The sequence below is a fragment of the Glycine soja genome, chromosome 3, assembly GCF_004193775.1.
Source record: "Glycine soja cultivar W05 chromosome 3, ASM419377v2, whole genome shotgun sequence".
NCBI lineage: Eukaryota > Viridiplantae > Streptophyta > Magnoliopsida > Fabales > Fabaceae > Glycine > Glycine soja.
The window spans coordinates 8322602-8394690 of record NC_041004.1 but is presented as its reverse complement, the minus strand read 5'-3'; the positions used below and the strand labels follow the sequence as shown (position 1 = coordinate 8394690).

Genomic DNA, 72089 nt, shown 5'->3' with positions numbered 1-72089 from the left:
TTAATCAATTTCTAGGCATTCAATGTTATGTTGAGATATACTTCTTTGAAGAAAGTTATCTCAATCTCTTGTGGTCATAAGCCAATCTTATGGAGCATAAGCTCAATCTCATGTGGAGATATACTTCTTCCATGAAAAAATTATCTCAATCTCAAGCAAATGGAGGACAAACTCGGTCTTATGTGGAGATATATTCCTTCGTCGAAGAAGTTACCTTAATCTCAATCATATAAGAGAGTATTTATAATTTGGACAAACAAAACCGATTTAATCGATTGTCAAATATGGTAATCGATTAATTTTTCAAAATTCCTCTTTGTTCCGCATTTCCAGAAACTTGGTAATTGATTAAAAAAATATGGTAATTTATTATCTCATTTCAAAGAAAAAGCTTCTCATGCTTATGTGCTTTTTGGAATAATCGATTATCAATTGTGGTAGTTGATTATTTCGACACACAGAGAGTTCCTTAAGTTTTAGACACAATCTAATCGATTACAATAAATGATAATCAATTGTCTCAATATATAAAGTCTTCCTTTTTGTGAAACTGGCTTCTGTACTAGATTACAGAAATTGATGATTGATTAATTCGATGCTTCTTGCTAAATTCCAATTAGAAGAAAGTTATGTTTCTAGTTCTAACACTTTGTAATTGATTACAAAACCTTGTAATCAATTACATCATGTTGAACTCATTGCTTCTAAGAAACTTAGAGATGAATCTATTTTTCTAACATATTTGATTCACACTAAGCATGGATTCAAGCAACCTTAAACTATATCAAACATCATGTCTAGACTAAAACATTCAATACAAATGACAAATCTATAAATCTTGTTTGGCAATGTAAAATCGTCAAACCAAAACTAAGACCTAAAGACAAGTCTTCAAGGCTTTAAGCCTTGATCCAACAAACTTAATTATCTATCATTTGGTTGCATCTTATTTATCTTATTTTATCTTACATATAAGATATAAATATTAAATAAAACTAATATCTTATCTTATGTTATTTATCTTATAAATATAAGGTGAAACCAATATGTTTAAAAATAGAAGATGAAACAAAGATCATATCTTATCTAAACTATATTTCTCCATTGTAAAATATTTTTCCATAATGTTTCTATATTTCTTTTTTGGGGATGTTACAAGAAGCATGGGAAAATTTTGAATTAGTATCACCGCATCTTTCAACCAGTAATTTTTTGCTCTCTGCCTCTAATAGGAATCTTCTTGAGCAATTGAGTTGGAGAGTTCTTGGTGTCAATCACCTTCATCAAGACTGTGTGAGATTGGCGTATAAGGTCGATGTCCCTTCTACAAGCTTTTATTTGATCTCTGAATTGTCTTCTTAGTTGCCTGCCCCATATTGTTATCTCATCGGTGCAAAAGTTAATTTTGGATAAGAAATCACCTTGCAAGGCTTTGTCCCAACTATTGTTGATAACATCATCAAGATCATGCTCTAGAAGCCAGGCATTTTCGAACTTGAAATATTTGTTGAAAAATCTCCTAGTTTTTGCATCCAATTTGATCATTATAGGAGAATGGTCAAACTTTGAAGTGACACTACTACATATATTGTAATTTAAGACATAGTAACTTTGAAGTGGCAGGGTTTTAATTTTAATGACTACATACGACGACAGTTATTGAATAATCGTCTTAGAAAGCTTGTTTAAATTTTATGAATGATTACAATGAGGGGTTTAGAAAGACCGTCGTAGTTGTATGAATTTACAAAGACGGATTTATCCTTTAAACCGTCTTTGAATAATCTACTTTTTTAATCTTTATTTCCTACAATCACTAAATAATAAACTTCTTCCTCAGTCGATCTCAGTCGCGCGTAACCTTCTTCGAATTCGAAAGCTTCCGTTCATCATTGTTGGTGTAGTTGTGGATCATTAATTCACTCAAAGTTTTGTATTGAATGAGTTCCCTAATTAGTTTTCTGTTTGTCTTCAAGTTAGTGTGACCCTCATGGAATTTGTGCTTCACAATTGTGACCCTCGAAGTTTAGCCTGGGTCGTCTCTCACTTGAAGGTCTGCGAAGATACGGCGAAGCACTTCATTTGTCAACTCTCTATCAAAGGTAACAACCCTTGTCCGTTAGCAATCATGTGAAAGTGTTTCTTTTCCTTCCATGTTAGCACTATTGAATCCAGTTTGTTGTCAGTGGAAAACGTGTGCTTATGTTTGTTGTTAAGCTTAATGGAAATTGTGAGGTATATATGTTCCTTTTGTTAGGGCAGCACCTGCTTTGTAGCATTTTACAAATTGTGTTTTTTCCCCATGTTTGTTCTTTCAATATTTCGACCAAATTTGAATAGGCTGACAATATTTTGAAGAAAATGTTAATGCGGTGAAGGTCAGGATTCCATGAAAATGCTAAGGAAGAGGATACTAGTTTCAAACACTTTCACAGAATTGGTAGCAGTAAAACTGTAAAATGAAGAGAAGTGAAATTAAAGAGAGAGAGAGAGATTGAAAAGTGATGGGTTGGCTACAGACCCTAATTTCATTGAAGAGAAAATGTTCTAATTTCCTCATACAGTATTGAAGTACCTGAAATTAATTTCTCATCCTTTTTCTCCATGCCTAGGCTACATTATAGATATGGATTTTTTGTTAGGGTAATTGAATCATTACATTTGAAGAAACACAATTTGTTAGGCTTTCTTATGTATTATGATTCTTTGTCTTTATCAACTTTCCCAAATCTTATTTTTATCATTCCAATCTCCATGGTTAAGATTGTTTTACAAATTTGATTTTAAGATGTTTTTAAGGGAACCTCACTAGTACTATTGACCTAGATTGATATAATTAGTCTTGTTTCTCTGTTTTGACAAATCGATGTATTGTGACCTATCAAATATAGAATCTTTGTTAGACTTCACCTAAAATCTTAAGCTTTTAGGAGAGTCAGTCCTTTTCATGATCCTTCACTTAAGCTTATGCTTTTAGGAGATTTGAGTCTTAGGATAGATTTGTTTCTTTTACTTGTATATCCTATTTAGTATTTACATATGTATCTCATAATCAAACTACTAAAATCTACACTTTTTGGAAGATTAAGGCTCCTTTGTTACTGAATTGATCACCAGTTCCATTTTTATTTGGGACTACTCAATACACCCATTTTTCAACCCCAAGAGATTAAACAGATTCAGTGCATCCCAATTCAGTATTTTAGAGCTTTTGATTCCTTGAGAGGTTTAGCTAAGGTTAAAATTTTTGTTTGAATTATTGGATTGTATGTAATAGAAGTAATACAAGTGGTTTTTTAGACTTCAACCTTGCATTATGACCATTTCTGTTGATATTTGTATTTTGAATTTTCCAAATTCAGAAAGTATTAATTATCCCTTTCTGTATTGTGTGGCTTGGAAGCTTCGGAATCAGTTTAGTGTTTTGGTAAGCAAGAGTGTAAAGCCCTTTGGCTATAGAGATTTAGGCTTAAGGGTGGAATAAAATGGCTCAATATTTTGTCTCAACTTGGTGGGACAAAGTATTTTCTATTTGTGTTAGCCTTGTTTTAATAAAACATAAGCCACCAACAATCGGATTTAAATGAAATATAAAAATAGTATGCAGTTGCCTTGAGCTTAAACTAATTGCGATCTAAAGGATCATCTGCCAGCTTTGGAATCAGTTTAGTGTTTTGGTCAAAAATAGTGTACAAAGCCCTTTGGCTATAGAGATTTAGGCTTAAGGGTGGAACAAAATGGCTCAATATTCTTTCTAAGCTCTGTGGGACAAAGTATTTTCTATTGGTGTTAGCCTTGTTATAATAGAACATAAGCCACTAACAATCAGATTTAAATGAAATCTTTGAAGTAGTATCCAACTGGCTTGATGTTAAACTAATTGCGATCTAAAGGAATATCTGCCAGCTAGATACTATTTTTATTAAGTCTGATTGGCAACTTATATTTTATTATGATCATCCTTTTGAGATTGTTCTTAAATTTTTGACTATGTTTTTCTTTTACTTGTAATATTTTATTTTGGTACATGTAGGACTCTGCTTATGACTACCGATTAAAATGTTGATGGTGTTTTCTTTTATTATTTCTAATGTTATTTTATTTTCCACAATTGGTATATGTTACAATCTAATGTTTTACTTGAGTTTCAATTCAGTAAAAACAAATTCACATTTTTGCAATCAAATCAATTTACTTTGTGCAAAAAAATAAGTGATGTTCGACAAATGAGTGTGACAACCCGTGAAATTTGCCATTGCCTTAAACACATCCATATTCATTTGAATTTATGCTACTGTATAACAATTAATAGCTTTATCCAATATATTATTTTTTGCTACCCTCATTGTAAATATCCTGTGAATGTCATGAGGGATTTTAATTATGTTATAGGCTTTCTCAACATCTGGATATTGTATGACAATGTTTCTTTCTATTGTGTTAACACTTAGAGCATTCCCCTCTGATGGATAAACTTAGTAGTCAATCTTCTAGGCAGTATCCAAACTGATTTTTGATACACTAGATTCCTTCTGTAACATCTATTCTATCACCTGCTTATGTACTTCCATGTTGACTTTTAGAAGGGGAAAGGAAACCAAGATGGGCCTAGTAGCAATGGTGTGCATGCATATGAAAGGAAAACGTAGAATAACTATCGCAACCTGCCCTTCAGCGGGGGTGCGAAAAGGGCTTCTCGGATGGGCCAAGGGTGCATCTTCCGTCGAAGGAAAATGCGTGGAGTCACCACCAATTTTTATTCAAGGAAAACGTCAGAAAAACCAAAATGGAAAAGGTCAAAAGTCTACGTATTTTAAAAATGAGGGTTCAGGAGTGGTTTACACACAGGGAAGGTATTAGCACCCCACGTGCCCGTCACAAGGTACGGCAGCCTCTAATCGAGTGTGCAAATCATGACTTCAATTTTATTTATTTTCCCTTTTATCTTTATTTTCCCTTTTTATTTTTTACCATTTTTGGATTTTTATGCTTTTTTTTTACTTTTTTGGGGTCGACAAGGGTGTTTCCCTCGCTCCTACGTATTCCTCAATTTGCGATGAGGAAATTAGACCTACGTAGTTCTTTAAGAATTGAACGTTGGTTAATTTGTTTTTTTTTTTATCTTTTTTGAAAGATTGATTTTAATTGTGAACAAAAGTCATTTAAGGCGTTGGACCTTTGAACGACCTCTTGATTTTTAAGAGGAAATAATCCTTAAGAAGTTGGACCTTTGAACAATCTCTTGATTTTTTTTCATGAAATGAAGAAGTTTGAGTTGGTTTTATTTGGTTTTGGCTCATTAATCTTCAATCCCTTTTTAAGATAACTTGCGGAGTTAATGATCGGTTAAAACTTATTTTACATTGATGAAAAGAGTTTACGACACAAATGATCCATCGAAACTTATTTAAACAGTGGTTGAGTGAGATTACAACACCAACGATCGGTTGAATTTTATTTTAACGGTGATTAAACGAGATTATGGCATAAACGATCAGTCGAAACTCGCTTTAAACAAAGAAAAAGATCATCGATGACCGAAGAAGGAGATGAAGATGCATAAAGAATAAAGGGAACCCCTAAGGGTCCATAAATCAAATTCAAATCCTTAAACCAAACACTAACCGAACGAAGAATGAATAAAAACGAAGAATGTTCACGGAATTGATCATGAAAACATCCCGGAAGCGTTACGGAAGCACCTCCGCCTTGATTTTCTTCTTCTTTCTCCTTATTTTCACTAATTTTAAGTGAAATATGCTTGCCAATGGTGCTGAACCCCTTCCCCTCAGCCTCTGACGCCCTTTTATAGCCAAAATAGGGGAGGAGCTTGTTGCCTAGCTCACCCAGGCGAGTTGGTGGCTTAAGCCAGAAGTAACATGCTCGCCCAAGCGAGCTCAGCTCACCCAAGTGAGCTGGTTGCTTCATGTAGAAGCTTCCTGATGGGCCTAGATGGACCCAATGCTGAAGAACACCCCCTAAATTGATATTTTCACCCCCATTTTGAGTTTTCTGCTCATTTCCTTCCGAAACATTGCTAAATCTTACGGATCGCACGATAATTGGCTTTAAGCAGCTCGACGTGACTAGCAAAAATCTGCATGTCGACAAACAATTGTCCCCGAACGAAATTAGGGTATGACAGTTGCCCTTCTTTACTTATCTTTTATTGGAGATAAAAGGGAAGTAAAGATAAGACACTAATTTCATTTGAGTCGAATTTCCACCCAACCGACCATTAGCGGAAGTCCAAGCAATAAAACCCGTGAAAGCATGAAGACACTGAAGTTCCTCCTTTTCTCGTTTTATACTTTTTTCATTTATATATATATATATATATATATATATATATATATATATATATATATAAAGCATAGAAACAGATGACGTCGAGTCCTATGAAGCACAGGGACAAAAGATATTGAACCTTTTGAGATGAAGACATTGTCGCCTTTTGAAGACATGTAATTAATGAAGACATTGTCGTCTTCGAAATGCAACTGATGGTCATTGTCGCCTTTGAAGGCATGCAATGACTGAAGACATTGTCGTCTTCGAAATGCAAATGATGGTTATTATCGCCTTTGAAGGCATGCAATGACTGAAGACATTGTCGTCTTCGACATGTAAATGTAGGTCATTGCCGCCTTTTGAAGGCATGCAATGACTGAAGACATTGTCGTCTTCGAAATGTGGATGAAGGTAATTGTTGTCTTTTGAAGGCATGCAATGACTGAAGACATTGTCATCTTCGAAATGCAAATGATGGTCATTGTCGCCTTTTGAAGGCATGCAATGACTGAAGACATTGTTGTCTTCGAAATGCAAATGATGACATTGTCGCCTTTTGAAGGCGTGCAATGACTGAAGACATTGTCGTCTTCAAAATGTAGATGAAGGTCATTGTCGCCTTTTGAAAGCATGCAATGACTGAAGACATTGTCGTCTTTGAAATGCAAATGATGGTCATTATCGCCTTTTGAAGGCATGCAAGGACTAAAGACATTGTCGTCTTCAAAATGAAAATGATGACATTGTCGCCTTTTGAAGGTATGCAATGACTGAAGACATTGTCGTCTTCGAAATGTGGATGAAGGTCATTGTCACCTTTTGAAGGCATGCAATGACTGAAGACATTGTCGTCTTCGAAATGAAAATGATGGTCATTGTCGCCTTTTGAAGGCGTGCAATGACTGAAGACATTGTCTGTCCCCGGATGCCATCAGACTCACTTGTCTTTTGACGGCAAAGGGAACTACAATAATCTTGAAAACAACGAAAGCAGATGACCATGATGATCTCCGTATGCCATCAGACTTGATTGTCTCTGGATGGAAAAGGAGATTAAAATAGTCTTGAAAACAATGAGAGCGAATGACCATGATGGTCTCTGTATGCCATCGTACTTGATTGTCTCTGGATGGCAAAAAGGGTATGGATGATCATAATCGTCTCCCCGTGCCATCGTACTTGATTGTCTCTAGATAGCAAAGGTGGTGCGGATGACTATAATTTGTCTCCGCGTGCCATCAGACTCAATTGTCTCTGGATGGCGAAGGTGGTGCGGATGACCATAATTTGTCTCCGCATGCCATCGGACTCGATTGTCTCTGGATGATGAAGGGGAGACTAAAGTAGTCTCGGTTGATAGACATTGAGTTTTCAACAAAGGGGGCAGATGACCATATATGTCTCTGTGTATCAACGGTCTCGCTTGCCTCTGGTTGATGAAGGGGAGACTAAAGTAGTCTCGGTCGGTAGACATTGAGTCTTCGATAAAAAGAGCAGATGACCATATTGGTCTCTGCGTGTCATCGGACTTGATTGTCTCTGGATGACAAAGGGAGACTATAATAGTCTCCAAAAAGCATAAATGACAGAGGACTCTGAGTCTTATGAAAGATAAAGGCAGAGGACTTTGAGTCCTATGAAAGACAAAAGCGAGGACTTTGAGTCCTGTGAAAGATAAAAACGAGGACTTTGAGTCCTATGAAAGATAAAGTGAAGACTTTGAGTCCTATGAAGGCGAGGACTTTGAGTTCTCTAAAGGCGAGGACTTTGAGCCCTCTAAAGGCGAGGACTTTGAGTCCTTTAAAGGCGAGGACTTTGAGTCCTCTAATAGCGAGGACTTTGAGCCCTCTAAAGGCGAGGAATTTGAGTCCCCTAAGGCGAGGACTTTGAGTCCTATGATGGAGAGGACTTTGAGCCCTCTAAAGGCGAGGACTTTGAGTCCTCTGATGGCGAGAACTTTGAGTCCTCTGATGGCGAGGACCTTGAGCCCTCTAAAGGCGAAGACTTTGAGCCCTCTAAAGGCGAGGACTCTGAGTCCTCTAAGGCGAGGACTTTTAGTCCTCTGATGGTGAGGACTTTGAGCCCTCTAAAGGATAAAGACGAGGACTTTGAGTCCTATGAAAGATAAAGTGAGGACTTTGAGTCCTATGAAATGAGTCAATAGGTACAAGTACCAAAGGGCTTTAACCTTATGAGAAAGCAAGATGTTGACTCTTTGAGAGGGCCTCCTATATATGCACTTATTGCCTAATATGAACATGATTTTTTTTAGGATGCAGATGCATGCAACCTTCATCTTGAAATGCAGTAAATAAGGCTTTGTATGCAACAATGCAAGCAATGGAAATTTGTACAATGTTCATGACATTCTTTCCAATTTTTGTGATTTTGATTTTGATTTGATTTTTTTTTCTTTTCGTGGAAAGCACAGATTGACCCTTTTTGTTTTTTTAAAGATGTGATAACTCATGTAACCCTATCCTCTCTTTTGCAAACCTCTTCGGGGACTCCCTCAAAGTGTATATTTTGTTTGTAGAAGCAAAGACTTTGTTGTTTTAATGATGCCAAAGGATCATGCGCTTCTCAAGTTTAATTCAAGAGGATCATACGCTTCTCAAGGTTAATTCAAGACAAGAATCCAAGAAATTCAAGATATATGATCAAGATAATCTCTAGAGACTTATGAAGGGAATTCCAAGTTGAAACAACAAGAGGTTTGGCCAAAGAATATGAGTTAAAATGTTTTTACAAGAGATTTACTCTCTGGTAATTGATTACCAGAGGATGTAATCGATTACCAATGGCCAAAATACTTACTAAAATGCTTTTAAAATGTTTTTAGATGTTTTTGAAAACATGTAATCGATTACATAAGGATTGTAATCGATTACCAGCAGTTAAATCTATTTATAACAACTATTGGAAATTTGAATTCAAATTTTACACCTAGTAATCGATTACACATGGATGGTAATCGATTACCTGTAGTTATTGGACGTTTAATAATAGTTAAAATTCAAATTTTAAGCCTGTAATCGATTACACGAGTCTTGTAATCGATTACCAGAGGAGATTTTCAGAAAATAATTTCCAAGAGTCACATCTATTCAAATGGTTTTTGAAGGGCCATCAAAGGTCTATTTATATGTGACTTGGAACACGAATTTGCAAAGAGTTTTTCAAAACAAAAAGTCTTATCCTCTTAAAACCAAAATTATCTTATCCTCTAAAACATTCCTTGGCCAAAACACTTGCAACTCAATAAGGAATTATTTGAGTGCTCCATTGTTCAATCTATCTCTTTCAAGAGAGATTTCTTCTTTTGTTCTTCTTACATTTGAAAAGGGATTAAGAGACCGAGGGTCTCTTGTTTTAAAGCAATCTGAACACAAAGGAAGGGTTGTCCTTGTGTGGTTAAGAACTTGTAAAGGGTTTTTTACAAGATAGTGAAACTCTCAAGCGGGTTGCTTGGGAACTGGACGTAGGCACAAGGGTGTGGCCGAACCAGAATAAAATTGAGTTTGCACTTTCTCTTCCCTTAAACTCTTTTATTTATTGTTGCTTTACATTTACATTCGGAATTGTTATTTTGAATCATCTTTTAGAAATCTATCTTTAAAGGGAACTTGGAACTTGGGTTAAAATCAAGTAGAATTTTTAATTAGGGGATAGTTTGTGATATCTTAATTCAATCCCCCATTCTTAAGATATCTGAGGCCACTTGTCTAACAAGTGGTATCAGAGATTCATTCTTGTATAAAGTTTAGAAGCTTTAAGAATAATGGCCTCAGCAAACTTCTTATTCCCAGAAGGAAATTCAATAAATAGGCCTCCTATTTTTAATAGAGAGGGTTACCACTACTGAAAAATCCGAATGCAAATCTTCATTGAGGCAATAGACTTAAACATTTGGGAAGCCATAGAAGTAGGACCTTATGTACCCACCATGGTGGCTGGAAATGCAACAATAGAAAAACCTAGAGAAGAGTGGACTGAAGATGAAAGAAGATTAGTGCAGTACAATTTAAAGGCTAAAAACATAATTACTTCTGCCCTAGGAATGGATGAATACTTTAGGGTTTCAAATTGTAAGAGTGCTAAAGATATGTGGGACACTCTACAAGTTACACATGAGGGAACAATTGATGTCAAACGATCTAGGATAAATACTTTAACTCATGAGTATGAATTATTTAGGATGAAGACAAATGAAAGTATACAAGATATGCAGAAAAGATTCACGCATATAGTTAATCATCTTGCATCATTAGGAAGAATATTTCCAAACAAGGATCTCATAAATAAAGTGTTAAGATGTCTAAGTAGAGAGTGGAAACCAAAGGTAACAACCATCATAGAATCTAGAGATTTGTCTATTATGTCTCTTGCTACACTATTTTGGAAAACTACAGGAACATGAGATGGAGTTGCAAAGACTAAATCAACACGAAGAAAATGATAAGAAGAAGAAGGGAATTGCTCTTAAAGCATCATCTTCAATCCAAGAGGAAAGTGACATAGAAGATTCAATTGAGTTAGATGAAGATGAAGATCTTAACCTCTTTGTCAAAAGATTCAACAAATTTATTAGAATGAGAGGAAATCAAAGAATACAAAACTTCAAACCTAAAAGAATGACTGAAGAGTCATTTCAAACTCGAAAATGCTTTGAGTGCAATCAACTCGGACATCTGAGGGATGATTGTCCAATCTTTAAGAAAAGAATAGAGAAGTCTGAAAAGAAGACTATTGGAGAAAAGAAGACAAAGAAGGCCTACATCACAAGGGATGATAACGACTTAGAATCGTCTGATGATTCTGAAAAAGAAATGATTAATCTATGTCTAATGGACAAAAACTATGAAGGCGACAAAGAGGTAACATCTTCTAACAAATCTATTTCTTTTGATGAGTTACAAGATGCATTTGCTGAATTACATAGTGAATCAATTAAACTAGCAAAACTTGTTTCTTCATCTAAGAAAACAATTTCAGATTTAGAGAAAGAAATTTCAAAATTAAACAAAGAAATAGATCTTCTTAAAACTGAAGTTTCAATCTCTAAATCTAGTGATAAAGTTCATGTTTCTACTATGACTAATGAAAAGTAAATTCATGTAAATGTTGTAGCAAATATGTAGAAGAAATTAAAAATTTGAAAAACTCACTTGCAAAATTTTCTATTGGCAAAAATAACCTAGATGTCATATTAGGAAATCAAAGATGTATTCTTGATAAAGCAGGAATTGGATACAAACCAGAAAAACAACAAAAGTTTTACAAAAGTTTCTTTTCTTCCTCACAAAAATATAATTCTCCTTTCATTACATGTTTTTATTGTGGAAGAAAAGGACATGGAACATCTACATGCTATTTTAAGAAAAATTGTAACAACATTAATATGATTTGGGTCCCAAAAGGATCCATTGTTCACACTAACACTCAAGGACCCAAAAAAAATTGGGTACCTAAGTTGCAATGTTAATCGTGCAGGAACCATTGAGGAAAAAATGGTACATAGATAGTGGGTGCTCAAAACATATGATGGGAGATGCATCAAAGTTCACACATATCTCTCCCAAGAAAAGCGGGCATGTAGCTTATGGTGACAACAACAAAGGTAGAATTCTTGGAGTTGGAAAAATAGGTACGAAATCTTCAAACTCCATTGAAAATGTTCTACTTGTTGAAGGCCTTAAGCACAACTTGTTTAGTGTTAGTCAATTATGTGATAAAGGCTATCTAGTATCATTTAATTCTCAAAAATGTCTCATTGAACATAAACATGATACTAATATAAAGCATATAGGGTTTAGAGTCAACAATGTTTATATGATAGTCTTAAGTCAAAAACTACATAATAATCAATGTTTTCTTAGCAAAGATGATGATCCATGGCTGTGGCATAAACAAATTGCTCACATAAACATGGAACACTTAAATAAATTAATTTCAAAAGATTTAGTTGTTGCTTTAACTAAACTAAAATTTGAAAAAGATAGACTGTGTGATGCATGCCAAAAGGAAAGACAAACTAGAGTTTCATTCAAATCCAAAAACATTGTGTCAACTACTCAACCATTACAATTGTTACTTATGGATTTGTTTGGTCCTTCTAGAATTATGAGTTTTGGTGGAAGCTATTATGCTCTTGTCATTGTTGATGATTATTCTAGATATACTTGGACACTATTTATCACTCATAAGAATGATGCATTTCAAGCATTTAGGAAACTTGCAAAAGTTATTCAAAGTAAGAAAAATCTAAAAATTATATCTATTAGGAGTGATCATGGGGGTGAGTTTGAAAATAAAGAATTTGATTTATTTTGTGATAAGCATGGCATTGAACATAACTTTTCGGCACCTAGAACCCCTCAACAAAATGGAGTTGTTGAAAGGAAAAACAGGTCTTTGGAAGAAATTGTTAGAATTTTATTAAATGATACTCTTCTTCCAAAATATTTGTGGGCTGAAGCCGTTAATAATGCATGCTATATCATGAATAGGGCTTTAATAAGACCCATTTAAAAGAAAACTCCATATGAACTGTTCAATGGTAGGAAACCAAACATCTCGCATCTTCATGTTTTTGGTTGCAAGTGTTTTGTATTAAACAATGGAAAAGAAAACTTAGGAAAGTTTGATGCTAAATCAGATGAAGGAATTTTCCTTGGTTATTCTTTGCATAGTAAAGCTTATAGAATATATAATAAGAGAACAATGACAATTGAAGAATCAATTCGTGTTTCCTTTGATGAGTCTAATGTTATTTCTCCAAGAAAGGATATTTTAGATGATATTGCAGAATCTTTAAAACAAATGCATATTCATGGAGAAGATTCTAAAGGAAAAGGGAAAGGAAGCAATGAAGATCCTCCAATAGAAGTCAAAGCAAATAATAATCTTCCAAGAGAGTGGAAAACTTCAAGAGATCATCCCCTTAACAACATTATTGGTGATATCTCAAAAGGGGTAACAACTAGACACTCTCTCAAAGATTTATGTAATAACATGGCTTTTGTATCTATGATTGAACCTAAAAATTTAAATGAAGCCATAATAGATGAAAATTGGATAATATCTATGCAGGAAGAACTAAACCAATTTGAAAGAAATAATGTTTGGGAGTTAGTTGAGAAACCTGAAAACTACCCAATCATTGGGACAAAATGGGTGTTTAGAAATAAATTAGATGAAAATGGCATAATTATTAGAAATAAGGCTAGATTAGTCGCCAAAGGATATAATCAAGAAGAGGGGATAGATTATGAGGAAACATATGCTCCAGTTGCTAGATTAGAAGCCATCAGAATGTTATTAGCCTATGCATCCATAATGGACTTTAAGCTTTATCAAATGAATGTAAAAAGTGCATTCTTAAATGGCTTTATTCAAGAGGAAGTATATGTAAATCAACCCCCTGGATTTGAAAACTCATACAAGCCTAATCATGTTTTTAGATTAAAAAAAGGCTTTATATGGCTTAAAGCAAGCCCCTAGGGCTTGGTATGAGCGTCTGAGTAAGTTCCTTTTAGAAAAGGATTTCTCTAGAGGCAAAGTAGATACTACTCTTTTCATAAAGAGAAAATTACATGATATTTTATTGGTTAAAATTTATGTTGATGATATTATTTTTGGATCTACTAATGAATTATTGTGAAAGGAATTCTCTCATGACATGCAAAGTGAGTTTGAAATGTCAATGATGGGAGAACTTAATTTCTTTCTTGGATTACAAATTAAACAAACCAAGACTGGAATTTTTGTTAATCAATCCAAGTACTGCAAAGAGTTAATTCACATATTCGGGATGGAAAATGCTAAGCATATGGCTACACCAATGAGCACTGCTTGCTATTTGGATAAAGATGAAACCGATCAGTCAATAGATGTTAAGCAATGTCGAGGTATGATCAGATTCCTTCTTTATTTATCCGCTAGCAGACCTGATATAATGTTTAGTGTGTGTATGTGTGCTAGATTCCAATCAAATCCCAAACAGTCACATCTTAATGCCGTTAAAAGAATCATAAGATATTTGTTAGGCACTATGAATATAGGTTTATGGTATCCTAGGAATTCCACATGCACCTTAATAGGATACTCTGATTCAAACTTTTCTGGTTCTAAAACAAATAGAAAGAGCACAAGTGGAACTTGTCAATTCATTGGATCTGCTCTAGTCTCTTGGCATAGTAAGAAACAAAATAGTGTTGTTTCATCCACTGCAGAAGCGGAATATATTTCTGCCGGCAGTTGTTGTGCACAGATATTATGGATGAAGCAACAACTATCTGACTATGGAATCCTTCTTGACCATATACCTATTAGGTGTGATAATACAAGTGCAATCAATCTTTCCAAAAATCCAGTTCAACATTCTAGAACCAAACATATAGAAATTAGACACCATTTTCTAAGAGATCATGTTTTGAAAGGAGATTGTGAACTAGAATTTGTTGATACAAAGAATCAGCTTGCTGATATCTTCACAAAACCTCTCCCCAAAGAAACATTCTTTTCCATTAGAAGAGAATTAGTCCTATTAGATATTAGTGATTTGGATAAATAAGAATTGATTGATTGTATTTGATTCTAAGATTTTGATTATGTTTCATTGGTGTGTTATTGTGTGATTGATGCTTGTTTGATTGAATTAAAATGAGTATCAATATTGATGATTGATATAGTTAGATGTTTTTGGCATAGACATAAATAATTTTTAGAAGAAAAAACCTAGTTAGTGTTCTGGTAATCGATTATCATTACGTGTAATCGGTTACACAAGAACAGATAGTCTGTAATCGATTACAACAACTTGTAATCGATTACCAGAAGGCTAAGCGCTCCTGTAATCGATTACCAAACCTTGTATTCGATTACAAAATGTCCTCTTCTATAAATAGGCATGTTTCAGAAGCTGCAGTCACGAAAACTTCGAGCTACGACGCCTCCTTTCTCCCAAAACTTCCAACCATCATATCTCACTCGTTTCTCAACCAAATCACCTCCCACAAAGCCTTTTTTTCATCATTTTCGATTCTCTTTCATTCCAACTGATCAAAATCTTCAATAACTTCATCAAATGGATGAATCATCCTGGAAGCGCAAGGGTTCATCTACCTCCGCTGCGGCAACTAGAACACCACGTCCCGGAGCCACCGGTGCATCCCCGACACCAATTCTACCTTCCTTGTCATCCTCTACACTGTTTTCATTTGATGAACAACATATCCGGTACTCTTCTCTCTTTCAATCTCGTCAAATTCTTGATCCCAAATATCTTGACCTAGAATTCTTTGATGGGGAAGCATTTGATTGCTATCAAATGTTTCAAAACACTGGTCTGATTCCTTTTATGTCATTAAAATTACCATATTATCCTGAGTTAGTACGAGTCTTTTACTCAAATTTGAAAATCTAGGATGGAACTTTAATTTCTGAGGTGCATGGTATTCCTATGGTTATTGATGAGTCTATTTTCTTTTCTCTGACACAACTACCCAGTCAGGGTGCACCTTTTGTGGGCACCATTGTTGACAACTAGAAGTTTGATTACTCTAGTCATGATGCTCGCCGCATGGTCTGCATTGACCAGGCGGATATGACCGGTAGACTGCTTGTCTGGTCATTGACATTTGATTGTCGCATCATGCACTATATCATTGTTAGAATTTTGATGCCTCATTCTTCTAATCTAGCTTAAGCCTCTGAGGAGGACTTGATTCTGATGTGGGATTTCTTGACCAGTTGTCCAATCGACTGGGCCCATTTGATTCGTTACCGCATGCATAAGGCATTGCGGTCTAGTGCACCTCTACCTTACCCTCAGCTTGTGACTTTATTTCTTCAACATTTTGAAATTCCCTTGAATTCTGAGCCCTTTGTGCAAGTTAAACGTTCATTTGCTATTGGTGTCGGTGCGGTAACCTCCTTCGGCTACCATAAGGACATGGATGAGCAATGGTTGAAGAAGGATGTGCAACCTCCGCAAGATGAACGTACTCCCTCTCCTTCGCCTCAACGAGATGACTCCTCAACCCTCATGCATGAAGTTTTTTCGGAGTTACGAGGCCCCCACACCTATGTTGGTGAGCGCTTTGATTCCTTGGATGGTCGTATCGATGTCATTGATGCCCGCTTTGCAGGCATGGATACCCACATCACTTAGCTTGAGGAGGATATAAGTTATGTTCGTCAGTGCTTCGATCTTCCTCCACCATCTTCATATATTTAGATTATTATTATATTTGATTTTATGTCGTGTATTTGGCTATGTTTTTTAAGACATTATTCTCTAAACTTTAGTTATATTTAAGTATTTGGCACTTAGTATTTTATGACTGAATTATGTTTGATTTTGACTTGTGAATGATTATGGTTGTTATTTTCTACCTTATGTTAATTTCCACGTACTTTGGCTTTTTGATGTTGCCAAAAGGGGGGAGAAACGGGGCCTAGAAGCTTAGAAATTAGAAGCTTAGAAATCAAGAGATCATAAATTCCAAAACATAGGGGGAGTATGGAATGAGTGAACGTTCTATCTTGTATATATTCTATCTTGTATCTTGATTTCAGGAATTAAATTGTCATCATCAAAAAGGGGGAGATTGTAGAAGCAAAGACTTTGATGTTTTAATGATGCTAAAGGATCATGCGCTTCTCAAGTTTAATTCAAGAGGATCATACGCTTCTCAAGGTTAATTCAAGACAAGAATCCAAGAAATTCAAGATATATGATCAAGATAATCTCTAGAGACTTAGGAAGGGAATTCCAAGTTGAAACAACAAGAGGTTTGGCCAAAGAATATGAGTTAAAATGTTTTTACAAGAGATTTACTCTCTGGTAATCGATTACCAGAGGATGTAATCGATTACTAGAGGATGTAATCAATTACCAGTGGCCAAAATACTTACTGAAATGCTTTTAAAATGTTTTTAGATGTTTTTGAAAACATGTAATCGATTACATAAGGATTGTAATCGATTACCAACAGTTAAAACTATTTATAACAGCTATTGGAAATTTGAATTCAAATTTTACACCTAGTAATCGATTACACATGGATGGTAATCGATTACCAGTAGTTATTGAACATTTTATAACAGTTAGAATTCAAATTTTAAGCCTATAATCGATTACACAAGTCTTGTAATCGATTACCAGAGGAGATTTTCAGAAAATAATTTCCAAGAGTAACATTTGTTCAAATGGTTTTTGAATGGCTATCAAAGGTCTATTTATATGTGACTTGGAACACGAATTTGCTTAGAGTTTTTCTGAACAAAAAGTCTTATCCTCTCAAAACCAAAATTGTCTTATCCTCTAAAACATTCCTTGGCCAAAACACTTGCAACTCAATAAGGAATTATTTGAGTGCTCCATTGTTCAATCTATCTCTTTCAAGAGAGATTTCTTCTTTTGTTCTTCTTACATTTGAAAAGGGATTAAGAGACCGAGGATCTCTTGTTGTAAAGCAATCTGAACACAAAGGAAGGGTTGTCCTTGTGTAGTTAAGAACTTGTAAAGGGTTTTTTACAAGATAGTGAAGCTCTCAAGCGGGTTGCTTGGGGACTGGACGTAGGCATAAGGGTGTGGCCAAACCAGTATAAAATTGAGTTTGCACTTTCTCTTCCCTTAAACTCTTTTATTTATTGTTGCTTTACATTTACATTCAGATTGGTTATTTTGAATCATCTTTTAAAGGGAACTTGGAACTTGGGTTAAAATCAAGTAGAATTTTTAATTAGGGGATAGTTTGTGATATCTTAATTCAACCCCCCCTTCTTAAAATATCTGAGGCCACTTGTCTAACATTTTTTGATTCAGTCACTTGACAATTTTGGATGACGACAATGGAACCGTTTGACACTTAATCAATCAACTAAAATAAGGGTCCTAGGGTTTTAACCCCTTTTTGTTCAAAACATCGATTACTCTGCACAACAAGAGAAATATAAGGCCTTGGGACCAATTGCATGCACCATTGAAGGATGGCAGTGGATCGTTGCACTTTGGTATATGATCAAGTAAAACGTTTTTGATTTAAGGTCATAGAGTGGTGCCATGAGTCTGTTGATCTCGCTGGGAGTTTGCGACATGGGCCGATCACGAAAGAATTTATATGACGAAGCTACCCCTTGGATTCAAAAAAAATCCCAAAGAGCTTGCATGAGAGACTAACGTTAGATGTAACCTACTATCACTATTGAATTCAGGCATTTTCTGTGAGTTCCTGGTTGAATGAGATTTCTTCTCAAATGTGCAAGTGTGAACCTCAAGGGTTTCTCTTTTTTTTTAGATAAATATATATTTTTCTTTAACAATCACAAGCGTGCGTGGGTTTCATCCCAAAATCCCAACTTAAAAGCAAATTAGTCATTCCTTGATCTACATGGGCTTTATTGGGCTTGTAACGTGGTTAGGGGCAAGAGGGCTTTCGAAAGAAAAGGATTAGACATGCTCAAAGAGTGTTTGGGGGTTATATTGAGTAAGGACCTTAAGAGCGTCTTGCTTGTACCTTTTGTTCACCCAACTTTTGAGTTGGGCTCTACTCCTTTTGTTTTGTACATTAATCTTTCATTGCACTTTTGTGCCTTTCTTGCAGAATTTGGAGATCTTTTGTCTCTCCCTTTTTTTTCTTTTTTTTTTCACTCGCCTTTGGCGGATTTATTTTCTTTTTTGTTGTTCCCAACTTCATGCATGTATACTTTGCATTGCTCTTTCTGCTGGTTTAGCAGTGGTTCCCACTCAGGGTTTCTATTTTGCTTTTGCTATTTTGTCTTTGTTGTTGTTTTTAGAAAACAACATGCTTTGGCTTGGAGGGGGTAGCAAAGGATAGACTAGTGTTTGGGATATTGAAACATGGCCATGTGTCATTTCAAATCTTGATTAGATCCTTTTTGTAGTTTGGATTTTGGGACAAAACCTTAACAACATGCCCCTGATTGTTTTTTTTTTCTTTTTATTTCTTTTATTACCCTAATTTTTGCTTAGGCTGCCCTTTTGGGTTTTTAACCTACCGAGTGAGAAATTTTGATTCACCCTTAGGTTCGCTTGAGGCTCATGCGTGGTGCCTCATACTGCCCTAGTGTAGGGCTCTGAGGTATCTATTCATGCCTTTTGCTATGACCTTGCAGTAGGGAACCTACTGGGTGAGAACCTCTGATTTGCCCCTAGGTTCGCTTGAGGCTTATGCATGGTGTCTTTCATTGCCTCAATGTAGGGCTCTGAGGCATCCATGGTTGTCTTTTGTCGTGACCTTGTAGCAGGGCAAGATGAAAGAAATTGTGCAGATTCTCTCAAAAGGAATTTTCAAAGACGAGAAACATTTAAAGGATTTTCAATTGACAGATTAAGTTAAACGACTCCTGTTCTTGATAACTCACTTTTCTCTCAAAAAGACAACTTTTAGGAATGATAAAATGAGGTCACATGAATGTTTGTACTTCTTAATTTGAAACACAGTCAATCAAACATTTTGTTTTGAATTTTTTTACTCGTTGTTTACGGCACCCTCACCGAATGTGTAGAACGAGTGATTTCTGATTGAACAAACTTGGAAGTCAAACTCAGGAGCGCAGGTTGCTTGAGTAAACAAACCAACGGCTTACACTCACATTCCAGTGGAAGTTGAATAAGCAAAGATGTACTCGTGAGAGAATGAGAGACAAGGATGTCAAATTTATCCATATTATTAGCATTGAAACTGTGGTTTACAATAATGGCATAAAGTTGAAAATCCTAATAAGTCATTAGAGACATCTAACAACAACTTTCAAAATTGCCCCATGTATGGTGTCGCTTGTCAATGCCAGGATTCACAAGCGATTCTCCTCAAATTTCAGCCAGCCTACATCAATTAGACCTTGCACCTTATGCTTCAGGGTCCTACAATGCTCAATGGAATGCCCTAGAACTCCTCTGTGGTAAGCACATGTTGCGTTCGAGTCATATCCTCGAAAAAATGGAGGTTGAGGAACCTTGGCTGGGGTTATGGCTACCATTGAATTATCGAGTAGATATGAGAGTAAGTTAGCATAGGACACCGGAATTGGGGTGAATTCTACAGGCTTTTTCGCTGGAAAATTCCTTCCCTGGTTGAAGTTTTGGTTTGTGTTTGGTATTGGATGTGCGGCAGGCGAGCTTTTGGGCTTATTTAGGGATAGCCTTTTTGGTTGATTGGGTGGTGGGTAATGAGAAGGGCTGATATTAGTGGAGTATTGATATTGTGGAGCTGGTGGGAGATTTAGCCATGTAGGAATGGTAGTCACAACATGGGTTCCTCCCTCCTTCTCATTCTCTTCATTTACCCTAGCTTTCTCATTCATCAAAGTAGGATAATCAAATTTTCTTCTTTTCAGATCAACTTCGGTCCTTTCGCCGGTGAAAACTAAATCCGCAAAGCTTGAAGTTGTGTAACCCACCATCTTTTCATAGTAGAACATTGGTAAGGTGTCTACTATCATTGTTATCATCTCTTTCTCCGTCATTGGGGGCGCTACTTGAGCTGTCATATCCCTCCCCACCTTTGGGGCATATCCTTTGAAAGATTCGTGCTCCTTTTTGCATATGTTCTGTAGTTGCATCCTATCCGGAGCCATATCAAAATTGTACTGATACTACCTAATGAAGGCAATCATTAGGTCTTTTCAAGAATAGACTCAGGAAGGTTCCAGATTAGTGTACCAGATGACGATTGCCCCAGTAAGACTTTCTTGGAAGAAATGCATCAGTAATTTTCCATCTTTTGCATATGCTCCCATTTTCCTGCAGTACACCTTTAGGTGATTCTTAGGGCAGGTAGTCCCCTTGTATTTATCGAAGTCCAGTATCTTGAACTTCAGAGGAATGACCACGTCGGGTACTAGGCACAAATCTTTCATGTCAGCAAGGTCATAATCTTTGCCTCCTTCAATGACCCTTAGTCTTTCCTTTATCTAGTCTAACTTTCCCTTTTCAGCCATAACAGGAAGGGCTTTTCCCACCACAAAATGCAAGGGTTGTGGTTGTGGGCAAAACTAAGGGCCCTCCAAAGTGTTTGGCAGGGGTAAACCACCAACTGCTTGCCCTTCAGTGGCGTATTCGAGGCAAGGCTCGAAGTTGGATAGATTGTGGTGGGGTATTTCAAGTGTCCCCCCCCATGGGTTGAGGGATAAGTGCATGATCAGATTGAGATTGTTGGCTCTCAATGAGTATAGGAGTGGAGTCATTGACATTCTCATTGGGAGTGTGCGCCACATTGGATGGTGTATAATTGGGAGGCAAGCCATATGGCGGGAAGGCATGCTTGTTTTGAACTTGCACAAAATGGGGACCGCTTGTACTTCCCCATTCTTTGCCTCTCTGCCCTACCATATCCGAGATGAGATGATTTATTTGGTTGAGGCCAGATGGGGGAGCCGGGTCCACCTCAGCAACGACACTGGTAGCGGCAACCGCAACCGCATTGACCTCCATTATCTTCTTCATGCTCGTCATAGCCTCTATCATTGTGGTCATTTGCTCTTTCAGGGCCTCTATGTCGGCCTTTATCCGCTCTTGCACCTTGTCCTCTTCTTCACTCATTACTTTAGCTCAAGCATGAGTTCGGTAAGGATGCCGTAAAACGCATTCTTTCATTTTGATAACAATGATTACAGTTCTGATTTCAAGGAAAGAATGCAATGAGCAATGCAACCAATGAAAAACATGGATGCACGCAAATAATACATTGTTGAAGTATTACAAATTTTACATAGGATATAGGATTGAATCAATTCAGACGACAATGTTTATTACATCTTGTCAGAGTCAAAGTGAAACTGGAAGTAACACATGGGTGTCAACAGTCCTCAATTTTTTTGTAAATTGGCAGAATTTATGTGTTGGCAGTAGACAAAGAAATTATGTAACTTGATCCATTTTTTGCCCCAATTTTTGCAAGTTGGTTACTTCCATACTTGACCTTGACTTGATGAACCTTTCCTTAAAAGCATGTGCTTGGTTCAACCCCATAATCCAAGGAAAAAAATTTTGATTGGCAATACTTCGACCACACCTCATAGAGATGAATGACTCGGGCATACTTATGCTATGCACGGCAAAATGCAATTATGAGATTGACATGAGATGCCCTAGGAACCACCACTTTCCTAGTTAACCATGCATTAGGTACCACGTTCATATGATTTTCAATCATTTTTTAGAAATGGGTGTATAATCCCAACATGGTTGGTTTATAGCCATCATCATGGTACCCGGCACATGTAACTAAGAATGTGGTGTGGCCCTTCATTCTTCATTGTGACTGTTCTTTTTTTGTTTTTATTATTATTTTTTGTTTCCCCCCCCCCCCCTTTGTTTTTTGCAGAGGAATATGCAAGGGTCATGCATGAGTAAACATGACATGCAAACGATGAAAATAGAATGTATGCAGTTGTCGGAACAAAAGAGCATGCTAAATGCAGATGTGTGGTAATGCAGTGATTTATTCAAATGCAATGCACAAATATGATAAATGAAAAATGCGGGAATGATATGTCCATTGCGATGCCATAAAGATATGCATGATGCAATCAAAGATCCATATGCCAAAGTAAGTTTGCTATGTGCCCCCTAATTTGAGGAACCTAGTGAAAATGATCCAAAGGTCCACTTCTAGTGATAATTCCAGATGGTGGTTTTAAGTAACTTTTCTGGCTTCTAGAGATATCATCCTCTTAGGTAATACATTATGAAAATAGGGAATATCAGCGACAACACATCACTAAAAGAGGAAAACTCTAGATGAGGCTTCACTGTCATCAAGCGAGTCGGAGACTCAACATGACCACAGATTGACCTCTACTCCTTATGGCTCACATAGACCTGGGTGTAGGGCCTAATATCTCAATGTGTGTGCAAGGTGTAGGTGCCATATGGGTGTAGAAAAAATATTTCTAACTATGAAGGTAATCAATAGACAAACACACACCAAACACAACAACACAACAATGGTTATGTACAAACATGGACAACATAATAGACAAAAGGGGAAAGGGGAAAGGGAACATAAATAAAGAAGAAGTCATGATAACAACATTGCACACTGAATGAATGATCTAACTCTCTTGCAGTCCCCATTGGAGTCGCCAACTGTCGCAACCTACCCTTCGGCGAGGGCACGAAAAGGGCCTCTCGGATAGGCCAAGGATGCGTCTTCTGTAGAAGGAAAACACATGGAGTCGCAACCAACGTTTTTTCGAGGAAAACGTTGGAAAAATCAAGATGGAAAAGGTCAAAGGTCTGCGTATTTTGAAAATGAGGGTTCCAGAGTTGTTTACGCACGGGGAAGGTATTAACACCCTACGCGCCCGTCACAAGGGACAACAGCCTCTAATCGAGTGTGCAAATCATGACTTCAATTTTATTTATTCTCCCTTTTATCTTTATTTTCCCTTTTTATTTTTTTACCTTTTTTTGCTTTTTATGTTTTCTTACTTTTTTGGGGTCGACAAGGGTGTTTCTCTCGCTCCTACGTATTCCTTAATTTGCGATGAGGAAATCAGACCTACATAGTTCTTTAAGAACTGAACGTTGGTTAATTTGTTTTTTTTTTTATCTTTTTTGAAAGATTGATTTTAATTGTGAACAAAAGTCGTTTAAGGTGTTGGACCTTTAAAATGATCTTTTGATTTTTGAAAAGAGGAGAAAGAGTCGTTAAGGCGTTGAACCTTGAAATGATCTTCTTAAGTTTGAAAGGCAGAGAATCATTAAGGTGTTGAACGACCTTGAAATGACCTCTTGATTTTTGAGAGGAGAGAATTGTTAAGGTGTTGGACCTTGAAACGATCTCTTGATTTTTGAAAAGAGGGAATCGTTAAGGCGTTGGACCTTTGAACGATCTCTTGATTTTTTTGATGAAATGAAGAAGTTTATGAGTTGGTTTTATTTGGTTTTGGCGAATTAATATTCAATCCCTTTTTAAGATAACTTGCGGAGTTAATGACTGGTTAAAACTTATTTTACATTGATGAAAAGAGTTTACGACACAAACGATCGGTCGAAACTTATTTAAATAGTGGTTGAGTGAGATTACAACACCAACAATCGGTTGAATTTTATTTTAACGGTGATTAAACGAGATTATGGCATGAACGATCGGTCGAAACTCGCTTTAAACAAAGAAAAAGATCACCGATGACCGAAGAAGGAGATGAAGATGCACAAAGAATAAAAGGAACCCTTAAGGGTCCATAAATCAAATTCAAATCCTTAAAGCAAGCAATAAACGAATGAAGAACAAAGAACGGATGAAGAACGACGAAGAATGTTCACGGAATTGATCATGGAAACATCACGAAAGCGTTACGGAAGCGCCTTGGCCTTGATTTTCTTCTTCTTTCTCCTTCTTTTCACTAATTTTAAGTGAAATATGCTTGCCAAGGGTGCTGAACCCCTTCCCCTCAGCCTCCCATGCCCTTTTTATAGCCAAAACAGGGGAGAAACTTGTCGTCTAACTCGCCCAGGCGAGCTGGTGGCTTAAGCCTGAAGTAACATGCTCGCCCAGGTGAGTTGGTTGCTTCATGTAGAAGTTTCTGATGGGCCTAGAAGGGCCCAGTGCTAAAGAACACCCCCTAAATTGATATTTTCACCCCCATTTTGAGTTTTTTTGCTTATTTACTTCCGAAACATCGTGAAATCTTACGGATTGCGTGACAATTGGCTTTAAGCAGCTCAACGTGACTGACAAGAATCCGCATGTCAACAAACAATTGTCCCCAAACGAAATTAGGGTATGACAATAACAGAAAGGGAATTTTAACAAATAGCTTAAATCTAAAATTGCAAATTCATTGTGATTATTATACAACAATCGCACAAACCTTATGTCAGCAGATGAGTTTAACTACATGAAATGTATGTAGTCATTGGCCTCGGTGAAAAACCAATTTTTTAGAAATTATACTTTCTAAGACAATTTTTACGTAAGAATCGTCTTAGAATGTATACTATCTAAGATGTTTCTTTACGTCTTAGAATGTATACTTTTTAAGACGGTTCTTAAGTAAAATACTTTTTAAGACGGTTATTACTTAAGAACCGTCTTAGAAAGTATATATTCTAAAACAGTTCTTATGTAAGAAATGTATGTTTTGTAAGGGTTTTTTAAGTATACATTCTAAGACGGTTCTTATATAAGAACTGTCTTAGAATGTATGCTTTGTAAGGGCTTTTTAAGATGATTCTTTAGAAACAACCATCTTAAAAAGTGTGAACTTTTTATGACGGTTTTTGTTGGAAGCGTCATTAATGGTCTTGACTTTCAATGACTTAAATATAAAGATGGTTGTCAACCGTCATTGAAGGGGTTTATTAATCGTCGTTAAATGTCTTTTTTCCAGTAATGCAACTCCATTTGATAGCTTGAAATTTGATAATAGATCATGGAAATCTCCAATGACACACCAAGGAAGAGAAGTGTTGTTTGCAAGGGAGTGAAGAAGATTCCAGGAGTCCTTTCTTCTTTCTCTTTCAGGGAACCCATAGAAGCCAATAAGCCTTTAAGAAGGGTGATTCATTTGATGGACCTATACATTGACAAAGTTGGGGGAGAAGTTGAGAAGATGACAACCAAAGGGTCTTTCCACAATAAGGCCAAACTTCTACTCCTACCATTAACATCTATAGAAAAACAAGAATTAAATCTAAGTTGAGTTTTTATTTTCTCCATATGTCTAGAATGAACTAGGGTTTCACACAAACATAACACGTCCACATGAAAGGACTGGACAAGGTCATGAAGGATGGAAACTGCACCCGAGTTGTCCAGGCGACAATTCCAATTGAGAAGACATTGTCTTGGCGGGCTTGGCTACCAGGGCCCACTAAAGGATTTTCAGTATTGTGAGTGATTGTTGAGGAAAAAGACTCATTCATGTGCTCATCAATGTCAGGTAATTGATTGGCAAAATTTGACATTAATGTTTCCCTTTTTGTTAGTGTCCGTTTTTGTCAATAATTATCAGCTCATGATTATTGTCGTTATGCTTTTCATTCATGTCGTGGTTATTGGCTATAATTGTGGACATATCCTGGCTTCATCATTATGGGGGCATTTAATTTGAAATTTCAAAAAACTATTGTCATAAATTGTAATAGTTTTTTTGTCTACCTCATCATTGGCATTAAATGCATTATCATTGCATTTTATTGTCAACATTTGTTGTCTTCTTTTCTGACGAAAACTGCCACGGTTTAGGATCTCCGGTGTCCCATAGGTAACGTGATCCACTAGCACCATCATTAGGACATGCTTCAACTTGAATTTTTGGACCCAAGCCACACTTTCCATCATCTTGTTGCATGAACAGCAGAGTGCGACAATGATCTTCAGTATGACCTAAAATGCCACAGAAATAGCAAAATGGACCTAGGTATTCATATTTGTAACAAAATTCTTTAAACTCTCCTCCAGGTTTCTTAATCTTAGATTTCATGAAAGGCTTTTGAACATCCATTAGCACCCCGATACGCATAAAAGATCTCAAGTAATTGACATTATTTTTCTCATCATAGTCCAAGTATTGATCGATAAAGTTGCCAATGCTTTCTCCAACCATTTGTGACATAAAACCCATAGGGAGGTTATGAATCTGTACTAAGAAAGGGATACAAAATAGCGATACTATTTTCGGGTCATCTCCTTCTTTGATTACTCCCAAAATCAACATATTTCTATCAAAACTCCCAGGACCTCCTTTTAGGACTATTTGATAATCAACAACATGATAAAATTGAAATAGAACTCTACCAGCCTCAAGGTTTGAAATGATAATTCCTTGGAATGGCTTCCACACAAGAGACAATACGTTCTTTCATAATTTGACTTTGTATATTTTTATGAGTCAGGAATCACCCTATGTTAGGTTGCTCGCCCTTGAATTCGAGATCAAGAGAATCTCCGTTAAACAAAGAAAGCAAGAAAGCGAGAAGGAGAGAATACTTAATATATTTCTGCCTGTTTTATTCAATACAAAGGGAACTATTTATAGCCAATGATTGCACTACATGATAACTACTACTATCCACAACATGATAACTACTTCTATCCACTACATGATAACTACTACTATCCACTACATTAACTACTTCTAGAATGATAACTACCCCTATGACAGGTTTCCATGGCAGATCATCTTCTTCCTAATATTCCCTAGCCCATTAAAAACACCTTGTCCTCAAGGTGCTGGGTGCAGAAAACAGAACCTGGATCCCAAATGAAAGTGGGTGTAGGAATTAGTGCCTGAAGATGGTTGCGGAGACAGAGCCCTTTGGCAGCAACAAGAATGACGAAGAGGAGGAGAAATGGGTGGTGGAGATTTGTGTCCCTGACTGTGGTAGCACACACAACAGAAAGGGAGAAGCGAATGTCGAAGGGAAGGATGCCACGGGGCTTTGTGTGGGACCGGTTACTGGCGACCGGGAGGGGGTTGAAGGAGAGTGCGTGGTGCTTGTTAACGGGAAGGTGGGAAGTTGCCATGGGAAGGGGAGGCAACGTGGTTTCTACTGTTGGTGAAGGCAGCGTGGTTTCTGCTGTTGGTGGAGGTAGCATGATTTCTGCTGTTGGTGGTGGCTTAGTAGAGGAAGAAGATGGGTTGGTTATCTTAGGAAGCAGAGGCGACATGGTCCGACAAGTCGGACCAATTGATAAGGGCCGCTCCTTGCGTTCGGACCAAGAATAATCTCCCAGGGAAAGAAGGAAAAAAAAAACAAGCTTGGTGAATTTTCTCTACCCTTATTCAGTGCACTGTTGCCTTTTTAAATACATGCTACGTTGGAAGTTAATATAATAACCACTACATGCCACTATGCTGGAAGTTAATATAATAACCACTACATGCCACTACATGCTATGTGCTACACTAATAATTAATAATAACCGCTACACTGGTATTTACTATAATAACCTACTGGTCTAGGTAGTCTTGCAAATAGGTTGGTTTCCATGGCAGGGTATCTTCTTCCTAACACCCTACCAGACATAGGGAAAAGTCGAGTTTTGCTTTTGTTGGTGGTTCAAAGTTTATCTCTAGGCCAGTGGGGAGAAGTCAAATTGTCGATATTGGGTGTCTCCATAGAAAGGTTAAAGGCTGGGGAGGAAGTTTAGGGGATAGGAAAAAACACTCAAAAACAAGTAAAGCTCAAATCACACGAGGTTAGGACAAAAGCTCTCCAGAGGAGAGAAAACATCTCACAGGAAGAGAAAATAAAATTCTTATAAGAATCAAGTATACATTATTACCATAATATATATATATATATATATATATATATATATATAACAATTATATATAAAAATAACTGCATCAATAATAACATAATTTTGTATAATTTAATAAAAATTATATTCTTTTTTATAATTTCCATAATTTGTAAAAAAGTAAATTAAAATTTATTTTTTTAAAAAAATCATATGTAATTTTAGCAAAACAATAATATTATTATTTGAACCCAATTTAAATTATATTCTATAAATAAATTACACTCTCACCTTAGAGCTATTACACGTAATACCATTCTTTATAAACACACTACACTACGTCAAAAATATATATACACTAACATCCCTAAAAAAATTATTGTAATGGTTAAAAGAATAAAAAGTGTCTATATAATAAAATTTACTTTATTTATTTATTTTGTACTATCTTATTGTGTTTATTTTATTTTATTCTCATATTTTATCATATCTTGACATGCAAATGAATCCTACAAGATAGAAAAAGACCCCAAAGGGTCTATAGTTTCAGTGTAGGACTGTCAGTATTGCTGTAAATATTTTGTCCTGTTTTTAGTTTTTACGGATAAATAAATAAAAAACAAAGAAAAAGAAAAAAAAAAACATATGACTCCAAAGTTGATGGAGAACTGGGCCTAGTAATAGTGCAAAGTACAAGTGTGTTGAGCCCAGACAATTTTTTTTTTTTTTTTGTGTGTGTGGGATATGACTTGTTTCGTCTCTTTCTTCCACCGGTGACTCTAAACTACGCGCACGTTCCTCCGGCCAAGGCAAATCGGAAAATGGGTGTGGACTATTACAAACTTCTTCAGGTGGATCGTAATGCCAGTGATGAGGATCTCAAGAAAGCCTATCGCAAGCTTGCTATGAAGTGGCACCCTGATAAGAACCCTAACAACAAAAGAGACGCTGAAGCCAAATTCAAGCAAATCTCAGAAGCCTATGATGTATGTTTCCTCTCACTCATTAGTTTGTCTCAATGTAATGCCAATTGGGTTGTGGGAAAAAGTTAAAACTTTTATCAAAGTTTTCATTCTTTTTTTGGTTTGTTTCTTGCAATTAGGATATTTAGGTGTTGAATTTCGTTTTTTTTAATTGTGATTTGGAGAATTGGAATTGTGGGTTTTATATCAATATTTATTCCATCTAATCTCAGTGTATTGCCAATTGGGTTGTGGAACCAAGCGGATGGGTTTATCAAAGTTTACATTTTTTTTCAATTCTTTCTTAAAATTTGATCATTTGGGTGTCCAATTTTTTTTTTTTTAATATGTTTTGTTGTGATTTAGATCATTGGAATCATGGGTTTTGTTGGTGATTTGATTTGTGAATAGGTTTTGAGTGATCCGCAAAAGAGGGGTGTGTATGATCAGTATGGTGAGGAGGGATTGAAAGGGCAGGTGCCACCCCCAGGTGCTGGTGGTTTTTCCGGTGGCAGTGATGGCGGACCGACGATGTTCCGGTTCAACCCGAGAAGTGCAGATGATATATTCTCGGAGTTTTTTGGGTTTTCAAGTCCCTATGGAATGGGGGATATGGGTGGCCGTGCTGGCCCATCTGGCTATCCCAGATTTGCGGATGACCTTTTTGCTTCTTTTAGTAGGAGTGCGGCTGGAGAAGGCTCCAGCAATGTGCCAAGGAAAGGTGCGCCGATTGAGAAAACATTGCAATGCAGTTTGGAGGATTTGTACAAAGGGACTACCAAAAAAATGAAGATTTCCAGGGATGTGATTGATTCCAGTGGGTGAGCTATCTAGTTTAACTTGTCTTCTTCCTTTTCTTACTTTCATGAAGAACATATAAAGTTGCTTGTTGTAAATGAGATTGTTGTTGGATGGATTTGACTTACTAAATTCCAATTCAGGTTTGATGATTTGCTATATATATATTTTGAGTTTGATACTGATGATTTTGGTAGATTTGAAATTGAAATATATGTTTACAGTTTTGTAGGCTCTAAGTAATCATCTTTTCACTATATGCTCCGAGTTTGATTCGTTTCCTTTCATTTTTCATACAAAAATCCTTTTGTGGCTTCTAACAGATATAGATTATTATTATTATTACTATGATATTTTATCATTTTCTATTCAGTAGGCAGAATTGTTGCCAAATATGTAAGTGCTGTGTATTTATCTTATTATTTTTTTAATTGATCATGTGCATCATATAACTTCCTGCCTTTGTTGGTATGTAATATTAGGTATGTTCATCAGCACAAAAGTAATGTCCGTTGTGTTCCATTAATGCAAAATTTGAGGAGATATGATTGTCTTTAGAAGTGTTGTTGAATAGCCGCCATAGCGGAATGGCATGGTGGATTTGTTGCCAACTGTCATAGGCAATTTGTGAAGGGAGGCTTGCCATGGCAGCACCATAAGGTGTAATGGCTGCTTTATATGGCGGAATTTCAGCCTTTTGCCATGTTCCGCCATCTGCCATAGATAACACTGATCCTTAGTTAAAAGACTCATATTTGTGCTGTCTTAGTCTAGAGTGACCTGTTAACTCTATGGAGTTTATACTACTTTGTGTAGTTGTTTCAGTACCCAAAAATATTGAGGTGAATAAATCTTCAAATAAAATAATGATGTTAAATATGGAGGTTAACGTGCCTGAAAAGCTGGGATATGGATAAATGATTTGTTTATTGGCATTGAAGATATAAAACGGAATATAGCCATGTATAAATATTCAGTTTAAGCCCATTCTTAGTAAAAGAAGAGGCCATTTATGAATTGTTGGCGGTGGGTATACTGATGGCCATATGCCATTATTGATAGGACAAAACTCAGGTACAAAACACTACTACAGGTATTGGTGGTGTTATTCTCCAATCAAAATCGGCGTTTTATCTCATCAAAGCTTTGATTGGTGAGATAAAACATCAATTTTGATTGGAGATCAATACCAACAATAAACTATTGTATCTAAGTTTTCTCCTTATTGATAATGACTTGGGGATTTTATATTCATCAGACCTGTGATAAAGAGTATGGTGTTGGACTCATGATGGAAGAATATGTATATCCAAATGATTGAAAACAGTGTTATCGATGGCAGATCATGGTGGTCAGCAAAAATCAGTCATATAGATATGGTGGATGATGTTGCAGAAGCATGGCGGACACACACACACAAAATTTCTTTGCAAGGTAGCGTTGAGTAGTCACAAAGTTCAAACAGAAAAAAAGGAGGGGTTGAGGGCCAACTTACTTTGAGAGAATTAAGAGCGAGGTTGAGGTAGAATGAAATAAGAGCAAGGTCATGGGAAAAGAGACTGAACAGAGATTGAGTAAAGAAACCAGGAGAAATAGTGAAGTCGAGGTTGCTGGAAAAGGGCAGATGCCAGAGATTGTTGTCTCCAGTGATTGCTGTCGCTGGTGATGATCATTGCTGGGTGGTCACTGGATAGGTCGTTGCTTGCTGGAGAGAGCATGAGTTGTTTGGACTTTGTGGTGGGCGGTCAATTTGTTTGATGTTTGGAGCATGGGTTAGGTTGGGTCGGGTTTTAGGGTCTTTTAAATCTGGGCCTGAGTTGGGTTTTTAGGGTTTTTAATATAGGTCTGGTTTGGGCTTGGCCAAATGACCCAAAATCCATTTTTTCTTTTTCCCTCACACCGATTTCCAACTGCCTCTCTTTTTTCATCTTCTTCACACTCCGCTATTTCTGCAATGTCTGCTGCTACTGCCATGACCGCTACATGAAAAGCTGCCACCATAGCCCACCATGTGAAACCCACCATGCCATGGGCATAGAACGGCAGTCTGTGATAAATCCATCGCCGCAATCTGCCATGGCGCAGCCGTCGCCACTTTTTAACAACACTGTTAAAAATGAATTTTGGAATTTGATTGAATTGTTGGAACTTGGTTGGTTGAGAAGTTTTCAATTCAGTATTTGCCTGGCTTACATTTGTGAGTGTAGTTGATTGAAATTGGGCTTTGCATTTGAATATAACTATGAAATCAAATGCCACTTTTGTGTGCTGCTTTAGCCATCAAGTGAGAACTTGTTGTTACAGATATTATTAAAGTGGGCATCTGGGCGAAGACATCATTGATTTGGTTACGGAATTGTTTTGGGATTCAATTGATAGTTGAGATTAATCTCTTGGCTGAGAGATATTGGTTTGAGGGCTGATGAGAAGTTTTAGGACATTCTACTAGGTCCCATATCTTGTGAAACATGTGTATTTTCGGTAGATTATATGTGCAAATGTTTTTGTCACCCGTTGCATCTGATTGGGATCTTTGACTTATAAATATGTGTGTGTTGTTTATGCTTGCAAATTAAAACTGAGTTTGCAAATAGATTAACACTAGTTCCAATGCACCAAAGCTAAGAAGCAACATTTGTTGTGGAGCAAACTTACATTTGAGTTGGTGTGAGCATACAAATAAACACACTAAAATTTGTGTTAAAGTAAGAAACTTAGCAATTAGGCAGTTTATCTATAATACACATTTCTTTAACATATGTCTAACAGTTCAGATAATACATGTCAGCTAGTGAATTCTCATCATAAATGGTTCTCATTTCATGGAAATTTTCCTTCATGTCACTGACTAGTATGTGCCAGAAAATAGAAGGGTATTTATTGCATGCCATGTCATTGACTAATCCATGTGCCAGAAAATAAGGACCCGGTTATAAACTAGTATTTTAGAAGCAACAACTTCTTTACATAGACAAGGAGGCAAAGTCATTCCCCTGTTTTTATTAGTTGGCATTAGGTATATTAAAAGTAATATAGCAAATTGGAATAGTAAATTGAGTGACCAAGCAAGTAATCTACTACTTGTTTTCTTATCGTGTAGGAGGCCCACCACTGTAGAGGAAATTCTAACCATTGAGATCAAGCCGGGCTGGAAGAAAGGAACAAAAATAACTTTTCCTGAGAAGGGAAATGAACAAAGAGGAGTTATACCATCTGATCTTGTTTTTATCATTGATGAGAAACCTCATGGTGTCTTCAAAAGGGATGGCAATGATCTTGTTATCACACAGAAGATATCTCTAGTTGAAGCTCTGACCGGTTACACAGCACAACTGATGACACTTGATGGGAGGAATCTTACAGTCTCCACCAATTCCATCATCAGTCCGACGTACGAAGAAGTTATTAAAGGAGAGGGTATGCCAATTCCCAAGGAACCTTCCAAAAAGGGAAACTTGAGGATCAAGTTCAATATCAAGTTCCCCTCTAGACTCACATCAGAGCAGAAAACCGGCATTAAACGATTATTGACATCTTAAATGCTGGTGATGCCTCTCCTTATCACATACCAAATCATGTAAGATTGGAATTATTTTTACCCAGTTTTCGATTTTCAAATGGAAATTCTTTCCCTTAGCGAGATGGTTTTCAGTTAGAACATTTTATTAGAAGTTTGATATTTGTTTGCTGTTTCATATTTATTTAGTTTCTGGTCTTCTAAATGAAAAAAAAATAAAAATTCTTAACCACTTGCTTACTTGTTTCTACAAAAATGTTTTGGAAGAAATCAATTTGTATACACTTGTAGATTAGAATCTTTATTTTTGTCATCTCTCTTTTTCGTTGTATAGATTCGTTAATCATTTAAGCAATCCACCTACACTTTGGAGGGATGGTTGAAAGTTGAAACTACTTATTGACTTGATAATGAGTTTGCACGTTTTTGTTGGTTAGACTGTTTATTGGTGAAGTTTGAGCACTTTACTATCCAGAATAAAGATATATATCTAAATGTTAGTTAGTTACTTAATCAAGGAACTATGGATATATGAGAAGATCAAAGCCTAAATATAATTAAATTGTTAAAATTAGTTCAAATTTTAAATATTATTAAAGGGATAAGTTATTTCCTACGCATTCTGACATGATAATTTCAATGGCTTGGCCTTGCACTTCCTAACACAGTTTGCTCTAAACTTCCACTCGATGAGTTGGGAGGAAAGGTATTAAGTGAGGATTAATCCAAGGAGGCATTTTATTTGTCCTCTTCTGATATGAAATTTTGAAAGGATCATTTATTTGAATTTTCTTTTTGTAGCCATTGTAATTAGGGCTTGACTCCCTAGTGGGGTGTGGGATCCTGAGATATTTTCACAAGTTTCAATTCTTTGTATCAACTATAAGATTTATATTTTATTAGGAGTTTAGTTACACTTAAAGTTTATCGTCTTTTTCTAAGAATATATTTTGTAGAAATCAAATTTCAAGTCTTTTCTCATAATTTCAATGTGTTTTATCAAATGAACTATACTCATTGAGTGATTTATTTGAATTTATGGAGGATAAGATTGAGTCAATCCAATTTATTAACTTTATAATATGTAAATTTAAACATTAAAGTATGATATATTTTATAATTTATGCTTCAAAATATCATATTATAGTATTATACCAAATATTATCAATTAAATTAAAAAGTTGATTTTTAATATATAATTGTTCAAAAAAAAATTGTACTTTTTTAAAAATGAATATAAGACTCTAGATTAAATTGGGATGACATGAAGTATAGTTTAAATTCGTCAACAAAATACATAGAGTCTAATTTTTAAAATTTAAACTCGTCGAAATTAGTCTCAGATAATAGCGGGATGGATGCATGCATGTTTCTGCTTGTGAGAGAGATTCTCATTGAATAATCAAGCATTGTGTTCCTCAACAAATAGTGGCATGTATTAAATTTGACTTGTGTGTGGTTGCTAATGCATCAAATTTATGCATTTGAGCGTTTAAACACAAACGGTGGCTTTTATCAAATTTGACTTGTCTGCGGTTGCTAATGCATCAAATTTATGCATTTAAGCGTTTAGTAGTTATATTATCGACTACTTAGCTGCGTAACGCTTTAAGATAAAAGAAATTTAGGATTAGCCAAATTGGCTTGAGTGAAGGATGTAAATTTGTACTTATCACATCTGATGAGGATCTATCATTTCCCTGAAAATAACACAGTGGACATTGGACGAGGTTTACCTTGACAAACTTCACTTTTGTGTTCTAATTGACCACAAATAGAGCATTTTCCTGACAACCTTATCCTTATTCCCACAATCCATCTAGCTTTAAATTTTTCATTGCCTTTTACTCAGAACAACCTGCCATTGAATTGTTTGTAAGAATTTCTAAGGATCTAAACTTGCTAATAATAAAGAAACATTCATACCAAAATTAGGTGGAAGGGTTATCAGATGAGAATACTAACCTCTAAGTCATTGCTATTTGATTCCTTCATGGAGAGGCAATTAAATCTCTCATTTTTCATAAAGATCAACCATATTTGGAGTATTGATCTCAGTAATAGCCGATGGTTTCTCCTTCCTGATACCGTAGTCAATGTCCATTCAACTCAAATGGAGAAGAACTCTCTCCTTCCAAACCGTACTGTTATCAACTCTTAATTCAAGAATATCACACTTAATATAAAAAATATTCACAGATTAAGAAACTGCAAATTTCAAAAACACATGCTCATCAACATAATTTGAGACTAAATGTCATGTTTCCTTTTTAGTTTGAATTAAAAGAGTCAAAAACATAATACCCAAAATCTGGAAAAATTCAAACTCCACAACAGTCAAGAAGAACAAATAGGTGAGTTTGCTAATGAAAATTAAATTGAAAAAACAACTAGAAAGGTTAGGGAGTGGACGAGTCTGACCAATGTCATGAATTTTAATTTGAGAACCATCTACCAAGGTAACAGAAGGCAATGATTTCGTAAAAGACAATTGAGAAAAAAATGGATTGGCTACCAGTCGTATGATCAGAGGCATTAGATTCAAGTATCCAAGTGCCAAGAGTGGAGGTCTGGGATACAAAGGCTACGAGATGACTAGACTAGGTCATGACAGTAACAGGCAAGACATGTTTGTTGGGTTGCTCAAAATTAGAGGAAATTTGTATACTCCTAGGCAAAAATAGTCATATTTGGAGGTGAGGCTCAAGGACTTTTGTTGGTTGTTTTGATCAATTTGTCGCACGAAATTAGCAAAGCGGAACATTGGTGAAAGTCTCGGCAAAATGAGTAGAAGCAGGATCGGGAAAAGCCATAAGAAATGTAGTAAAACACCAACAAAATGGGACCAAATAGAACTCAATTGGCCAAACGGCATCCAAAGTAGCCAAACGGGGGCTGGGGATGTTCGTCGAAGGAAAAGGAGCATCACTGGGGGTCGCTAGAAAGTAGACAGGCCAGAAACAGCCTCACACACAGATTAGGTGAAGGCATGTGAGTTTCACGTGTCAGATATGTGGCGACAAGTTTGGTGGTGCATTGGCAATGTTACAATCGCTAGACGAAGAAGACACTGATGGATTGGTCAGGCCAATTAAAAGGAAGCACAATGGTGGTCAAGAAGCCCTCGCTGCTATCGCTTTGTTGTTCATACGAATGAGAAAAGTGTTGTGGAGGGAGAAAAAAAAGGACAAAGGATTTGAAACCTAAACTAATAATACCATATTACAATATATGTGTAATTGTGTGTCTTGATACCACACATACAATCTTATTTATAATAATGAAATAGAATAGTAACTGATTACAAGATCAATCAATTACTGGTTATCAGGAAATACAAACATTGGTTTCTGTCAACTAATAAATACAACACAACATATAAATCTAACAACCTTGATTTCTAACCTTTGAATAACTCAAAAGGTGTCTTTGAGACAACCTTTGTTAGAAATTTTCTTAATACATACATAACTGTCTTAAGTGCTTTAATCCACAAGTATTGAGGAAGTTTTGCATTACTCTTTGTACATCTCACCATGTCCATTAATGTTTGATTTCTTCTTTCTGTCACATCATTCTGATCCGAAGGACTAAGCATAGTGTACGAGAAACAATCCCATGTTCGTAAAGAAATTTTGCAAATGGACCAGATGCTTGTCCACTCTCGGTGTATCTACCTACTCTTTACCTCTATCTGATTTCACAATCTTAATTTGTTTTCCACATTGTTTCTTTATTTCAGCCTTAAAAACCTTAAAGATGGTGGAAGCTTCACCCTTAGAACCAAGTAAGTAGATATACATATATCATGATTAATCATATATAAAGGTCATAAAGTATCCTGGACTACTCGTGTCCATGTTTGCACAACATATATTTTTATGAATGGTCTCTAATAGGTTTGGACTCCTTTTTGCACCATTTTTAGACTTGTTAGTTTACTTACCCTTGATGCAATGCACACAAGTCTTAAAATCAACAAAATCCAAAGTACTAAGTACCCTATCATTTACTAATCGCTTAATTCTCTTAATAGATATGTGTCACAATCTCTGGTGCCACAACATAGAGGATTCCTCATTCATAACACATGGTTTTAACCCAACAAAAACATGCATAGAATTATAAGCAACATCATTTGTAAATGAATAGAGTAAAGACTGTCATGTAATTCACCAAAACCTACAATTTCGGATTTATTCGACAAAGTACAATATGATCTTTAGACAACTTCTTGAAATCCTCTTTTAAAGATTTGTAAGCTTCCAAGAGAATGGAAAAGTTTGAGATTAAAGACTCAGGGTTATCAAACTTTACCTCTTATTGTTGTTTTGATTCTGATGCTTCTGCTGTTGAATTAGCCCTCAAAAATAAGTTATCTTCTTCGTCTTCTAATAAGGCGTCATCTTTAGATTGCTCCTCAGATAACTCATTAGCTTTTAGAGCTTTTGGTGCAATCATATGTGGTCTTCACTCAGTAGAACCTTCATATGATACAGTAAAAGTGTCCCACATTTCTTTGGTGCTTTTGATACAGTGGACCTTTGCGTACTCTTCTTCTAATAGTGCACAAATGATGTTGTTTCTTGCTTTTGAGTTCAACTAGTATCTCTGCTTTTGTTCATCAATCCATCTTTGTCTTGGAAGCTCATTAAGATTGTTATCATAAGGATGTTGTTTCCATTCTCTACTACTTCCAACATATCAATATGATAGGATTTAAAGAATGCAATCATTCTTTGTTTCCAATCATCATATCTTATACCTTGAAGAGTGGTAGCCTATTCACAGTTTGTCCTTTGTCTTCCATCTTTCTCAGAATCATTTTCCCTCTGCTCTGTTAGGAGCTCAACCAAAGATGTTGAGCTCTTATATCATATGAAATAAAAAATGTCACACAAGAAAGGGGGTTGAATAGTGTATTAGATAAAACTTAAAGCTTTTTCGAAAGATGGAGAGTTTCACAAAACCACATTATCACAAATATGAAAAGAATGCTCTTAACAAAGGTGCCCAAGTGTTAACAACAGATTTTCACAAAAAATGTAACACCCCTTGTTACATTGACTCATACTCAACCTTTGTTTAATTTTAAATAAACTCTTAATTAATTTGTTCATGAAAAACCGTGTAAATTTTGTGTGTTAACAACATCATCGGACAAAAAGGAAATTAAAACATAAACACCACAGTGGAAGGAATCATAAATTTTTCATACATCAAATGATGTGTCAACATACTTAATAAATACAATTGAAAATCAAATACAACTAAAGGTACATCATATCACTGGAAGATCACTAATCAACTCCCTCTAACAAAAGTCTAGCATAGTAATGACACTAACATACTAATCTACTCCCTCGGAATCAACCTTGATAGGATGTTGGTCATCGTTGTTAGGTATAAGAGGTGATCTGATCAAGCACTTATACTTCTCAAGGATGACATGAGCCTCCACGTATTGCTCGGCCTCATGTATATTGAATACTCTAGCTAGAAATGTTAGCTTAATTGTAACTAGTGGTGCGCCTAACGATGCTAAGTTACAAACAATGAGAACTCCATGGCAGTGATATCTACCCTCACCTCCATGGAAATGTCACTGTCCAGCTAGGTCGAACGATACTTCTAGATTCCACGTTGTCAGGTCCATATATGCGGAAAAAAGGAAATAGGGGTGAGGTCGTATTCTTTCGATGTCATCCCATCGAAGGAATAAAGATATTTTTCTTACTCCAACACATAAACAAACAACACACACACACACACACACACACACACACACACACACACACACACACACACACACACACACACACACACACACACACACACACACACACACACACACACACACACACACACACACACACACACACACACACACACACATATAAAGGTTAGTAATGGGAACTCTAGAATAATATAAGTCTTATTTTGTCATCATCATCATCATCATTGTCATCACATCATTCTCTTCACAACATCATCGCATGGATTCATACACCTGGTTGATCAACCATCATGACAAATCATCCTTGAGAAGCGATGGGGAGTAAGTATATCTCTACCACTGTCACAGTATCATGCTCGTGGAGTCAACAATACTAATTGTCAATCAAACATATAATTTCATTACGCGTAAGCAATCGGGAGAAATTCCTGAAAGAGATATACCTTCAACACAAATATAATGGATAAATAAAAAGCTTTAGAAGTGTTAAACCAAAGGGGTTTCTATTGCTCCCCCTAGCCTCAAAAGAAGGTGAACCGTGAGAGAGAAAATGGAGAAAATGCTAAGCAATGCTTATGCCAACAACAATAATGCTTATGCCGCCATTGATGATGCACTACTACAAATTTAATTTTTTACGACACCTATTATACGACAGTTCTTTGGGGAACCACCTTAGAAAGTGAGACAGTGGCATTTTTTTAATTATTGTAATGAAAAATTCACCTAATACGATTATTGAAAACCACCTTAGAATGTTATATCTAATAAAATTTACAATGGGTTTTAGTAAAAAACCGTCGTAATTCTGAAAACAAAAAAAAACCCTATAGCTATAACCTGTAGTGTCGCGCGCAGCTTATTCAAGCAATGCCTCCAAAACCCCCACCTCTCTCTTCTCCTTCCGCCACTTATCTCTTCTCCAAAACCTGCAGTGTCCCGCCTCTCTCTTCTCCTTTCGCCACCCTCTTTCCCATTCAAGCAACGCCTCCAAAACCCCCCACCACCAACCTTCTTCCTTTGAATCCTAGCTATTGATCCCTCTGGGCATTGAACCCGACGAGTTCGATGACTCCACGGTCCTTCCCGGCTCCAACATCACCGTCGGACCCTACGTCGGTGATTCCCGAATCAAGGACGTCCAGTTCGTCAAGAGTAGCACCCGCGCCAGGGATTGCCCCAAACACTGGGAGGAAGCATTTGATTTTAAAGGAAGGTTTGATTTCGTGGATTCTTGTGTTAAGAAAAAAGGTATGAGCTCCCATTTTCGCCTTGTAGTGTAAATTGAAGTCAACTCTCTCGAAAGCTCAAACTATTAGGGAAAGGCTTACAGATGATTTTATATCCAGCGTGTTTCTTCATTCAAAAGTGCATTGGGCTTGAAGCATGGAAGCTCTAAAACTATGCTAATAACCAACTCTCCTAAAAGCCTAAGTTTTTAGGTGAAGGCTTATGAATAATTTTATGTGTAACATTATATCATTTACACCAAGATTATGATTACTCAAGATTGGAGGATTTCTAATAGATTGTTTTTTGTCCTTAAAAGATGACAAAGATGTAGGAATAAGTTTGTCCATTAGGATTATAACTCAAAAAATGTGTACAATTTTTCAATTGAAACCCACATAAACAAAATCAAATACATTGTGTGTTTGAACTTTAAAGGCTATCATATTGATCTTTTTAGCATTTTCTGTCTCCTTATGATACAAGGAAACTACAATTCTCATAATGTGTTGCATGAGATAGTGCCACTGACTAGCCACTTCATCAAAACTTCTTGATAATGATTTGTCATTCACTATCCAATGCCAAATACATAATTTTGTGTAATTGAACCATTTGAATTTATAGGATAAGGAACTCTATGGCATATACAAAAATTTGCTTTGTTCTTTTCTTGTCATTTATTTTTATACAAGTGCCTAGATATAATGAGATTTGATTGATAGGAGATTTCAAAGATAGAATATGTATTGTGGCTGAAATAAGGTACTACTTCCACGATTTCTTGGCAGAAGGGGCCTCATCTGCCAATTACGTAAAAACCTAACAAGAATTGCAATTTGACCTCATGGGTTTCTGGTTGTGAACCTGGATGGAGTTGTAGTGCTGGAAAAAATGTTGACCTCAAAAAGGACATAAAGGAAATTCCTTTTAGAACCAGTAACTGTTAGCCTTGTTGTGAAGGGTTTTTTTGCCCTCAAGGATGGACTTGCATGATACGTAAGTATGTGATGCCTTTTAAAATTTTACAATTAATTGGTAATTTGGGATGAAATTGTGCTAATTATTGAGACAACCATCTTTTGTTCTTGAAGCATCCATCAATACTCTTCTTGTATATGTATCTCTCTGCTTTTATCTTTGTCCTTGTTATATTAGCTGTCACTTTTTCCCAGCTTGGGGTTGGGGTTAATCTAACTCATAGTTACCAAAGCATACAAAAAAGGACTGGTTCCATATATGCCAAGTCAGTCAAAAAGAAAATTATCCTGAATTACTAGTTTTAGGAATGCAAGTTAGAGTTTCTCCAAAACATACTAAATGTTAGTATTGTGCTAGAATGAACTATGAGGCAAATTTTATCACAAGGGTTAGGGACTTAGGGTCATGATTGAGTCACCCTGTAGTAGAGTAGAGCTACTGTATGCCTTCATGAATAGAGTATGAAACCTGAATTATATTTAGCATCCATGTTGATCTATATTGTTGTGAGTACTTTTATAAATAGCAAACATAAACTTTTCTTCAAGTTTGATTTTGTTAGTCAAGATGCTAATAACTTCCATATCATGCGAAAACCAACTTTGATTTTGTTTAAAATTTGGAATGATCTTTTATGGATAAAATCAGCTGCTCAACTATCTTATTTTTAACTTTTCTGATTTTTCTCTCTGTGAAGCTTGCCCGCTAGGTTCTTATTGTCCACTTGCAAAACTGAACAATTCGACTGGAATATGTGACCCGTAAGTTCTACTCTTGATGTTAATTTTTCTCCATTGTTAATTTTTCTCCAAACATACTATATTATTAAATAGGAGACCGTACGTACCGCAAGTCACGCAATTTAAGAATTGAGTCCAAAATACAAAACTACAAAAAAAAATAAAGGGATAAGTAAATTGTAGGATTTAAGTGGGGTGAATGAATTGGATGGGCACTTTGGTTGTTATGAGACTTGTGATGTTTTGTGGAGTTGAATGATGGATAGTAAAAAACCAACAAAAGAATAAACTCAATGTAGCATAAATGAGAATGTCGTGTTGGTTTGGTGGATGAATCAAATAAGATAAGATTATGAATAAATGCATTAGAGAGAACATTGGGGTAGCACTTACGGGAGAAAAGGTGGTTGGAATATATGGAGAAGACCTGAAGAAGCTCAAGTGTAGATTTGTTAGGAGTCCACATTGAGTAGAATAAACTACTTGATATGGTACTTAAGCCTTGATATTCATTCCACCTAATGAACTAATCTTTTGGGTTAGACTCTCTCCTCTTGTGTTTAAGTCCTAACAAGGTTACATGGAGGATAGACCAATAGCTAGGGGTCAAAGGAGACTTGCTATTTTTAACCAACCACTTTGGAGGCTTTCCTTTGTATTTTTAGGAGGAAGTTGGACCAGGGGTGTTGAATAGTTAGATAGAGCTTAGAAGAGTTAATAAACCAGGGGGAATTAAGAGGATTGTTGTAACAGATTGTAATTGATTGGTGCAGTATATTGGATGTTATAGTTAGAGGGGAATTAATTTTTCAGTAATAGAATAAACTATTCTTAACAGTTGTACGTGGGGTTTCCCTTGGCAGAGTAGAATAAAAGATTTGTTCTCGCTGATCTTCTTCTCTTTCATCTCTCTTTCTTCCTTATTTCCCTTCTTGATTAATATCAATTGGTTTGTCCTACCGTTTCACGAGAGAGAGCCGGTGTGGGCAGCGATAAAGGAAACAACAAAGATATACTTATGTTATATCTCATATTTGAAAGAATTATACTTTCACGTTATGAATCTTAAGGAGAAAATTATACATTTTTACAGTTATGCAGTTTACTAAAAAAAATTCAAATTTACAAACTAAACAATGAAGATATCATATTTTAACTTTCTCCATTGTGAGGTGAATACATTATAACAAAGTTGATATGATAAATTGGGCTAGATCCTAAAAATTATCTCTCAGTAATTGGATTTAACTTTTGTGTTATTTTCATGCTCTATTTTGTTCAAGAATGGAGGGCACTAAATCAAAACCTTAGTCTATATTGTTCATTTTTGCAGCATGCTCCAAGTTGAGTACCTGTAATCCAAACACAGCAACCCAAAATATGTATGCTTATGGCGATTTAATTATTCTAAGTAGAATCTAATATGGTATTAGATAAGGTCATGCTTTGCTTCTCCTCCATTTCGCTTTGCTTTATTAATTATGTAGTATGGAAAATTTTCATTCAACTTTCTTTTGAATGCATTGCTTTTGGTGGTTTATGTTGCATACACATTATTGGAGCTTTTGGTTCTCTCCTTTCCTGTACCAACCCTGTTGTCTTATCAAACTGCTCTTTTTTTTTTTTTTTTGCATATGCTCTGAAATACATGAAATATTGTCAAATATTTTCCAAGAATTTCTTCTCCCTATGTCTAGTTTGGCATATTTGATATTTTTTCCCCTTGTAGGTTGCATTGAGTACTCTCTTGATCTTCATTTATAATTGTTCTGATCAAGTTCTAGTTACTCGAGAAAGGAGAAAGGCTAAATCCAGGGAATCAGCTGCTAGACAAGTAAGAGAAACTGTACGGCTTGAGAAAGGTGGAAAATAGCAAAAGATGTTGCTAAGAAAGGTAGAGGGGGATTGCAAGAGCAATTATCTCGCATTTTTCTTGCAAAAAATTAGTAAAGAAATCAGATCATTCTAGCCAAGCTAAACATGGTACGGGTGATACATTTTTACCCCCAATGCCTCCAAATTCTTCAAGCTTATATGAGCAGTCATCTTCAGCTTTAAAATCCCAAAACAAGGAACCTACCAACCTTACTAAAATTTTGAATTCCCTCGAGGATGATCCGCATAGCAATGAAGGATTCAATCTACAAATTGGAGATAAAAATATTAAAAAACAGATGCCAAAGGGCAAGAATTTACATACACAAAGCCAGAGTTTAAGGTATACTTATGGTCAGATTGAGAAGGAGAAAGTTCAACAAGAGAAAAACAAGAACTTGACTTTCTCAGGAGTTATTTCAATGGCTACTAAAGGCGATGTTCGAACAAGGCCTATGATTGAGGTAGCTTTTAAGGATTTAACTCCTACTTTCAAAGGTAAAAGAAAACATATAATGAGATGTGTGACTGGTAAACTCATGCCGGATCGAGTTTCTACTATGATGGGTCTATCTGGAGTCAGCAAAACTACATTTCTTTCTGCCTTAGAGTCAGCAAAACTACATTTCTTTCTGCCTTGGTAGGGAAGGCAAGAGGATGCACTATGACAGGCTCAATTCTAATCAACGGAAAGCCCGAATCCATTCATTGTTATAAAAAAATTATTGGTTATGTGCCACAAGATGATATTGTGCATGGGAACTTGATAGTGGAGGAAAATCTTCATTTCAGTGTAAGATGCAGGTATCTGATTTGCCTTGGAGAACCTACTTTGTGCCTCTTTTTTCCATATGCTTGAAATGAGTGAACTTTGTTTTGTTATTACCTCTAATTCATTGCAATTGATTCAAAGGTTAATAAATTAAGACAATTAATTTTGTATATTCAGTAGTTATTTATGATGCATTCCTAATTGATCTCATGTTTATTTTAATCCTTGACAATTGGCATGATTTGCTTCATATTATTTAAGGTTATTTTTAAATAATTATTTTTGTTAACGATTTATGATAAGGTACCAGAAATCTAACTCTATTTTATCTATATTAACTTATTAAGTAACAATGCAACTCTTTTCATGCTATTCATATGGAGTATATTTAGAGATAGAAGGACAGATAGTTAGTTAAAGAAAAAATAATACAAAACTTTGAGGGTGTGTTCCTCTCAATCTTTTCCTCACCAAATACTTCCTCATTTCTACAAATACCTCAACTTTTTACTACATTCCATTCCATGACCATGTATATGCTTCATATTTCCTACTCTACCCTCCTTAATTCCATAGTCTCGTCCATTGCTCTCCCTCTAGCTCTCCTTTGCAAGTAATTATGCAGTTTTGGTCTGCCTTGTGTACTGTGTAACTAGCATGGCTTATGCAATAGCAATTTATTTTGAGCCTGCTCCAACACAACTGATATGTATCATATAAATATAGGGTCTTGCTAATCAATGTTGTTAGAACACTGATTAAACAATTAAAAGGAGAAAATATTTATTGTAAAAAGGGTAAAAAAAAATCCTAGGCAATATAACTTTACATATTATAATAAAAACCTTTCTCCTTTTAATTTCTTACTAATGTTCTAAGGATACTGGTTAACATTTTTCATAAATATATATATTTTGAAATTATTGATAAAAATTGTACATTTGACTTTCTCTTTATGGATCTTTTCTCATCACTTGTAGTGGTCAGTGCTTCTCCTGGTTGTTATGACTCTCATTGCGAACCAAAAAAGAGATATTGTCTTTATGAAGGTCCTCATAAAGTTGAGCTACCCAGATTGGGCTTTCGAGGCCTTTATCATTGCAAATGTTGAAAGGTGTGTTTTTATTTGTGGTTATAATCCCTTTCCTTATGGGGGACTATTGACTTTTTGGGTGAATGCATTCATGAATATGTACATTTTAAAACAAATGTAGACATGTATGCACTCATGCACATTTTTGAATGTGTAAGTGTATAAACTTCAACCCTAGGTTAGAAACAAAATACTATTCAAACAAAATTAGTTTGCAAATGAAAAAAAAATGTATAATCAAATAATTAATTTATGATATAAATATAATACTCAAATGATGTTATATTAGATGTGCGAGCTCAAATAATAACATTTAATGATTAAGGTAAGTAATATACCTTTTGCTCTCCTTGTGTTATCTATTAAGTCATGTCTTAGAAGTTTTAGGGTGATACAAATTTCATTAAGGTGAGATCTTAATAATCAAATGTTCTTTGTTAGAGACTGAGTTTATGGATGCAATTGGTTACAATGTTGCATATTTAAGGCTTCAATTGAATAAATATTTTTAATTGATAACGATGTTGGTAAATTAATAAGGGGCCTCATGATAAGATTTTGTAGTGCTACTATTTAAAATATGGAAAATCTAGTTCAAATGTGTGACCATTGCATCATTGTTTTTCTTAATCCCTGGGAATGCTTAACATGCATTACTGGATTCAACTAAGGTTTAAAGATGAAAGATGAAAGTTAATTTCCCTTAGTTTGTTTTTTTCATTGTAGTTCTTGAAGTGTTCAATTTTTTTTACTTTTTTCTCTTAAGTCTAAAATCACATTGTTACTAATTATTTAGAATATGATAAACCATGGCTCATGTTGGTCTGAAGATACTACTTGCGTGCAGGTCAATCCAATGATCTCACAAAACAAGATTGCAAGGAAACAAATTGTTGAACATGCAAATTTCTCAGGGAGGATACTTTGCTAAGTGCTTATTTTTACTTTAGCCTCTATAGTTGTGCATGTTTTATGCATATTTGTGCACATGTGTGTTTTGCAATTGTGACATTGTATTCCAAAACACACGTTAAAAGGCACACAAACAATCATCTTTCCTTTTAACAGTTTCTCCCTTTAATTTGTGTTTGCATGATTTGTTGTTCAATTATATTATAAACACTCGACTATAATATATATAGTACTAACAAATAACTAGGAAAGGAAAAGCACAATTTCACCTTGAGCATCTGACTTGACCCTGATTAGCACAACCCTTATTTTTATTAGCTAGTTAGCTTGATTCTTAGAGAATTGCGTAATGGACTAGAAGACCTAGGTGTAGTCCAGTGAATTTCATTAAATCACATATTCAAATATATGTTGCATTTCTTTTATTGGTTTATGCTATTATAATAATTTGTTCCTTTTATCACAATTTTTGTCCCCTTTTTTCTTTTGAAGTATTTAATTTGCTAAGCAAAATTAATAAATGTGTTTTGTTAAATGATTTTCATCCACAGATTTAGATGTCTCTAGCAAGGGATGGGGTTGTGCCACAAATTTTGAAGGCAAATATTGGAAGTCTTTTTGCAGAAATTGAGATAGCTACAATGTATGGACTGTAATTAATGCTTTATGGACATGTTGAATGTTGAATATTGCATGTGTTTGCTTGTTTGTTTCTAATTTGCAAAATTTGGTATTCATTTGACTAAGACGGTTTAGGTAAAAAACTTAGAAAGGGTACACTTTCTAAGACGGTTGTTAGCTAACAACTGTCTTAGAAAGTTGTCTGTCTAAGATTTTCAACCGTCTTAGAAAGTACCTAGATAATAACCGTCTTAGAAGGGGTACTTGTTTCGCCTCTCGGCAACTGCGAAGTTTATCAGCAAGTGCACTGAGTCATACAAGTAGTATAAAACGATAAGACCGAGTATCGTATCCACAGGGAGTTTGTTTCATTCAAAAAAGCATTCATTCAATAAGTAGACATTTGTGTAACATCATGAAATAGAAATAAAAAAAGGATATAATTGCAATTCTAAAGATAACTACAAAATTAACTTAGTAAATGCAAGAATAAACAGATGATTAAAACGTTGGGCCTTTCTACTAAGTGACTTGATGCAATTAAAGGTTTTTCTCTATCTAATGTTGTTTTTGTGTTCTATGTTGAGGACAATTATCCCAAACACTGATGTCTCACGCGAATGGGCTAATTCTAATTAAACTTCGTTCTCGGATCCCTCGTCGGACTTAGCCTAACCGAACAACATTAAGATCACAACATATTAAAAACTAGAGTCCCTACACTACGTGTCCAAATAATACAGTTATCTAGCCCTGCTCTATCCAGTTCTAAGGATTCAAAACATTTCCCAATGCTAAAAATCCTAACTTTACACACAAATGGGTGATCAGACCAAAAGCATGCAAGAATTAAGTGCAGATAGAAGCAGTGAACACATCAAAACAACATAAAATAGATAGTAAAGAATATTTACATCAAGACTCAACAGAAATTCCCAACAAAAGCTTTAGCCTTTCATGGCAAGTTATCACCTTCCAGCTACAATAGGAGGTTTTGGAAGCAAAATTCAGATTACACAGTGGTAGGGATGTCTCCTCCATCTCTAGGAACCTAAAGATCACTCTAAAACCTAAACTCCTCTTGAAAGTTGAGGTTTTTGGAACCCCCTTGCCTTGTTGGATCTCTCACGTAGTAATTCTCTGTGTTTTCTGCCAAAACTCCCTCCTTTTTCGCCAACTTAAACTTTTAAGGGCTTTTTGTCCTCGAAGGCTCGCTTAGCGGCATTTTTGTACTAAGAGCGAGTTAGTGATTTTCCGTTGAGTGAGCTGGGCGCGCTTAGCGCGAGAGAAGACAAACGACTCGCTGAGTGAGTTGATAACGCGTTGAGCACGCAGATGCTTGACATATTCTCCTGACTCGCTAAGCAGGCTGAGTGCCTCGCTTAGCGGATGATTCTCGCTAAGCGCACAAGCCTCGCTTAGCGAGACACCAGCCATAACAACCTTCTTATTCTTCATCTTTTCACCTGAAAATGAAGTTGCAAACACATTAATTCACATTGAAGGGAATATCTCTGCATAAAAATCAAACTAAACCTAAAAATATGTACAAACCTACAAAAAGAACCAAAAATTGGGGAAAAGACATGATTTTCATAAAGCTTTTCAACACAAAAGTTAGTCGTAAATGATGAAGGACTTTTCTTGGCTTGTAATGAGGCTGGGCTGCAAACAAGTCATGGTTTTTCTAGGATGAAAAAGCTTAAGTTCTAGGAGAGCATTCATCCTTATATCAACCTTTTTCTCTTTTTATTCCAGCTCTATTACTTGCCTTTTACATTCAAGGCAGTTTGCTTCACTTAGCTTCAATAACAGCACACACTCAACTTTTATTCTTGAATTCTCTCTCTCTTTTTTTATTTATTGTATTTTAGCAGCTTTTACTTGCTGCTTTTTGATATTATTGTGTATGTTGTTATTTGCCTTACCACACTTGTTGTCACCCCATAATCTCCCCCAAAGTTGGGGCAAATTTTCTTTGAACCACAATGCTTTCCTACAACCTAAGACAAGGTAGATGGAGATTACAATTTACAAGCTCAGGGTTCAAGTCAATCAATCAATTTTCAGCTCAACATAGGTGCAAGGGATAATTCATTCATGAACAGGGTAAGCTTTTTGGCTAAGTGGTTGTCTCAATCAATCATAGCCTTCATCATCTTCAAACTCATGCATTCATTCAGTAATCAGAGATTCATGCAAAAATCAGTACTCAATGCTAGTCGTTCTCTCACAGTTAAAGTTCACACAACTCACCGGGTTGTGGCTAATGCTTACCTTCACAATTTATCTGTCAAACCAACTAACATTTTCAGTCATGCCTTTAATTCATGTTCTTTCTCTTCTAATTACTGCATACTCATTCAAAGCATTTGATCTAATCATCACAATTCACTCAATTCATGCAATCGATCAATTCAAATCATTCACAAACACAAAATTTTCAGATCAAACAACCATTGCATAATCAATCAAAATGCAAACTGTTCAACAAGCTTTCACATTTACTGAATAAATAAACAACAAACTAAAACTGAAATTTAAAAACATCAACTGAAAATAAAATGTATCAAAAGTAGAAGAAATAAATCCAAATCCTGTCATGGCTCATCCTGTGTCGCTGTGGGCTCATCCAGAGGTGAGGAGGGAGCATCCTGGGCTGGCTGAGGAATATCCTGAGTTGTAACAGGCCATGGGTCCCAGGTGCTCTATGCTGCGGTCATATCAGCTACATAATCCACATCAGTAGTGCCATCCTCCTCCAAAACAGGTGAAGCCTGTGGAGTAGCCATTGGAGTGGCCTCTAAAACTACCTCCGGCTGAGGCTCTGGCTCTGGCTGAGGCTCCTGGGCTGTGGAAGCCTCACCTTCCCCCAAAGGAGAAGGCTAGACTCTTGGTCAGGCCACCTATGCCATGAAATCCTCTATCCTAATGATAGGTCGATGCTGAGCCGAGTCGTGAATACTCTGCATCACCAGGCATAAGCCACGGTGTAGGCTCTGCAGCATCGGCTCTGTGACCTCAGAACTTCGACACTGTGCTGGAACTGATGATGGTGGAGCAGAGGTGCCAGTCTAAACTAGAGCTAATGGAAGTGGTGGTGCTGAAGTAGAGGGAGATGGAGTAGAAGTAGAAGTAGAGGGAGTAGGAGCAGAAGTAGAAGCAGGGGGAGTAGGAGCAGAAGAAGATGGGCCCTCAGATCCTCGAGCCCGAGCCTTGCGAGTCCCTGGAAATACAATCGTGGGATCTTCTAGGTTCCAGCAGTTCTTCTTTATGTACGCCAAATTAATGACAGGGCTAAAGGACTCGAAAGTGAGGGAGTCTGAGATAACTCATCGGGCCACGCAGAGTGCAGGAATGAGGGTTGGAAAGCCGAGCCTCGAGGAGTTGGACTGGGCCATTTGAGAAATCTGGTGTGATATGAGGAAGCCCACGTCTATGTCCATCTTTATAACTAGCCCATAGACTAACCTCGCCCTGTCCATATTCAAATCGGACGTATGAAAAGTGGGGGCGAGGTTGGAGTATGATAACACACTCCAATTCTGGGCTAGTGTAGTCAAATCCTTCCTCATGAGCTTCCAGGGCGCCTCCTCAGCATTTAAAATGAACCCACGCCCTGAAATGCAGAGCTTGGAAGCAAGCTCTTGAGGATCTATGCGCGTCCTACAGAAAATAGAATATGAAGGGTACTGCTTCCCTGGCTGAATGACTGGTGGCGTCTCCAGGAAGCCATTCAGTGATGCCGCATTGAACGTAATTAGCTTTCCTCTGACTCGAACCTATTTTGGTGATTTGTCTTCAAGGTCATACAGGTTCAAGTAGAAATCCTTGACCAGGGCCACATCAATGTGCCCGTCCATGTGCTAGGTCAAGGCCATGTGCCAGTTTCTTCTGATCAGCTCTCTTTTGAATTCATCATACTTAGTCACAAAGAGGTTAACGTTCCTCTCCGAAAGGATGTTCCAGGAGTGAACGTTCTGTGAATATCGCTCCCAAGCAACCTCAGAAATGAACCGAGTGGTGTCATAAGGTTCTTGAGGTTGGAAGGTTATGGCTTTCCTCTTCCTGGAGGCCATCTGCATCAAAAATAGTCACAGGAATCAAGTTAGGCAGGTTTTTATTTCAACTGCAACCAGAAAAATAAAACTGAAAAACAGACGGGGCGCTTAGCGAGACTGACTCGCTTAGCGCGCCTTATGAAAATAGCAGCACTCGCTTAGCGCGCAGGGCATGCTTAGTGCAACAACACAAAAACACACACTCTGGCTAAGCGAGACATACTCGCTTAGCTGAAACAACACAGTAGCTAAGCGAGCATGGCTCGCTAAGCTTTATTCTCTCACAGAGAGCTAATTGCGCTTAGCGAGACTGACTCGCTTAGCCCGACACACTAAACAGGCTTAGCGCCATCAGGCGCTTAGCCCAAAATGACTACTGGAACTTAACTGGCTTAGAGAGCAGGCTCACTAAGCCCAATTCCAAAATAAAACAAAATAGAGAAGAAATTGTGCTTAGCGAGACTGACTCACTTAGCGCATGAACAAAAAATTAGAAAACTAAAATGCTTTGGGCTTAGCGAGACTGACTCGCTTAGCCCAAGCTTATTCAACCTACAGAGGCTGGGTGGCTTAGCGAGACTAATTCGCTTAGCCACCAACTAAAGACAAAAAGCCTCTTAGATTGTGACTCAAGCAACACAACTCGCTAAGCGCGGCATGTCAGCTAAGCGAGTTCATACAAACACACAAACAAAACTGGATATTTAAACACTTGCTAAGTCGAAGCCGAAGTGCAGTGGCTTAGCGAGTTCATACAGGCATTCATATATTCAAACAAAAATGATAAACACGCTTAGCGGGATAGGGCCGGCTTAGCGAGTTCATCCAAAAACCTAGAAATTCAACAAAAACGGATGAACTCGCTTAGCGCACAGTCACGCTTAGCGAGCATATCGAGAATTCCATAAAACTTGGGGCTTTTCAACCCCCTACCACAGGCCTCAAAACCTAATCAAAAAAACACAAAAGCATATACATTGTGCATGAAACAAAACCCCTAACAACATGCTTTCAATTAACTAACCAAACAACAATTAAATCAACACAAAATTAAAGCTTTAAAACCACTACAATAAGTCTTCTAATCCTAAGGTTCAGAGCAAAAATAAAAATGCAAAGTAGAAATCAGAAGCAGAAGGCACAATGGAAGCACAGTGCAGAGAGTGCAAGAGTGAGTGAGAATTGTGGAGTGAATGCACAAAGAAAACTGCCTAAGGCAGTTAAGCCTTATTTTTGGCAGTTTCGATTGCCTTGCTTAGCGCGGGTCACTCGCTAAGCGAGCACTCAATGACTTTTGGGTTTTGAGAACTCAAACTCACGTGTTTAGCGGGCAGACTCGCTCAGCCCAATTCCAAAATTGAAAATCCAGAGAAGGATTTGGGCTTAGCGCGAAGGGTCGCCCTTAGCGAGTCTGGCAACTATGATTGCTCTGCAACTCTCGCTTGGCGGGCCATGGGCCGGCTTAGCGAATAAAATGATTCCTAATGCAGTAGTGGGGCTCGCTTAGCGAGAGACTCTCGCTTAGCACAATTCTAAACCCGAGAGGGATTTGGGCTTAGCAGGCTGACCCGCTGGGCCCAATTCTCATTAATGGTCCAACAGAGAGGAAATTTCGCTTAGCGCACAGAGGGCGCTTAGCGAGATGTAGCTGTGCGCTTAGCGATATAACTCAGTTAGCCCAATTCCAAAAGATGAAATTCCAGAGAAGTTTTTGGGCTTAGCGCATAGGGCTCGCTCAACGAGGCCCTTTCAGCCAATGAGTAGGGGTTGATGCACTTAGCGCGAAAAGAGACTCGCTCAGCGCATGAACAAAGAGTCGCTTAGTGCACAAGGTGCGCTGAACGAGTGGATGGCTAAAAAATTTTCTAAGTTATTTTTCCATCCACAGCTTCAGAGAAGCTTAATCAACCCCATATCCAAATGCAAAACATGTTGATGATTCATTCAAACAATCACAAACAAGTAATCCTAACTATATGCAGTGAACAAAAAATTAAAAAGAGCTGGGTTGCCTCCCAGTAAGCGCTCGTTTAACATCGTTAGCTTGACGCGTCTTATTTCATGTGTCTTGAAAAAACATGAGGTTGGTCATCCTCTCAATGTTCCCTCCATGATATTGCTTTAATCTCTGACCATTTACTATCCATGTTCTGTCTGGAGTTTCTGATTGAGGATCAAATAATTCCACAGCCTCGTAAGGCTTGACATCTTTGATGATGAAGGGTCCAGACCATTTGGATTTCAGCTTTCCTGGAAACAATTTCAATCTTGAATTGAACAGCAACACTCGTTGTCCTGGCTTAAACTCCTTTTTGAGCAACTCCTTATCATGTTAGGCCTTCACTTTTTCTTTATACAAATTTGAAGACTCATAGGCATTCATCCTCATTTCTTCTAGCTCCAAGAATTGCAACTTCCTCTTTTCTCCTGCTAAGGACTCATCAAAATTAAGGTTTTCCAGAGCCCAATATGCTTTGTGTTCCAGTTCCACATGAAGGTGACAATATTATCCATAAACCATTTGGAATAGTGATAAGCCTATAGGTGTTTTAAATGCAGTTCTGTAAGCCCATAATGCATCATCTAGCTTGCTTGACCAATCTTTTCTCGAGGAAGCTACAGTTTTATCCAAAATTTTCTTCAATTTCCTGTTGGAGACTTCAGCTTGGCCATTTGTTTGTGGGTGATAAGGTGAGGCTACTTTATGTGTGACATGATAGTGACCTAACACCTTCTGTAGTTGGCTGTTACAAAAATGAGAGCCCCCATCACTTATTAGGACTCTAGGAACTACAAAGCGAGCAAAAATATTCTTCTTCAAAAACTTCACCACAGTTTTAGCATCATTCTTCAGAGCTGCCACTGCTTCAACCTACTTGGATACATAATCCACAACTACAAGAATTTATTCATTTCCAAAAGATGTAGGAAGAGGACCTACAAAATCAATTCCCTAGCAATCAAAGATTTCCACTTCCATGATGTTCTGCAAGGGCATTTCATTTCTCCTAGAAATTCCTCCCATCATTTGACATTGACCACAGTGACTGGCATGTTCATGAGCATCTTTGAAAAGTGTTGGCCAGAAGAACTCTGATTGTAAAACTTTAGTTGTTGTCTTGTCTCCACAATAATGCCCTCCATATGGTGAGTTATGACAATGCCATAGTATGTCCTTGGCTTTTTCCCTTGTTACACATCTTCTCAAAAGGTTGTCAGCACCAATCTTAAACAAATATGGATCATCCCAAATATAGAATCGAGCATCATGTAGGAATTTCTTCCTTTGTTGCCAAGTCAAATCCTTGGGAATGATTCCAGCTGCCTTGAAGTTAGCCAAATTTGCAAACCATGGTATCTCACTTACCATAAATAGTGATTCATCAGGGAATTCATTGACTAGTCTTGACAAGTGGTCAACTACCACATTTTCATATCCTTTCTTGTCTTTAATAACTAGATCAAATTCTTGGAGAAACAAAATCCATCTGATCAACTGAGGCTTGGAATCAGCTTTATTAAGCAAATACTTGATAGTTGCATGATTGGTGTAGATTATTACCTTTGACCCCACCAAGTATGACCTGAATTTTTCTAATGTGTAGACAATTGCTAGCATTTCCTTCTCTGTGGTAGCATAATTAACTTGAGCATCATTCAGAACCTTGGTGGCATAGTAAATTGCATGGAATACTCTGCCTTTTCTCTGGCCCAAGACAGTGCCTACAACATAATTGCTTGCATCACACATTAGTTCAAACTCTTGACCCCAATTTGGTGCTGTAATCATAGGAGCAGACACTAGGTTGGTCTTTAGGGTATTAAATGCTTGCACACAATCTTCATCAAATAAAAATAGTGCATCCTTGTTAAACAGATTGCTGATTGGTTTGGCAATTTTTGAAAAGTCCTTTATAAAACTGATGTAGCTCCATGTGGAGCTTGTAGGCCTTGGATCTTCTTCATCAATGGGGTCATTTGCTTCTTGAATATCAATGGTAGCAAAATGGAAAAGGAGAAAGATGATTGTAGACGCCACTTCAAGGAGAAGATGAGTCAAGAAGAAGCTCACCACCATAGGAAGCCGTAGATAAGAGTTTGGAGGTAGGAGAAGATGAATGAAGGGAGAGGAAGAGAAGAGCACGAAATTTTGTGTTTCAAAAGAGGTCTGAACTTTGAAGTTTAATTCTCAAATGATCAAAGTTGAAAAATGCACACACATGGCCTCTATTTATAGCCTAAGTGTCACAAAAAATTGGAGGGAAATTTGAATTTCTATTCAAATTTCACTTGAATTTGAAATTGAATTTGTGGAGCCAAATTTTGGAGCCAAAATTTCACTAATTATGATTAGTGAATTTCATTTATGGTTCAGCCCACTAATCCAAGATCAAGTCCAAGATTCTCCACTAAGTGTGCTTAGGTGTCATGAGGCATGTAAAGCATGAAGGACATACACAAAGTGTGACTATATGATGTGGCAAAGAGGTGTAGTAAGCAAATGCTCACCTCCCCCTCTAAAATTTAAATGGATTGGGCTTCTACCAATTCAATTAAATTTATTCCCCAACACACACATCAAATATTCACTTAGTGCATGTGAAATTACAAAACCACCCTTAATACAGAAACTAGTCTAGGTGCCCTAAAATACAAAGGCTGAAAAATCCTATATTTTTAGGTACCCTACCTATATTATGGAGCCCTAAATACAAAGACAAAAAAAATAATGAAATCCTAATCTAATATGTACAAAGATAAGTGGACTCAACCTTGGCCCATGGGCTCAAAAATCTACCTTGAGGTTCATGAGAACCCTCGGGCCTTCTTCAACAACTCTAGCTCAATCCTCTTGGAGCCTCTTGCTCATGGCTCTGGTAACTGGTCCCTTCCTAGGGAGGATTGCATCATTCCCTCCCCCTTGAAAAGGATTTGACCTCAAATCCCGAGGTTCTTAAAACTTTGGGCTTTTTTCCTCAACACATGTAAAAAGAACAAAAACATATATATTAGTGGTGTTTGGTATGTTGAAGTAAGGTAAGGTCTTAAAACCCATTTCTTGGGCATCTTCCCATGAAGGAACATGGTTCCTCACCAATCAATTAAATTTATTTCCAACCACACACATCAAATATTCACTTAATGCATGTGAAATTACAAAACTACCCCTAATACAAAAACTAGTTTAGGTGCCCTAAAATACAAGGGCTGAAAAATCCTACATTTCTAGGGTACCTTACCTATATTGTGGAGCCCTAAATACAAGGCCAAAAAATAATGAAACCTTAATCTAATATGTACAAAGATAAGCGGGCTCATACTTAGCCCATGGGCCCGAAATCTACCCTAAGGCTCATGAGAACCCTAGGACCTTCTCTTGCATCTCTGGCCCAATCTTCTTGGAGTCTTCTATCCAATGCACTTGCGGGGTAGGATTACATCATTCCCTCCCCCTTGAAAAGGATTTGACCTTAAATCCCGAGGTTCTTGAAACTCTGGGCTTTTTTCCTCAACACCTGTAAAAAGAACAAAAACATATGTATTAGTGGTGTTTGGTATGTTGAAGTAAGGTAAGGTCTGAAAACCCATTTCCTGGGCATCTTCCCATGAAGGAACATGGTTCCTCACCAACTCAATGAGTGGCACTACAAGTATAGAAAAATATGGGACAAACCTTTTGTAAGAGTTTGTTAAGTCATGGAAGCCCCATATTTCCCTTATATGTGGTGGAGTGGGCCAATAGGAATGACCTTTATTCTCTTAGGGTCTGTGGGAACCCCTTGATCACTATTTAAAAAATTAAGGAAAGTAATGCAATAAAAAGTACCTTTTTTATATTTTCATGTTGATTATTCCTACCAAAAAATACGACAAACCTATGGTGTCCCATATGAGCACCTAGGTTTGTATTAAAACCAAAAATAAGAACAAACCTACCTAATGAGTCCCTGTGTACATGAATCATGAAGATGTTGGGTGCAAGACCGATTTTACAAAAGAGGGTTGTAACACTCAACACATTCATTATATCACTTATTTTAGGGATTTGGTGCCTAATAATACCTATTTTGGGTACCAATAAAGCACAAGGATTTAAGCTCTTACGAACCAAACCCTCATTCAACAACTCCTTTACCTGAGGAATAACCTCAAGCCTAAGAGGTGTGGCAGTGCTAACAAGTGTCTTTTTACAAAGGAGAAGATGTGGAGGTTGTCTAAGAGGGGAAGTTTCTTTAATATTTTTCTTTATTTCAAAATGACTTTCCTTCTTAGCTAACCTCTTGGAGGAGACACTTACCTCCTTACACTCCTCCTTAACCATTAAAGGTTGTCCTTCTTCTTGGGGGTAGATTTCTTCACTAGATTCTTCCTCTTTTGCTTCTTCACTTTCACTAGAGGAAGGTGAAGTAGTAGCCTCATCTTGGCTACTATAAATGTCTTGGCCCCTCATAATCATGGTCTTCTTGGTGGGGCATTGAGAAGTAATGTGCCTTCTTCCAAGACATTCAAAGCACTTTATGGAGCTAGTCTTCTCTTGCATACTAGCCTTAAGGGGTTGCTTTTCTATTGTCTTCCCCTTATCATCTTTGGGCTTAGAAGGTGTCACCCCTAAGATGCCTTGACCTTGGTCCTTCTTTGGATAAGAGTGAGAGTCATAAGATTTTGAAGTAGACTTCCTTTTAAGTTGTTGTTCTACACTTATTTCCCAATCTAAGTTAGCCTCTACATTATCCTTCCCATGGAAGTATAGGAGGTTAATGTTAGCCTCTTGAGGCTTTATTTCCTTTTCTCTCCAATGGGAGTGAGGTCTAAGATGTGCCCTATGCCTTCCTTCATAATAGTCACGAAGTTCTTTGCTTAGGCTCTTGCAAGAGTTATGACTACTATAGAAGGCATGTTTTTCTTTTCTTAACTCTTTTAGTATTTTCCTTCTTTCTTCTTCCCTTATTTTCTCTTTTTCATCTTGACTTATTTCTTCCACTCTTTTTTTCCTTTTTCTTTTCTCTCTTGTTTTTCTTTCCACAACTTAAGGGATCTTAACTCATCTAATATCTTATACAAGGGGTCCTTAGGAGTAGAACCCTCACCATTAACGCTAGATGAAGAATGAAGACTCATGTTGGTTTCTAAGTGGTGGTTCTTTATTATTGGGGGTTTGAAAAGAAAAGGTAGAAGAAAATATGGTTGAAACTAGCCAAAATAAACACTAAAAGAGGTGTGAAAGATAAGGTAAAAACTAATTGGTAAAAGGCAATCTATCTAGGTGGTTTGACAATGGAAGGTAAATGAAACAAGCTATGAAAATAAGCAAGAAATTAAAGTGCAAGAAATGTAAACTAGGCTGATCCTAAGAGTGTTTGGATGACCTCATTTAAGGTTCCTAACAAAACACTCACTATCCTAAGGGAAAATTACCTAAAATTATTACACACAAATGGAAGTAGGGTGACCTATTGGAGGCTCCCAACTTACTTCCAATGAAAGACCTTTTTGTTACAAAATTTGAAAGCAATAAAAGTAAGTAAATTGTCAATTACAAAATTACAAAAAGGTCCTCAATTTTGGTGATTGTTCTCTCTTCGGTGATTCACTCAATTTGGAGTGCTTCTTAGTCCAATAGCTCTTAAGGTGGTTGGCCCTTTGCTTCTTAACTCAAATTCTTCAAGGGATGGCACCAATCCTCATTTCCAATTCCCTATATGACAACTCACAAACAAGGAAACAAAGAGAGAAGAAATAACCAAAGACCAAAAAAAATGAAATGAAAGCTAAACCAATGGAGTTTTAACAAGACAATTTTTCAAGGATTATTCAAAAATTAAAGCAATGAAATGGACATAGAAGCAAGCTAGGACTCAACGAGAAACTTAGAATGGCTCTAAAGTAGAGTAAAAAAAAAACTCAACAAACCTCTAGCTTTGGCACTTGTTTTCACACTAATTTTCAATTAAAATTTTGGAACTAATATTGGTATAAAATAGGCATCAATTATAGAATAAATTTTGAGCCAAAACAACAAGCACACTTCCCTTTCACCTTTTTTTTTCTGGATACTGATTTTCCTGCCAACTTGTATGATTTTTCGTATTTTTTACTTTTATCCAAATCACTTGGTTCTTTTTTTCTAACTTTTTCCAGATGTCTATAAAATTCAGTAAAAATTTCAGCTCAAAATTCACAATGAACAATTGTCAGTAATTTTTACAAGTTCGTATGTCCAAGCTGCCAGCACCAACGATTTCAGACTTTAAATTTTTTTAGCATGGAATATTGATTGCCTTCGGCTTACTTTCAACCTTCCTATGTATGTTGAACTCACTAATCTTGTTTACCACAGTTTTAGGAGTTCAACATTCGCTTAGGATCAAAATTTCATATAGCAATTCAATCACCAAAACTCAAATTCACAATAGACAATCATAAGGAAACCTAAAAGTTCAAGAAAAGGTTCACAATCAAAGACTCTCTACGAATTTTGCATGAACATGTTAAGGACTAATTAACATGCAAGATTTGAATCAAATAAAATAATAGGCTAAAAGAATTTCATACACTCATGAACAAATGAGTTAGACAAAGAAACAAGAAAAATAAAATTCAGCACAACATAAGAAATCTTATGTGGCAAGTTTCATTACTAGACATGACTTCTATGACAAAACTACAATAGGTGAACAAGTCACTCTAGATTTTTGAGGTTTTCTTCTACTTTAATGTTTTTATAAGAATTTTATGGTTTAGGTTTCAGCCACAAAAAATAGCAAGACAAAACTCAAAGGAACCTAAACTCAACACAATTCATGGTTCAAGAACAAGAACAAGAAATTTGAACCATAGAAAATCAAATCTAGCTTCTATAGCTAGTTTAATCGGTGGAAATTATAAAGAATCATGTTAACAACATTTAGCACAAGACATGTGAGGAGATACATGGAGAAAAATGAAGAAACAACAATGGAGGAGAAGGTAAAGATGAAAATTAATAGAGGTTTAAGGAACACCTACTTGAAGCTCTTGTGCTCTGATTACCACTTGATGGAGGCTTGCTTGTGAAGCTTCTATGCAGGCTGGATCTTTGAGCTTCAATGAGATCCTTCAATGGTGATTTTCCACCATGGAGATGCAGCGAAAGATAAAGGAGAAGAGATAAGAGAAGGCGTCATCCATTAGGGAATAAGCCATGGAAGAAGGAGCTTCGCCACCAAGAATGTGCCTTTGATAAGAAGCTTGGAGAGAATGCTTAAATGGAGGAAAAGAAAGAGAAAGGGGGGCAGCACAAAATTGAAGGAGGAAAAGGGGGAGAGAAGTTGAACTTTGAGTTGTGTCTCACAAGACTCTCATTCATCAAAGTTACAACAAGTGTTACACATGCTTCTATTTATAGCCTAGGTAGCTTCCTTGAAAGACTTCCTTGAGAAGCTTCTTTGAGAAGCTAGAGCTTAGCTACACACACCCTTCTAATAACTAAGCTCACCTCCTTGAGAAGCTTCCTTGAGAAACTTCTTTGAGAAGCTTCCTTGAGAAGATTCCTAGAGAAACTAGAGCTTAGCTACACACACCCCTCTAATTGCTAAACTCACCTCCTTGAGATGAGAAGCTAGAGCTTAACTACACACAACCACTATAATAGCTCAACTCACCCCATGCCAAAATACATGAAAATACAAAAAAGTGGACCCAACCTTGGCCCATGGCCAAAATACAAGGCCCAAAATAAGGAAAAACCTATTCTAATATTTACAAAGAAAAGTGGACCCAACCTTGGCCCATGGCCTCAGAAATCTACCCTGAGGTTCATGGGCCTTCTTTAGCAGCTCTAGCCCAATCCTCTTGGAGTCTTCTATCTAATACCCTTGGGGGGTAGGATTGCATCATCCCCTCCACCTTGGAAAACCAAGAAAACCATGATTATGAGGGGCCAAGACATTTATAGTAGCCAAGATGAGGCTACTACTTCACCTTTCTCTAGTGAAAGTGAAGAAGCAAAAGGGGAAGAATCTAGTGAAGAAATCTACCCCCAAGAAGAAGGACAACCTTTAATGGTTAAGGAGGAGTGTAAGGAGGTAAGTGTCTCCTCCAAGAGGTTAGCTAAGAAGGAAAGACATTTTGAAATAAAGACAAATATTAAAGAAATTTCCCTCTTAGACAACCTCCACATTTTCTCCTTTGTAAAAAGACACTTGTTAGCATTGCCACACCTCTTGGGCTTGAGTTTATTCCTCAAGTAAAGGAGTTGTTGGATGAGGGTTTGGTTCACAAGAGCTTAAATCCTTGTGCTTTGTTGGTGCCCAAAATAGGTATTATTAGGCACCAAATCCCTAAAATAGGTGGTATGATGAATGTTTTGAGTGGTGCAACCCTCTTTTGTAAAATCACTTGTGCACCCAACATCTTCATGATTTGTGTACGTAGGGACTCATTAGGTAGGTTTGTTCTTATTTTTAGTTTCAATACAAACTTAGGTACTCATATGGGACACCTTAGGTTTGTCATACTTTTTTGTAGGAATAATCAACATGAAAATACAAAAAAAGGTATGTTTTATTGCATTACTTTTCTTAATTTTTTAAATAGTGATCAAGGGGTTCTCATGAACCTTAAGAGAATAAAGGTCATTCCTGAGTGTACTACTCCACCAAGTATAAGAAAAATTTGGGGCTTCCATGAATTAACAAACTTTTATAAAAGGTTTGTCCCATATTTTTCTATACTTGTAGCACCACTCATTGAGTTGGTGAGGAACCATGTTCCTTCATGGGAAGATGCCCAGGAAATGGGTTTTAAGACCTTACCTTACTTAAACATACCAAACATCACTAATATATATGTTTTTGTTCTTTTTACAGGTGTTGAGGAAAAAAGCCTAAAGTTTCAAGAACCTCGGGATTTGAGGTAAAATCCTTTTCAAGGGGGAGGGAATGATGCAATCCTCCCTAGGAAGGGACCAGTTACCAGAGCCATGAGCAAGAGGCTCCAAGAGGATTGGGCTAGAGTTGTTGAAGAAGGCCCGAGGGTTCTTATGAACCTCAAATAGATTTTTGAGCCCATGGGCCAAGGTTGGGTCCACTTATCTTTGTACATATTAGATTAGGATTTCATTATTTTTTTTTCTTTGTATTTAGGGCTCCATAATGTAGGTAGGATACCCTAGAAATATAGGATTTTTTAGCCCTTGTATTTTAGGGCACCTAGACTAGTTTTTGTATTAGGGGTAGTTTTGTAATTTCACACGCACTAAGTGAATATTTGATGTGTGTGTTGGGAAATAAATTTAATTGAATTGGTAGAAGCCCAATCCAATTAAATTTTAGAGGGGGAGGTGAACATTTGCTTACTACACCCTATTGTCACATCATATAGTCACACTTTGTGCATGTCCTTCATGTTTTACATGTCTTATGACACCTAAGCACACTTAGTGGGGAATCTTAGACTTGATCTTGGATTAGTGGGCTGAACCATAACTGAAATTCACTAATCATAATTAGTGAAATTTTGGCTCCAAAATTTGGCTCCACAAATTCAATTTCAAATTCAAGTGAAATTTGAATTGAAATTTAAATTTCCCTCCAATTTTGTGTGACACTTAGGCTATAAATAGAGGTCATATGTGTGCATTTTTTGGAACTTTGATCATTTGAGAATTAAACTTCAAAGTTTAGACTTCTTTAGAGGCACTAAATTTCGTGCTCTTCTGTTTCTCTTCCTTCATTCATCTTCTTCTACCTTCAAGCTCTTATCCATGGCTTCCTATGGTGATGAGCTTCTTCTAGACTCATCTTCTACTTGAAGTGGTGTCTCCATTCATCTTTCTCCTTCTCCATTCCGCTGCAATCAGACCTCAAGAAGCAAATAAATTCAATTAAATTTATTTCCAACCACACACATCAAATATTCACTTAATACATATGAATTTACAAAACTACCCCTATTACAAAAACTAGTCTAGGTGCCCTAAAATACAAGGGCTGAAAAATCCTACATTTCTAGGTTACCTTCCCTATATTTTGGAGCCCTATATACAAGGCCAAAAAATAATGAAACCTTAATCTAATATGTACAAAGATAAGCAGGCTCATACTTAGCCCATGGGCCCGAAATCTACCTTAAGGCTCATGAGAACTCTAGGGCCTTCTCTTGCATATCTGGCCCAATCTTCTTGGAGTCTTCTATCCAATGCCCTTGCAGGATAGGATTGCATCAGAAACGCCTATAAAACCTAGTATGCCCTAAAAAACTTCTCGCTCCTTTGACATTAACTGGAGGGGGTAACTTCTCAATCACATCAATCTTTGCTTTATCAACTTCAATCCCCCTCGCAGAGATCTTGTGGCCTAATACAATACCTTCTTGCACCATGAAATGACATTTTTCCCAATTAAGCACCAGATTTGTCTCTTCGCATCGTTGCAACACTCTCTCTAAATTTGATAGACAGCAATCAAAAGATGAACCAAAGACGGAGAAGTCATCCATGAACACCTCAATACATTTCTCCATCATGTCAAAAAAAATCGCCATCATAAATCTTTGGAAAGTTGCAGGAGCATTGCAAAGACCAAATGGCATTCGCTTGTAGGCAAACACACCAAAGGGAAAAGTAAATGTTGTCTTTTCCTGGTCATTTGGATCTACAACAATTTTATTGTAGCCAAAATATCCATCTAAAAATCAATAGAATGATTGGCCAACTAGCCTTTCAAGCATATGATCCATAAAGGGAAGTGGATAATGATCTTTTTTGGTGGCTTCATTTAGCTTTCTATAATCAATACACATCCTCCAGCCAATGACAGTTCTTGTGGGAATTAAATCATTCTTCTCATTCCTTATCACTGTCATGCCTCCTTTCTTGGGAACCACCTGCACAGGGCTAACCCAAGCACTATCTGAGATTGGATAGATAAGGCTTGCCTCCAGTAGTTTAAGCATCGCTTTTCTACTTCCTCTTTCATAACTGGATTCAATCTTCTTTGTGGCTATCTCAAAGGCTTATAGTCAGCTTCCATATTGATCTTATGAATACAATAAGAAGGGTTGATTCCTTTCAAATCAGAAATGTGTCATCCAATGGCTGCCTTATGTTTCTTCAATACCTTCACCAGTTGATCCTCCTCTTCCTTCCTCAAACTATATTGGCTTCATTCTCCCTGACAATGGCACCAAAATACTTGTTTCACCTCTCGGCAACTGCGAAGTTTATCAGCAAGTGCACTGAGTCATACAAGTAATATAAAATGATAAGACCGAGTATCGTATCCACAGGGAGTTTTTTTCATTCAGAAAAGCATTCATTCAATAAGTAGACATTTGTGTAACATCATGAAATAGAAATAAAAAAAGGATATAATTGCAATTCTAAAGATAACTACAAAATTAACTAAGTAAATGCAAGAATAAACAGATGATTAAAATGTTGGGTCTTTCTACTGAGTGACTTAATGAAATTAAAGGTTTTTCTCTATCTAATGTTGTTTTTGTGTTCTATGCTGAGGACAATAATCCCAAACACCGATGTCTTGCACGAATGGGCTAATTCTAATTAAACTTCATTCTTGAATCCCTCGTCGGACTTATCCTAACCGAACAACATTAAGATCACAACATATTAAAAACTAGAGTCCCTGCACTTCATGTCTAGATAATACAGTTATTTAGCCCTGCTTTATCCAGTTCAAAGGATTCAAAACATTTCCCAATACTAAAAATTCTAACTTTACACACAAATGGGTGATCAGACCAAAAGCCTGCAAGAATTAAGTGCAGATAAAAGCAGTGAACACATCAAAGCAACATTAAATAGATAGTAAAGAATATTTACATCAAGACTCAACAGAAATTCCCAACAAAAGCTTTAGCCTTTCATGGCAAGTTATCACCTTTCAGCTACAATAGGAGGTTTTGGAAGCAAAATTCAGATTACATAGTGGTAGGGATGTCTCCTCCACCTCTAGGAACCTAAAGATCACTCTAAAACCTAAAATCCTCTTGAAAGTTGAGGTTTTTGGTGCCCCCTTGCCTTGTTACGTCTCTCACATAGTAATTCTCTGTGTTTTTTGCCAAAACTCCCTCTTTTTTCACCAACTTTAGCTTTTAAGGGCTTTTTGTCCTTGAAGGCTCACTTAGCGCCATTTTCGCGCTAAGTACGAGTTAGTGATTTTCTGCTAAGCGAGCTGGGCGCGCTTATCTCGAGAAAAGACAAACGACTCGCTGAGCGAGCTGATGACACGCTAAGCGCGTAGATGCTTGACAGATTCTCCTCTAGATTCTCCCGACATGCTAAACGGGCTGAGTGTCTCGCTTAGCGAATGATTCTCGCTAAGCGCACAAGCCTCGCATAGCGAGACACCAGCCACAACAACCTTCTTATTCTTCATCTTTTCACCTGAAACTAAAGTTGCAAACACATTAATTCACATTGGAAGGAATATTTCTGCATAAAAATCAAACTAAACCTAAAAATATGTACAAACCTACAAAAAGAACCAAAAATTAGGGAAAAAACATTATTTTCATAAAGCTTTTTAACACAAAAGTTAGTCGTAAATGACAACTAACAATACTTTCTAAGACAGTTGTTAGAAAACAACTGTCTTAAAAGGTTGCTAGTCTAAGACTTTCTAAGACGGTTATTAGCTAATAATCGTCATAGCAAGTTTGACTTTTCTATGACGGTTATTTATAACCATCGTTAAAAGTCTTAACTTTCAATGACATTAAATATAAAGATGGTTCACAACCATCATTAAATGTTTCTATCAACCGTCATTAAATGCCTGTTTTGCAGTAGTGATGGAAGATGTGACCAAGACACGTATCTCCGGTGCGTGTGATGGGAGCACAAGTCGAGGCACTAACAGTTTCACGGTGTTGCGATTAGTACACGTGATTGAGGTTAGCAGTATCATTGAAAAGCGAAGAAAAGAGGAGAGATGACGAGGTAGAAAGGATGAAGAATAAGTGTAAAGAGACGAAAAGGAAATGTTGCCGTCAAAAATCTCTTTCGACGGTTATGCGGCGGAGCATGACAACATGGGGCTCTCCCCCTCTTTTTATTTTTCTGATCCTGTTTTGTTTCTCTCTTTTTTTATTCTCTTTTGATGTGTGAGCAGATTTGGATACTAAATGGCTAAATACATACCAAAAAAATCAACAATAGAGGAGCAGAAATCACCAATTTTTCTAATCCTTTTTGTTTCTCTCACTTAGCTTTTCTTCTTCCTCTTCACTCAAATTTTGATTTTTAATCTCTTTCCATTTTTCTTTCTTTTTCAGATTTTTAGAACCCCCCTTGCCCCCCTCATTTCTTGGATGTTGTCATGGTATTTATAAACTTATATCGTGTTAAGGTTGTTTGAGATCACCATAACAACATGGTTACTTGTAGAAGCAATTAGTACCATTATGTCTTTCAACTTTGATTAAAGGACTTGGGTGATTGTAGAGGCCACCAAACTAGTTTGCATCATTAGTTTGAACAAGAGATGAAATTTGCAGAAAGGGCATGGGGAAATGTTGAAGACTGGGTGAGAGTTGAGAAGGAAACACATTTTTTTTACCACTACATTTTTATCAACTGTGTTGAAAAAACAAAACTAATTTGTTGGGTGGGCCAGCTGGCCTAGTCTATTTACAAATGATTAAAGAAAGGAAAGAAGAGAGAAAAAATAAAAATAAAAACAAGAAAGTTGAAGTTTTTGAAATAAATTGACAAAGAACAAAATTAGGTGTTCACATGTGGTATGCAATATTTATATCTTTTTTATCAACTTACTTAATCTACCTATTTTTTCTAATCATGTGTTTAAATTATATGCAATTAAACTTACCTTGAAAGAATAACATCACAAACATAATTCATAGCTAATTTTGCAATATTACTTGTTTATGCCCATGTTAAGATGAAGCTTATCTCTAATGCAATGATACTTTCATTCTCAATACCATTGTTGCTACTAAGTACATCATATTCACTATATGAAAAGCCTAAAATCCATATCATGACATTTACTTTTATATCTGAGAGTTTTGAAATAGGATCAGGATCAATTTGAGCAAAAACATTTCAGAATATAAAGTTTCCAAAAGGTCATTTTGGTATTAAGAGTTTTGATGTCGAACTAGTTGATCAAGAAGGAAACTTTATATCTTTGTATGAAACTTACCTTTATCATTGGTTTGCAATAAAGTACCATGAAAACATTACTATGTCTCCTAATCCTAAGCTTTTGTCGCCCCGAGGATGTTTTTTTCAAAAGAAATGAAGGCACATGTAATGGTGGTATTCTTTCACATTATTGGAGATTTGGAGTTGAATCACGTGAAACATCGTCAGACATTCTTGATCCTTTTGTTATAGAACAAGGTAACCCAACAAAAGTTAAAAAGGGATATGAAGAGAAATGGCTGCTCAACATCATAGTCACTAATTAGTTGCATATTAATTTTTATGAAATATTTTGTGAGTGATTTTTTATGTAATAAAATTTCTAGGATGGAAGGACATTATGTACTTCAACACCAAAATATGGAACAGGAAATAAGACAGGAAATGAGAAATGTTATCTAATTGGAATGTATGTTTGTTATCCATAATCGGGTTCTATCAATATTCATGATGGTGAAATTTTAATTCTAGAATCTAGATATAAAAATGAGTTTCGTATTGGAGTTATAAAACATTTCTACATCTATTTGGCAGAGGAACTATCACAAAAATATTAAAAATATAATTTGTAATTATTCATGTTCCTTCATCTATTGCTTAGTTTGGTTTTGCGATAATTGGTTCATATCAACATAAATATAAAAATTTCTTTTGTCCTTATCTTGATATAGAGTTTTTATTTTACGTCATCAAGAGGCCCTTAAGAGAGAAAAGAACAAAAAACACTAGAGATCACGCTTTTTTCTTCTTTTTATTCAATATTCAATGTTTAATTATTTTAAAATGTATTATTCTTTTTGTTCCAAATATATTTTCGTTATTTATTATAAATGCATACCCTAATTTGAACCTACATGCATACTACTCATTTCGGTTTTTATGAATCACATATATATTTTAATTAATTGTTCTTTTTTGCTCTTTAATGAATGGTTTTTAGTAGTTAATTATATGCTTGATCATTTTCTTATACTTTTGAACAATAAAGGCTCAACATTATAGGTCATTAGGAGCATAGTAATGATGATGACAATAATGGTGTTATAAAAATATTAAAGATAAACATTTTTATAATCATGTCAACCAATAATCAATTTAATAAAGGATATTTTAATTTAGTAACACATGATAATATCAAATTTGGTTACAAAGAAACATTTGCATAAAATAAGGAAAAATTCATGTCTTCTTAATCAATTATGTACTAATAGGGATTGACTTTATATATATATATATATATATATATATATATATATATATATATATATATATATATATATATATATATGTATGTATGTATGTATGTATGTATGTATGTATATATTAGTTTTAATTGTAAATAAATAATTAAATATCATTTATTCTTCTTTTAGTTCATGTAAAAAAGAAATGAATAATGATTTACTTAAAAATTAATTATAGATATTAATTTTATTCATATAAAAAATTATTATTATCATACAATTTGATGCAATCCTCTCAAGGAGGGGACCCATCACTAGAGTCATGGCTAGGAGACTCCAAGAAGATTAGGCCAGAGATGCAGAAGAAAGTCCTAGGGTTCTCATGAGCCTTAGGGTAGATTTTGGGTCAATGAGTTAAGTATGAACTCACTTATATTTGTACATATTAGATTAGGATTTCATTATTTTTGGGTCTTATATTTAGGACTCCGTAGTGTAGGGAGGGTACCCTAGTAATGTAGAATTTTTCAGCCCTTGTATTTTAGGGCACCTAGACTAGTATTTGTATTAGAGGTAATTTTGTAATTTCACATGCATTAAGTGCACTATTTGATGTGTGTGTTGAGAGAGAAATTTAATTGAATTTGGAGAAGCTCAATCCAATTAAATTTTGGACCATCCTAAAGGGGAGGTGAGCATTTGCTTGCTACACCCCATTGTCACATCATATAGTCACACTTTGTACATGTCCTTCATGTTTTACATGCATGATGACACCTAAGCACACTTAGTGGATAATCTTGAACTTGATCTTAGATTAGTGGAGTGAATGAAATTCACTAATCATAATTAGTGAAATTTTGGCTCCACAAATTCAAATTCAAATTCAAGTGAAATTTGAATAGAAATTCAAATTTCCCTCCAACTTTGTGTGACACTTAGGTTATAAATAGAGGCATTGTGTGTGCATTTTTTCAACTTTGATCATTTGAGAAATTACACTTCAAAGTTCAAACCTCATTTGAGACATAAATTTCATGCCCCTTCTCTCCATCTCCCTCCACTCATCTTCTCCTACCTTCAAGCTCTTATCCATGGCTTCCTATGGTGGTAAGTTTGTTCATGACTCATCTTCTCCTTGAAGTGACATTTCCAATCACCTTTACTCCTTCTTCATTCTGCTGTCATTGATTTTCTAGAAACAAAGGACTCTATTGATGAATAAGATCCATGGCCTACAAGCTCTACATGGAGCTACATCACAATTGAGTTAAAAAATTTATTTTCACCCTAATAATTTAGATGCTAATTCCATTTCAAGTAAATTGTACTTCTCCGTAAGTTGATTGTAAATTTTCCTAACTTGATTTTGTGAAAAATAAATGTTATTCTCCATGAATTTTATTTTACATATCATTACTAAAACTCGCAAAGGGTGCTTATGTAATTTACTTCTTCTTTTATATCATGTAAAAAATAAATAAACAATAATTTACTTTAAAATTATTATAGACATTAATTTCATTCATATAAAATTACTATTATTATACCAATGAGTCAAAAATATTGTTTTCACCCTAATAATTATTTAAATGTTAATGTGATTTCAAGTAAATTGTTCTTTCCCGTAAATTGAGTATAATTTTTTCCACTTGATTTCACACAAAATGTTATTCCCGATCAGTTTTATTTGCATAAAATTTCAAAAAATCACAAAGGGTGTTTTTTTTGTAATTTATTGCTTCTTTTAGATCAAGTGAAAAAGAAATAAACAACTATGTACTTAAAAGTTGGTTGTAGACATTAACTTTATTCATATAAAAAATTATTACTATTATTATAGCAATGAGTTACAAAATCTATTTTCACCCTAATAATTATTTAAATGTTAATGTGATTTCAAGTAAATGGTTTTTAAAGGGAAATTCAAGTGAATTGTTTTGTCTCATGAGTTGAGCTAAATTTTTTTTACTTAATTTTGTCAAAAATTTCCTATGAATTTTCTTTTGCATATAATTTTAAAAAATAAAAAAGGATGCTTCAGTAATTTACTTCTTCTTTTAGATCATGTAAAAAGAAATGAACAGTGATTTACTTAAAAAATGATTAATAGACATTATTATTGTAAGAAAATACTCCTATTATTATAGGAATGAGGTAAAAATTATTTTTAGCCCATTAGTTTAGATGTTAATGTGATTTCAAGTAAATTATTTTTACTTAACATTTTTTTCTTTTCAGTTCTTTTCATATTCTTTATATGTAAAAGTTGATTTTGTTGTTGCATCCAAATGAAATTAATCTTAAAATCACTTCTCAGGAAACTTACCAAAGTAAAATTAATTCTGATTATAATTAATTATAACAATAATTGATTACTTCCATAAAAACACTAATTGATCACACATATAATCAATTATTAAAATAATGTAATTTTCACAATATAAAGACTCAATTAAAAAATGGATATTTAAGAATTCACAAAGAAATCACGACCTTTGTGCGACACCAATTTCAAACTAACCTCTTTCTCCCTCTTCCTCTTCTCCCACCCCAAAAAAATCCCGGAAAAACACAACGACAATGATACTCTCTTGCTTTTGATTCCCATGCAAATTCTCCCAAACTAGCCTATGTCTCCCTTTTCTCTCTCAACCATGGTAAAAAAAAAATGTCCATGGCAAAAACTTCCTGCAAAAAGCTTCCAAGTCTGTAAACACTGCCAAGTTGCCCAATGACTCCCCTCCAAGCTCAAATTGTTGTGCCAACTCTGCCACGAACTTCCCCCAAAGATCCCATCCTCCTCACCAAGTTCCTCCTCCCCCCACCCCCCCCCCCCCCGTCTCTCTCTCTCTCTCTCTCTCTCTCTTCCATTCCGATCACTTTTCCTCACTGAGTAAGTACACTTTTTTGCAATTCTC

General features: G+C 36.2%; 1 protein-coding gene and 1 pseudogene across 1 annotated transcript; both read left to right on the top strand.

The window, feature by feature from the left end:
- The first annotated feature begins 29228 nt into the window (after positions 1-29228).
- LOC114406127 (dnaJ homolog subfamily B member 1-like) lies at positions 29229-34170 on the top strand. The gene is made up of 3 exons (XM_028368710.1): positions 29229-29503; positions 29891-30300; positions 33378-34170. Exons 1-3 carry the CDS (start codon positions 29339-29341, stop codon positions 33814-33816), a joined length of 1014 nt encoding a protein of 337 aa, XP_028224511.1. The 5' UTR covers positions 29229-29338; the 3' UTR covers positions 33817-34170.
- A 9735-nt stretch (positions 34171-43905) lies between these two features.
- LOC114404915 lies at positions 43906-51160 on the top strand (annotated as a pseudogene).
- Positions 51161-72089: the final 20929 nt, after the last annotated feature.

Coding starts and splice junctions, on each gene's coding strand:
- LOC114406127 (XM_028368710.1), top strand. CDS start 29,339: ATGGGTGTGGACTATTACAAACTTCTTCAGGTGGATCGTAATGCCAGT. Junction 29,504..29,890: donor AAATCTCAGAAGCCTATGAT/GTATGTTTCCTC, acceptor ATTTGTGAATAG/GTTTTGAGTGATCCGCAAAA. Junction 30,301..33,377: donor GATGTGATTGATTCCAGTGG/GTGAGCTATCTA, acceptor CTTATCGTGTAG/GAGGCCCACCACTGTAGAGG.